Genomic DNA, 72,089 nt, shown 5'->3' on the forward strand with positions numbered 1-72,089 from the left:
TTTTAAAAGTGAATCCAAGCAATTGCTTCTGTCCTTTTACTTTAAAAAAGTACACAGGTGCTAAAGATAATATGATCACTCAACTCACATGGACTTACCTGGGAAAATGAATTTAGAATAGATGTTCTTAAGCTGCTTTGAAATAACTCTCTGTATCAAGCAACTGATGCTTTCGATTCCCGTATATATTTTTTAAATTGATTTCAGAGAGAAAGAGAGAGGGAGAGAGAGATAGAAACATCAATGATGAAAGAGAAGCATTGACCGACTGCCTCCTGCATGCCCCCTACTGGGGATTGAGCTTGCAACACAGGCATGTGCCCCTGACCAGAATAGAACCTGGGACCCCTTAAATCTGCAGGCCAATGCTCTATTCACTGAGCCAAACCGGCTAGGGCCCATTCCTTCATACTATATACTATCCAATATTGGCCATGGTCTCTGACTTTCTAAACTTCACCTTCCTCAGACATTAGGTCAGAAACGGTAACCATAAATGACCCTTAAAGTTGGTAGCAGGGCCCTAGCCAGTTTGGTAGGGTGGATAGAGAATCAGCCTGTGGACTGAAGGGTCCTGGGTTTGATTCTGGTCAAGGGCACATGCTCGAGTTGTGGGCTCAATCTCCAGTAGGGGGCATGCAGGAGGTACCTGGTTAATGTTTCTCTCTCATCATTGATGCTGCTATCTCTCTCTCCCTCCCCCTTCTTCCCTGAAATCAATAAAAAATATATTTTAAAAATAAAGTTGGTAAAAGGGACATTCAAAATAATCTAGGTGAGGTCTTCGTAACTTTTTTCCTCTGGACATAGAGCAAAACCTAGACTTAATGTGGTAAAACGCAAATGTAAAACTTAGACTCAAATTTTCTTAAGTTCCCTTTATACCAACTTTATTTGTATACATTATTCATTGGTAACCTTTACACCTTCCATTTGCCACATGCAGACATTTGCACAGCATCTGGCAGTTCAATATTTTGAGCTACCTTATTTTGAAGGGCCCTCTGACCAACAACTTCACTTTAAAACATCACCAACTTTGTCAATAAAGTAGATTTTGTGCTATTATTTGAATCCTTTTCTTGCTTATTGACTATAAGATGGTCATCTGCCTCAATAAGGCCACTCAACTGGCCTTGTTAGCCAATCACGAATACAATTATGAAAGTAGAGGTCAAAGTGTGAGACATATATCCAATCCAGGAAATATATTTTCAAAGCTTGTATCTTAAAAATTTCCAGGTATAATTAGAGATTTTATCTAATTTTTGTATTATCTAGAGACTAGTTAATTAAACCTCTCATTTTTTTAAATTGTTTTGTTTGTTTTTATTATTGTTTTTTCTCTTCAACTCAGAAATACCTTTCTGTGCATTGATGAGACTAATGCTTTGCCTACTGATGTGAAACTAGCTATTTACTGGTTGGACTAATTCCCAGGTAATTTAAATTGCTATAGATATGCAAATGGAAAAAAAATAAGTTCAAAATGTGTACTAATGCTAAGGCTAAAAGCATATGAGGTTTAAGGTATAAAACTACTGAATACCTGTAGTATAGAAGAAATTGGTACCAAAGAGGAAGATAATAAAGTAGAGGATGAAAAAAGATGTATTTGGTGTAATTCAGAACTAGTTCCAATGAAGAAACTATATAACTTTAAGTAAACTTAGGCTAAACACGAATGCACTCATAAGATTTAGTTAAATACTGAATATAGTGTCCAATAGAAGCCCTCAAATTGAGAATTGTCTAAACCAGGGAAGCTAGGGGAAAGATAAATATAAAAAAAATTAATGTGTGATTTTAGGATCTTGGAATTCTTAAGGTGGGAAAATCTCAGTACCACTCAGTCAACACTCACATTCAGAGATGTTCTACTGAAATCTCTACATCAAAACATTTTAAATGATCATCTTTTCTGCCCAGCCCTTCATCTTGCTTCTTTCGTCTCTACTCTTCAAAATGGAAATGGAAACCTCAGAAATCAGAACCAGAAGCAAACAGGAAAAAAAAAAAAGTCATTCAAAGTGAAAATGTGTCAAGAGAGAAGGTTTGAGTCAAATCCAGATGGCACTGTGCCATGAAATGCTAACATAACTACTTATTTTCAGCAGAGAGCAAGAACAGGCAGTGTTTATAATGAAGTGCTAACATCTGTCTGTGAATATCATCTCCATGGCACCAGAGTGCACCACCCAAACAATGGAAATTTACAATAAAGGCAAGACTATACTTTTTAATAGGGAATTAGTATTTTAACTGATAAAAAAAATCATCATATACATTTGACAAGTCTAATTAAAGTATAGAATGATTTTCATACTAGATTAGACATGAAAAAGAAAGCCACTGAGGAATTTTTAATATGGAGTTTTTTTCTAACCATACACCTCAGTTGGTGGCAGTGGAGTACTGGTTTGACATCATATTTACCTAAATATAATCCCAAATCCATCATTCATTTTCTGTGTGTGTCTGGGTAAGTTATTTAAATTCTCTCAGCTTCAGTTTCAGTGTTTAAAGGAGGAGAATTACAGGCAATTCATTGTAAGAATAAATAAGATAATGAATATTGATTCAGCAAACTACCTACTTGTTAATGTGCACTCAACAAATGTTTAGTCTCTTTCAGCTTTCCTTATAAAATAGTCTCTGTTAGTTTGATCTAAAGTCATAATTGTCTATCCTTTGTAAAAGCAGATTATTAAGGCTATAAACACAAAACGGCTTTATTTTTTTTTTTTCTGTCACTACTTCTAGCCATATTCATTTGAACCCCCTTTCCAATTCCTGAATTTCATCTCAGGCAGATTTTGTAACTTTCTGAATATTTTTCCTTATTGAAAATCGGTCCAGTCCAAGTCACAGGCCAAGCTCATAACTAATTCAATGCTATCCCTTTTGCCATCTCTGGCTATGATTGTGAAATGATAAACTATTTCACTGCACCTCCCATCCCCTTGTAAACATAAAGCCCTGGATCACCATGATCAGGAGGATGGCTTAAGGGGGGACAGGCAGAGGTTAACGGGCCAGTGGCAGTCCTCTTTGTTGGGTGGGTTAACGCTCCAGAGCCTCCTAGTGCACACACAGCTCCTAAAAGGAGAAATGTAGGTCTGGTTTACTTCCGGTGTCCAGTATCTTCCCGCTCTAGCCCTGATAGTGCACCCTGAGCCCATTGATACTAAACTCCTCTTATGTAGTGAGCATGCTAGAAAGACAGCTCACCTCAGACCCCTCTGGGGTTTCCACTTGACCCATGAGAAAATACACATTCTTGCCATGCCACAATGGCAGGCAAGGTCTACTTCATTTCTCCTCTCTCTGTGTGGTCTGCCTTTTCTCTCCCATATCACCTTTGCCCCTGCTCAGCAGGCATTGAGCAGAGAAGTAGGGCTATTGCCTAAGCATCCGACGGCAGATAAGAATGCCAGCTCCCTCTTGTTCTCCATTCTCGCACACAATCCCTCCCCATTAACACTCCTTGCTGCCAGCAGGCACGGGGTCAGGGACAGGTGTGACTCTTACTTAGTTGGAAAAGGAGGGACTCAGTTTTCACCACTATACTGACCCGGAAGATGATGACTCTTTTTATTTTATTTATTTTATTTTTTTTTTTTTTTACCTCTTCCAGCATCTTTGCGAGAGGCTGGAGTTCTCAATGTTGCAGGCTGATCGTGTAGGTGTCCAGCTGTAGTTGTTGGTAGTTCTCTCTAAAATGTGGGGAATGTGCTGTATGGTTTCAGCTGTGGATACAGGCCTCCAATTTTAGGGAAAAGGAAAAAGTGCTCATCAATGTTGAATTACGGGATTACCACAATAATAAATATTGTCAAAGAAAAGTCTGAGAAAAATGAAATGGATTAAATAACAGGAAACACTAATTTGGGGTGTATGCATAATTTGCTTTTCCCTTTGAAGTGTGGTCACAGGCTTACCCCAACTACAGCTTTATAAACTGACAAGGTCTTCACACACTTGCAAGCAAGATGGTAGGAAAAATTCAGCTTCTTCGCTGAGCTGCCCAACTCTCCCTCACATTCTTCTCTAAGGCAGTGCTTGGTGTGTGAGTGCGAGAACACTCATGGGATCTGAGGGAGCATGGGGAATGGATTCTCAGGTTTTCCAGTGCCCCAAGGGCCTTACCAGGCAGCTGTCAGCCCCATATTTCTTGGGCCTCACACGCAAGATTCTGTCTCCGGGTGTTCTGATTAGCATCTGCGGCTGAATCAGCAGCTGACTCACTAGAGATCTACTGGTGCTTAGCTCAGTTGAGGCAGGCTAGCTCTGCCTGTAGGCTCAGCCTTTACATTACTGCTCAGAGCTGGACACCCCACATTCTCTCTACTCAGTTGCGTGGACCTTGCAGTGTTTGAGGCAAGTTCATCTCACCACTACCTGGGTGTGTGCCATCTGGATTTGATGGCACACAAATCCTCAGCATGTGTGTGACAGCGCTGCTGGAAAGTTCTCTTGCATGCTGGGGACTTACCGAAAGGGCCCACTTGGCCTCTACTCAGCATCTTTCCCATATGGGAACCAAGTGGATTAGAAGTGCTATCGGGAACCTTTATATCTGCCCATTCTATCCCATCCTCTTAAGGAGGGTGCTGGCTCCTTTGTCCTCTGTGGGATGCTTTGAAACCTATGGTGTGATGTTTTGTTTGTTTGTGTTTTGTTTTTTTTTTGTTTTGTTTTTTTTGTTTGTATTTTTATTTACTTCAGAGAGGGAAAGAGAGATCGAGATCAATGATGAGAGAATCATTGATCCACTGCCTCCTGCATATACCACACTGGGGATGTGATCTGACCGGGAATCAATCTGTGACCTTCTGGTTCATAGATCAATGCTCAACCACTGAGCTATGCCAGCCAGGCAATGCTGTGCTTTTAAAATTAATTCTCTCTAAGTTTCCTTTGGAAATTTCTAATAATCATCATGTTAAGATACTGAACTACCAGATATTGAGTGCACTGAGACCATTCAAAATGATCATCGCCTCCAAAGTAATTTACTGAAGAAAGAAGCCATCATTATTTAATTGCTAATTTCTAAATACAAATTTTGTAACATTATTTGTTCATTCAATTTAGTAGAAACAAAAATCTAACTATAATGTTGTAATATGATTTTATTGCCTTCATTAAAGATTGATAAATATTGGAGGGAAAGTTTCAATAACAATAAAACTAGCAATGTTTTTACCATTGTCTTGGGGGTGGGTATTGCATAGGTAAATATTACAGAATTCTATAGTACTGGGAATAAAAGTGGCAATTAAAAGTAATCACAATTACTGTAAAAAATAAATACTTCTCCATAACTGACAGAAGTTGGCTCCTTTTTGAAAAAGATACATTAACATCATTTAGAGTTTTCAAGTGCATGCCCTATAATTTGATAGTTGAAAAAATATAATTATACATGGCATATAGGAAATTACACATTTGAACTGAAAATTGCTTTGTCCCAAGAAATTCTATTATATATCACAAAAACCATTTTTAAATAAAACTAGTTCCATTATCTTCCCAGCCTCTTTAATAGACATTGTCATGCAAACCCTATCATTTATAACTTTGGAAAGCCTCAAACCAATATTTTAAAGTTGTAGCTAGAGTAGATTTTAAGAGTACTTATGCCTTAAACTATCTTCAAAAATATGCTTATGTTGATTTGAACAATTTTTTTGTTTTTTGGGTTTTTTTTTAAAATATATTTTATTGATTTTTTTACTGAGAGGAAGGGAGAGGGATAGAGAGCTAGAAACATCGATGAGAAACATCAACCAGCTGCCTTCTGCACACCCCCTACTGGGAATGTGCCCGAAACCAATGTATATGCCCTTGACCGGAATCGAGCCTGGGACCTTTTAGTCCGCAGATGAATCCTCTATCAACTGAGCCAAACCGGTTTTGGCTAAACCGTTTCTTTGAATATTACTAAAAAATTTTAATGATTGATTCCATTTTGCTACTTTAAAAAAAATAAAACTGTCAGTTATGAGTGTGTGAGATAATAATATGTTAAGTTAATCACAAAGAAATATCTCAAGACCCTGGCATGTTAGCTCAGTTGATCACGGCATCATCCCAATATGCCATGGTTGTGTGTTCAACCCCTAGTAAGCGCATATACAAAATAAGGGGGAGAGATAAACCAAAGGACTTGGATGCATGCATAAAGCCTAACCAATGGACACAGACAACAGGGGATTGAGGGCATGAGTGGGGGATAGTGAGACAAGGGGGCTATAAGGACACATATGTAATACCTTAACCAATAAAGAAAAAAAATCTTTTAAAAAATCAACCAATGAATACACAAATAAGTGGAACAAAAAAATAGATGTTTCTCTTTCACTTTTAAATCGATTTTTAAAAGTCTCAGAAACTCTGGATTTTTCTAATAGTCAAAGTAATAGAATAATCTGGATTACATTTTTATTTATGTACTAACTGATATTTACTACTTGTTATAAATACTAATGTTCAATTCTTTAAAAGGGATGATTATCATCTGGAACAAAGGTGATACTCACTCAGTCTTTGGCTCAGTAGATGATAAAACAAGTATCTGGTGACACTGTAAAAGGACATCGCTAACAAAATCTCAGTTGCAAAAGAAATCAGGATGTAGCAATGTAAACCACTTTATAAGGATACTCGGGCTCCTGCCCAGCCTCAGAGCAGCTCCATAACTACTTGGGTGTCTCTTCCAGGCACTGGCACAGATGTTTTCCTGACTCAGTTACATAGCACAATCTCTTCACCTTCATTTGGTTTAGCATTTCAGCAATGACTCTCCAACAGCTTTTCTTCTAGGTTTAGCTCTGGCCTTTGCTTCAGATCTGCTCTCACATCAAATCCTCCTTCATGTGTACTCACTCAACGTGGGCCAGATTTTCCCAGTGTCCAGGTTCTCATCATAAACATTTGACAATTGGAACCTGACAACCAGAACTCTTGACTCTGTTTTACCTTTAAATTAATTATCCAACTTCTTAATGAGCATGTTTATTTAGCCTTTACTATTTAAAATTGAACTATACTTTGAGATGGGCATCTAATACAGAATTCTCATTCTCATATTATTTTTTGTATTGACTCAGAGTCACTCATTTCAGAGAACAAACAGTGATTGTTTAGCATGCATTGGGCATTGTATACTCTACAAAGTATAAGCCAACAGTATAGACAGGCTTCTGTCATAAAGATTATAGTTTACCAATATCATCTGCCAGGGATACAGACAAGAAAGGACAAAACAAGTTATATATGCCTTTGGGTAGTTTACTGTTATATGAAGAAGGCAAACACAGAAATGTGATCAAAAAAGGCTCTCCATATGGTACTGCTTGAATAATGAAGGTCAGGGAAGACGTTTGAAATCCTAAGGAAGAAAGAGATGAGCAATGTGGGTCTCCAGCCATCTGGAACTTTGTAGTGCCCAAGAGACACAAGAAAAAAAAAAAAAGGAAGGACACTGATGTCCAGTGAGCAAAGAGGAGGGATGTGGTACCTGGTGGGCTCTGTGCGATGTGCAGGGCCCAGATCAGTGAGGGAGTTTTGACATAGATGAAGGTGGTTTCCATAGGATTGCAGAAAGAAGCAAGAAATGGATATTTAGGAACCTAATTTCTAGTAATCACTCTCATTCACTAACTGTATAAAGTTGGTCAAATAAATCACTCTATGGATCTCATTTTTTTCTTACCTGTAAAATGTAGTTTAAATTGTCAAAGTGCCATTATAGACTTTAAAAATATATATTTTTGTATTGATTTCAGAGAGGAAGAGATATGGAGAGATAGAAATATCAACGATGAGAGAAAATATCAATGATGAGTGATGGGCTGCCTCTTGCATGTTTCTTACTGGAGCCTGCAACCTGGGCATGTGCCCTGACCAGGAATTAAACTGTGACCTCCTGGTTCATAGGTTGGCACTCAACCACTGAACCACATGGATTGTGCAGTGTTATTATAGACTTTAATAAATTAAATTGAACAAAAATTTAATCATCTAACATTAATTGACGACTAACACTGTTATATTAAGCATCTGTATTTTATGTTAATCATACTAGGAATCTATTATATCCTTCAACCTAAAAGTGATAATATGCATATCTTGTGACTAACAAAGTGGTATCTTAGCGACAAAAAAAATAATCACTAAGCTAATAAGGTTAATATGCTAACACATAGATGGAAGGAAAAATGCTCTGATATAAACAAAAATTCCTTCACTAGATAAGTAATAGAATAGAAGGTAGTAATTTCTTTATTCAACTTTTTCATTAAATGCCCACTAAATGTCAAACACCATGATGATTACTGAAGACTTGAAGTCAATGCCCAGCATAATGTAGGATTTGGGGGTTTCATATTTAATATATTATTGATTGAATTTATGAATAATCCTAATTAGTAAATTAATTCTACAACTGACATTCTGGTTTCAGATGAAAAATATATTAACAAGAGCCCAAGTCAGGGTTCTCCAGAAGAATCAGTACCAAATACGATGGAATGTGTGTATGTGTGTGGTGTGTGGTGTGTGTATGTGTTCACAGAAATAGATAAAGATAATTATTATAATGAATTGACTCATGTGATTATGAAGACTGGCAAGTCCTCAAATCTTCGGTGTAAGTCAGCAAGCTGGAACCCTAGGAGAGTCCATAGTTCAAAGCCCAAAGGCCTGAGAACCAGGAAAGCTGATGCTGTAATTCAGAACTGAATGAAGGCTGACTGACTCAAGACCCGGAGTCCATCCAAGACTGAAGGCTGGAAAAGAGCCAATATCCAAGTGTTAGTACAGTCAAGGAAGAGGAATTCACCCTTACTTGGGAAAATTAGCCATCCTACTCTGTTCTTTCTGTTTAACCTTTAACTGATTGGATGTGGCCCTTGGATTGATATAATTTGAGGATGACACGATTTATCCAATATACTTGTCCAACAGAACCTCACAAAAACACCTGGAATAATGTCTAACCAAAATATATGTGACCTCCCAAGGCCCAGTTAGTCTTTGGAGTGTCCAATGTTGGAGGCTGGATAAATTTAGAGGAGCAATAATGTAGGCAGAGGAGAAGGAAAAACTGCAAAGTTTTAAAAGATACCAGGAAGGTGGAGAGAAAGGCAGGAAGTGGAGTTGTGCCGCAAGCACTCTATTGACCCAGATTAGCCAACATTTATTCGTGAAGTTCTGTTGTACAATGAACATGGTCAGTGCAAAGTTAAAGCATCTCTCCCTGCCCAAGTACTCCCACTCTGGTACGGCCACTGGTGATTATATTTTGGGGTTGTTTTTTATTGCTGCTTTTGTTTGTTTTTTGCATTTCTCTGGCTGTGTATGGGTATGTATTTGTGTGACTAGGGAAGGGGCTGCTGAGAAAGTGAAAAACAAACACCCAAGGACATTTACAAGGCCAATTAGGTGTGTAATCTGCCTTTGCCAGCTCCTGCTTCTTGGAGACAGTGTAGCAGTTTCAAGGCAACCGGCAAACACCTGATTGTGAGCAAAATATTAATGACAACCTTGAGAGGTCATGCAGTTCAATCTTTTGCCTTCAAATTTACTCCCAGGTCTTCCAGAAATGAGATTTTTTTTTTCAATTTCTCCAGAAAGGAACACTCCTGTGGCTAAATCATTATGAGAAATGTTCGATTTCCTCTAAAATACTGTTACACACAATCTTGGTGCATAATAAAAAGTCTTTTAAGCCCCTATACTCTCTGATATTACAATTATTGTTATTGCTAATGCTTGTGGACTGGTTCTTTGCACTACCCTCAACAGACATCAATTGCATGTCAGGGCTTGCTGATTAGCCTCTTTGGACCTCAGTTTGTGTGTTTTTTTTAATTGTAAAATTAAAGTTTGATTTAGAGAATCATTCTGGAGTCTTCTGGTTTTATGTATCTATGATCTCTATAGCTTTAATACCAGATTTTTTTTTTTTTTCCTCCCTTCAATCTTCGGCTCACTTAAAAGGTACCATGCTGCCCTCATGTGGTCGGATTTGAAATAATTCACAATTACTGAAACCAATAAATACATTGTTTTTGTTTTAATTAATGGTAAGTGAAATCTTCTACTTTAAACTAAAATTTGTAAATGATCAGTAAAAAAATATGTTTGACTTGCCTATTCACTGAAAGTGTTGAGTTTTTACTCCTTCGTAGTGATGCAAATTTTTCATGTTGGAATAATAATATGAATACTAATGTTGGCACTATAAATATTTTATATATCCCGTCTCATTTGATCTTTCAAAGATGGGCTTATTTGATTTTAATATGTCATTTTCTAGATGCAGAAACTGAAACACAGTTGGGGAATGTTCTGGGATGTCAGGACAGATCAGTCCAAGCTGTCTCATTCTTAATCCAAGTCTCAGGCCAGTCTCAGTCCAATCTGTCTCACTCCTTAGTCAAAACTGTTCCACCCAAGTATTCTCCTTCAATCATTTTATATTTATGAGAGCTTATTTTCTAACACTCCTGCATTTCAGGAGATATTTATAAGGAAATGGGCAAAATTTTTTTTAAAATGCGATAAGAAAATATACATGAAAATTACACAAATGCAATGCATGAGATAAAAATTGAAGTCCAAAGAATGTTAACCTATTTTTGAAGTATGTATCCTACAGTTAATACTGCTTTGCTTAATGATTAATATTCACTATCAATTGTGACATGAATCAATAAAGAGATTAAATATCTTACACCATCCAATGAGTAACCATTTTCTCAACAGAATAACCATTTTCTAAACTTTATTGCTGGTATGTGTAAAAAGCTCTTAGAAATGTTGTAATAAAAGGGGACTTTTTCAGACTTTTTCAAGTTTATAGCTGTACTGGATGGCTTCAGTGAGATCAGCAGTAGCTATGTTTCAAATTGAAGAAAAAAAGTCATCTTTAGTTTTTAAAGTGGAAGGTCATATTCACTCAAAGAGGCAGCATAAGATATTAGAAGTATGATAGTAGGTGTCTGAGTACCATGATAACATCTGGCTCTCCAAGTGCTAGCGATGTGACAGTATTTAGAGGCTCTTCATCTCATTAGGAAATTCCTCACATGCGAATAAAGAGAATAAGCTCAAGGATTCATATATGCTCTGCTAGCTTCTATATTCCATTTTCCTAAAAGTTTTGGGTTCAGATTCACGTAATCTTTGGCCTGCTTTCTTTAATAAGGTCACAGTCACTCCTGGACTGTACAGGTTAAGTTTCAGAAACCCCCTATGGTAGAAGGATCTGTGTTTGGTTAGGCTTGATTTGACTTCCCTATTTCTCAAACACCTCTAAGAACCAAGGTTAATGGTCCTCTCTCTGCTCATAGCTACTCAATGACAAGGCAGGTGCCATCTCACAGATGGAAAAAGCTAGTGATTCGCTTTTTCATATCATCTCTTCCCAAAGGCCATGCAGAAATCATGCTTCCAGCTCTGACATTCATCTGACTTCTACATTCTGTTACAAACTTTTAATAACTCTATTTCCTTAAATGTCTCTAATCATAGACATATAAACTTCAATAAAAATGCTCTGTGTTTTCCGGGTCAGTGAGAATAAGAGGAAATAATGATTGCATTTCTAAAACCTAAGCATAATCCTTAGGAAATTGTCTTCTTTCCCTGATAATGCGAGCTAGCTCTTACACTATGTGACTACCAATACAGAGGTGACATTAGTAAAGATCACTAAGATGCAGGAAAGATAGGGAAAGACTACAATCATCAAATATACTATTATTTTTGTCTAAGAATTTGACAATGAATGGAATAAAGTCTACAAATTTAGGGTTTGAATTTTGTCCCAAAGAGAAACGTTATGTCTGTCCCAGCAATTGTAACTACAATTGTGAAACAAACTATTGAGTCAAACCCTCTTTCATCATCTCCAACCATCATAACACTAGAACTAGAAATTATTTCCAAGTTATGTATAATGAAATTGAGGCACAAGAAGGGTAAATAATTTTATGACCAAATAGACAATAAGCACACAATTATAAAAAGCTCATGTTTACCCACATCCAAAGTTGTAGTTTAGCCAATATTATGTCACACTTTGGCACTACATAAGGTCTTAGCTCAAGAATTACCATAAAGACTTGGAAGTGCACAATGTGGATCAAAAATGATCATCAGGAAAAAGATAAGGCTGTCCCCTCTCACCACCCTTTTTCAAGTTTTTACTGGAAATTCTAGCTAAAGTGATAAAACAAGGGGGGAAAAAGGCTATATAGATTAATAGGAAAGAAATAAAATACTTTTGTTCAAAGATGACAAATTCATCTATAGAGAAATTCTGGAAAAATCAACCTAAAACTCCTGGAATTAATAAACAAACATAGCAAGTTTATAGGATATACAGTTAATTTACAAAAGTCAATCTCCTTTCCATATACCAGCATTAAAACAAGTGGAATTTTAAATTAAAAACACAATACCATGTACATTAGGACCCCAATTCAAATAGAAATAAATCTGACAAATATATACAAAAATCTATATGAGGAAAGTTAGAAAATTCTGATAAAATATATCCAAGGAGAAGTAAATAAATGAAAAGATACTCCATGTTCATGGATAGAAAGATTCAGTATTATCAAGATATCAGTTCTTCCCAATTTTATTTATGAATTTAACACTGTATACCAATTAAAATCCTAGCAAGTTTTTTTGTGTGTGGATATTAACAAACTGATTCTAAACTTTAAACATAGAGGCAAAAGCCTCAAATGAGCCACCTCAATATTGGAGGGAAAGGACAAAGTCAGAGAGCTGACACTGCCTCACTTCAACACAGTATAAAGTAAAGCAATCAAGACAGCGTGATATTAGTAAAAGTATAAGTAAATAAATCCATGGAAGAGAATAGAAACCCCAGAAATAGACCAACATACATACAATCAACTGATCTTTGACAAAGGTGCAAAGGTAATAAAATGGAACAAAGAAAATCTTTTCAACAAATGGTGCTGCAAAAATTGGATATTTGTATGCCAAAAAAATAAATTCTAGACACAAATTGTGTAACTTCACAAAAATCAACTCAAAATAAATAATAAATCTAAATATAAAAAGCAAAACCATGCCGGGACCAGTTTGGCTCAATGGATAGAGCGTCGGCTTGGGGACTGAAGGGACCCGGGTTCGATTCCGGTCAAGGGCATGTACCTTGGTTGCGGGCATATCCCCAGTAGGGGGTGTGCAAGAGGCAACTGATCGATGACTCTCTCTCATCGATGTTTCTAACTCTCTATCTCTCTCCCTTCCTCTCTGTACAAAATCAATAAAATATATTAAAAAAAAAAAAAAAAAAAAAGCAAAACCATAAAATCCAAGAAGATCCTTGGGAAAAAACCTAAATCACATTGGATATGGTGATGACTTTCTAGATTCAGCACCCAAGGCACAATCTATGAAATAAATAAATTGTAAGTTCAACTTCATTTAAACTCAAAATTTCTGCCATGGCCAGTGTTGCTCAGTTTATTGTAGCATTGTCTGTACATTAAAGGGCTCCAGGTTTGATTCTGTCAGGGCACTACTGAGATTGAGGATTTGATTCCCTGTTGGGGTGTGTTTGGGAGGCAACCGACTGATGTTTCTCTCTCACATATCAATCTCTCTCTCTTTCTCTCTCTCTCTCTCTCTCTCTCTCTCTCTCTCTCTCTCTCTCTCCCTTCTTCTCTTTCTAAAATCAATAAAAAATAATCCTCAGGTAAGGGTTGTAAATAATTGAAAAGTTCTGCTCTGTGAAAGATAATATCAAGAGAATGAGAAGATAAGATACAAACTGGGAGGAAGAGAATATTTGCAAAAGACATATCAGATAAAGGGCTCTTTTTCAATATACACAAAGGACTCCTAAAATTCAAAAATTAACAACCAGATGAAAAATAGGGCTAGGACCTTAACAGAAACCTCGTCAAAGAAGATATACAGATAACAAGTAAGCATATGAAAAATGAATTGCAAATTAAAATGAGATATTATTACACACTTATTAGAATGGCTGAAATCTGAAGTACTGATCACCAAATTCTGTCAAGGATGTGGGGGCTCAGCAACACTCATTCATTAATGGTAGAAATGCAAAATGGTATAGCTACTTTGAAAGACTTTGACAATTTCTAACAAAATTAAATATATTCTTACCATATGATGCAGCAACTGCACTCCTTGGTATTTACTCAAGTGGAACTGAAAACTTATGCTTACACAAAACCTGTACATGAATGCTTATACTAGCTTTATTCATAATTGTCATCGTTTGGAAGCCATCAAGATGTCCTTCAGTGAGTGGATAAAAATAAACTGTGGAACATCCAGTTAAGGGATCATTATCCAGCACTAAAAAGAAATGTACTATCAAACCATGAAAAGACATGGAGGAAAGTTAAATGCATAGTAATAAGTGAAAAGGCTGTAGATACTGTATGATTTCAATTATATGACATTCTGGAAGAGACAAAACTATGGAGACATTAAAAAGATCGGTGATTTTAACTGGGGGTCAAGAGGTAGGAGGAAAGATTAAGAATATTTGCCAATGTTATATCTGATAAGGAATTAACTTCCAAAATATATAAATAACAAGAGGAAAATAAACAATCCAATTTAAAAAAATGGGCAAAGGACCTGAATAGACACTTCTCCCAAAAGGACATACAGATGGCCAATGTGCATATGAAAAGGTGTTCAAAGTCATTAATCATCCAAGAGATGCAAATCAAAGTGACAATGAGGTACCATCTGACAAGTGCTAGAAGTGGAGAAAAAGGAACCCTCCTGTACTGCTGGTAGGAATACAGACTGGTGTAGCCACTGTGGAACCCAGTATGGAGGTTCCTCCAAAAATTAAAAATGGAACTCCCATTTGTCCCAGTAATTACACTTACAGGAATATATCCCAAGAAACCAGAAATACCAATCAGATCTCGGGATAATGTGATTTTTGCACAGTCAATAGAAGTCAATAGGTATGTAATTCTTGCAGGCTTCATCTAACAAATGGGGAATGGAGAGCTATTAGAAACAGAATGTACATTCAGATTAATGATGCAGCCAGAATAAAGGGGACCAGGATTATTTTCTCAGAACATTCAAATATATGCTATTTGATATTGTTACATGAGGAGGGGCCTTTTAATCTCCTGTGAAATATTATTGTCGTGTAGCTTGTGTTGTTTCTACCTACTAATCCCAGATTTTTTCCCAAAATACTTAGGGCAATGGCATAGTCTGTGTCTATGGGGAGACAACCGACACTATTTTGCTGAGAGTAGTTAATAATGGTTCTGTGTCAGATAAACCCATTAGCTCTGTGTCCACAGTACACCTACGGCAGCAGAGCTAAAGCGTGCCTCTGTTCACATTTATTCAAATGTCAGCAGAATAGAAATGGATTGAGGTTTCCATGGAAACCACTCGTGGTTTTAGGTGTTTCCAATGGCATTTTGTCCTATTAACTATTTGGAGTAAGAAGGCATACAATATGACTTTTCTAAAAGTTTTTTTTTTTTAATTTAATTTGTAGGGGTGATACTTGTTGATGAGCTTATGTGGGTTTCAAATGCAATGTTCCTTCCCCTCCTCGTGAGAAGCAGGCCAGGAAGTACCCCTTTCTTCTTTGTCCTCCGCATTTTGGCAGCCTCTGTTCCAGTCTTTTTCCTCCAGCTGAGAAACTGGAGTGAGCTATTTTTAAAGTCTGACAAAGCCTGCCCATTAGTGGTGGCTGTTCAGACAGCATTTCTTCTCTTTGTCCAGAAAGGAAATTTGAAAGCCTCAGACCGAGAAATGTATATAACACATTTTTATATTCAGGATTTTTGTGGTCCTCATGAAATGTTGCCAGTGCAAGAAGTTAAGGACATTTGCAATGACTCTGCGAACCCAGTCCACAACAGTAACCAAAGTGTGTGTGTGTGTGTGTGCGCGCGCGGGGAGGGGGGGGGGGGCATTAGCAAAATGTTCAGAGAACAATCTAGGACCAAAGATCATCAAATCTTTCAATCCAGGCAGTAGCTAATTCCTTGCCTGGAGGTATAAGATCTCTTCCCATAACGTAGGGAGAGAAATTAAAAAGGAAAGAAAAAAAAAAAGGCAAACAAACCTTTTTAATGCAGAGGTAATACAATGACTCAAGGATATTACCAAATGTCAAGCTTTTCTGTAAGTTATATTAGAACAAGGAAAGTGCTTAGTGGAGTACAAATGCTTCATCCATAAGAAAGACCAACATGAAATTAAAAAAAAAAGTAACAATAAAAAAACAACCACAGCACATGTCTTGGAGTAACTGAGGGCAGCCTGGCACAGCTCAGAAAGCATGCATGCTCTCTGAAATCTGACAGCTCAGTTTACATCTCCCCATGGCCACTTCCTGCCTAGGATCTTCATTAAATTCCTTAATCGCTATATGAGTCAGTTTCCTCATTTGGAAAGTGAGGATAATAATTCCTACCTCGCAGGTTTGCTGTGAGGATTAGAGGTAATGGACGAGGCTCCTTCTCATCCTTGTATTTATTACCTGCAACCCTGCAGTCACGAGATGGTGCAGGGATGAATAATTCCTCAGATCATGAAAACAATCACGAAAGAACTGATCTCATAACATTAGTATCCACTCAAGCATTTTTCCTACCTTCACACTAGCATAGTTCTCGGTTTGTTTCAAATATTTGATGACCTTTCAGCTGATTATTTGAAGTTTACAATATCTTATGCAATTAGAGTGCTCATTGATAGTACATTCATAACGCATATCTTGAAGTACAGAATTTCATGGATCACATAAAAATGCTGATGAAGTACTGGAGAGAAACATAGATTAGTGCCAGATTCTACCTGTTCAAATACTAGATCCATAAGTTACTGAATGCATAACTTCGAATGAATACATTAACTTTTTGTGCCTTAGTTTCCCCATCTATACAATGAAAATGATAATCCTATTTACTGCAAGGCTTTTGTTATGAGAATTGAATAAAGGAAATATTTGTAAAGTGCTTAGCAGAATGCCTGGTAAGTCATAATACATACATGAGTATTTACTAAGTAATCAATGTTAAAACACACACACACACACACACACACACACACACACACACACTAAACCACATAACTTCATAGCAAAGCAATTCAAAATGAAGTAGAATGATTCAAAACTAGAGAAAAACCGAAGGCTCTTGACAGGATAGAAACAAAAGCAGATAATGATTTGATGATCACAGAAGTTGAGAAGCATTTGCAAAAATAGATGGAAGTGCAGGATTATTTTCCTTTAAAAAAGAAAAAGAGTGGCCATTTTTCTTACTGGGCGGCTCACATCGAAGATGAGTGTGTGGTAGCTGGCTTCTCAGATGGCACCCAAGAAGCCCCACTTCCTAGTATTCACACCCCATGCCATCCCACCTCCCATATTTACCAGGGTGGGTCTGTGCAACCGAGAGTGGGAGGGATGGTATGAAACTTCCAAGATCAGGTTGTAGAAGACACAACCTGCTTCCTTCTTATTCATCTCATTGCCCTTCAGTCAGTCTCTCCAGTCTCTCCCGCTGGGAAGACAGTTGTCTTCCCACAGCAGCTCTCTGGGGGAACCTGGGGGAAGGATCTGAGTGAGGCCTTTGTCCAAAAGCCCAAGAAGAACCAAGGACTCCTGCTAGCAGGAGCTTGAAATCGAACCCTCCAACCCTAAGATACCTTCCAATGACTGCAGCCACTTTGACAACTTGCCTGCAACCTGTGACAGAGGCTGGCGAGGTTGCTCCAACCTGCTCCACCAAAACTGTGTGAGATACTGAATGATATTATTTTTCAGCTACTGAGTTTGGGGTTGTGGTGCAGTGATACATTATTAATATAGGATTAATATAGGAGTATGATATTTTGCAAACTTACAGAATAAAATTACACCTCCTATTTTTTTGTTTTGAAAATTAGCAGATACTTGCAAGTTTCACTGATTATTCCTTCTATCTTAGTTTCTCTTCCCCAAATATCTGAATATTTCACTCTCACCTCCTTTAAGTCTTTTTTCAAAGACCTAAGTCTTATCTCCTTCTCAAAAAAAATTAAAAAAATTAAAAAATTAAAAAAGGCCAAAAGGCACATGAAAACATGCTGAAAGTCACTAATTATCCGAGAGATGCAAATCAAAACAACAATGCGGTACCATCTCACACCTGTCAGAATGGCCAACATTAACAAATCAACAAATGACAAATGTTGGCGAGGTTGCAGAGAAAAAGGAACCCTCTTGCACTGCTGGTGGGAATGCAGACTGGTGCAACCACTGTGGAGAACAGTGTGGAGTTTCCTCAAAAAACTAAAAATGGAACTCCCATTTGACCCAGAAATCCCACCCCTAGGAATATATCCCAAGAAACTAGAAACACCAATCAGAAAGGATATATGCACCCTTATGTTCATAGCAGCACAATCTACAATAGCCAGAATTTGGAAACAGCCTAGGGGCCCGTCAGCAGATGATTGGATCCAAAAACTATGGTACATCTACACAATGGAATACTATGCTGCCATAAAAAAGAAGGAATTTTCATCATTTGCAGCAACCTGGATGGAATTGGAAAACATCATGTTGAGTGAAATAAGCCAATCAATGAAAGAGAAACACCACATGACCTCACTCATTTATGGATAATAAAGAACATTATAAACTGATGAACCAAAAGATAGATATAGAGACAGTAAAGCAACAAGCAGACTGTCAAATTACAGTGGGGAGGGGAGGGAGATGTGGGGGAGATAATAGATCTTGTATACATGCATGTAAGTATTATACAACCAATGGACATAAAACTCTGAGGAGGGAGGGTATGTATGGGAGGGAGAGAGGGGGGCAAAAAAATTCAATAAAATATATTTTTTTAAATAAAAAAATAAAAAATAAAAATAAAAATAAATTTTAAAAAAAGACTTATCTCCTTCTCAGTGAGGTCTATCCGTAACACCTGATTTAAAATTCAACCCCAGCCCTCCACACTCCTGATTCTTCTTATGCAATTGTATTACCTGATAATACTTCTACTAATTTTTCTGTGCATCCTTTTCACTGGATGTCAGCTCCATGAGGGTGGAAATTTTGTCTCTTTAATCATTCACGCACTAATGGATCTTCATTATGTAGAACAATTCCTGACAATTAATAGGTGGTCAATAAGTATTTGTTGTTGTGAGCTTAGGAAGTAAATTTAGTTCCATGGGCTTTTTTACAGTTCCACTTATGCTTGGGTAAGGATGACTGCCTTTTACTAAATTTTCCGACTCAGTAGGTTGTCGATAAACAGTAGCTATGATCTGAATGCAAACCTTTGGTTTTTATTTTTATTTATTTATTTTTTTAAGGTATTAGCACCAAGTAATAGCTAGGTACAGAAGACTACCGAGATGACATGAACAGATCTGTGAACTTGCTGTCTAAAGAAATCTTTATCACTATATATTCCAAGAACATGCATCTCCTCAAACAGGCATGTACAAAAGCTTCCTAGTCTTTACTTTCAATGCCCAGAACAAATGTACTTTATTTTATTACCAATTTTGCATCAGATAATAGCTGGATTCGTGGTACCTGGGTAAACACTACAGAGATAAATCAGATGATGGTTCTAAAAAGTTTAAGAGGGTCATGACAACAATTCTGAAGACTTCTGGGAACCTTGTATAGAAAGGATTATAAAAAGGCCCAGTAGAGCTGTTTTCATGGATCTGTGGCCTGAGCAGTCACACAGAACCCAGTGCTTAGAAAGACACAGCACTTAGTTTAAGATTCTCTGTTCCTGTCTTGGAATTCTTAATGATATAGGAAGAAGGAGCCTAATTTTCATTTTACGAGTATGCTAATTATGCAGCTGGTCCTGAGGTCCAATAATATTAAACTGGCTACCTATTGTTCAAGGAAATAAGCAGAGATGCAATGACCAGAAAGGAATATAGAATTCCTTTGAGGCAGATACCCCAGCCCTCTTCCCAGTTCCCCTTGTAGGAGGAAAACTGGAGAAACAGGAGCAGAAGCGAGTGGTGCATTTCTTGAAGCTCAGTGGTGGCCTCTGCTACCAGCAGCAGCCACAGCCCCTGGGAGCTTATTAGAAAAGCAGAATCAGGATTCACTCGAGAACCACTTCCTGTGCAGAATTTGCATTTCCTGTGCACTCTATTTTTTGCATTGTTTCTTTTAAAAATTATTCTATTTCAATTACAGTTAACACTCAATATTATTGTGTGATTGTGTCTTATGCACTTTAAATTTGAGAAACAGAGCTACTGTTTCAAGAGCCATTTGAGGGCCTGTGACAATGGGCATTTGAAGTCACCTAGTCTCTTCAAAAGGGGTTTTCTCCCCTCCCACCAGAGCATCCTCAACCTGAGCTGCTGCCAGTGTTACAGAAAACCCCGGAGAAGAGTTACATTTCTTACACTCGGGTCTAGAGGAAAATGTCTCAAATTCTGGGCCCCAATGTGGAGCAACTTTCCCTATTTGTATGTTTCTACCTTCTTTGTCTCCCAAATATGGGGTGTTTCTGGCCCCCTTTGCAAGTTCTTAAAGAGCCCTATGTGCTGGGGCCTTGAGACCTCAACCAAGGCCTGGCCTGGTTCCAGCACTGATAATTTCATCCGGGGATGGTTTAATGGCCCCTGTGAAGCGGGAGAAGTCTTATTTTCCTTATTATTTAAGCAAGCATGCATTTATAGAAGCCAACTAGCAGGGTTGAAATTTCAAACAGCAGTTTTTATATAAGATGGATGTTTCACCAGATTGGATGTTAACTGATTTGAACATTACTTTTTTCCTTTCTGTGGCCCATTCTCTAGGATTGGGTTTATGTGAAGTGAAAATGTTTTTTTTAAAAAAATAATAAAAATAAGAAGAAAGCATGAAAATAGGATATTCAAAACTAAGCCGAGCAGGTGGAAAGCAGTGTAACAATAATAAGATGGGGGTGGGATGCCTTAAGAATAAAACAAACAGCTAACCCTGAGCACTGAAAATGTGCCAGGCATCATGCAGAGTGTTCTATGCGGGTTGCTTTATTTAAATTCCACCACAAATTTAAGAAAGAGATACTGTATCTTCCTGTGCATCTGGAGAAACAGACTTTGAAAGTTTCGAAATGGCTGTCAAATAATAAATCAAGAAATTGGGCACTATTTCCACAACCGCACATTTTTTTTTGCAACTGACAGAAAACAAACATCTGCTCAGTAAGTATCTCCTTGTAAATTCGCAAAGCATTTCAGAGTTAGTTTCTGAGCAGGACGGGAGGGACCACTGCAGACCCAGCAGGATGAAGGTCAGGTTAAGGTCAATGACTGCCTGAATCTTTCCGTTTGAGATGAAAGGAAGACAAGTCCAGGACCTAATTCTGGACGTGCAGGCCACCCCAGTGTCCTGCACGAAGAAGTACTCCCGGGCTTTTTTCTAACAGATGGAGGTGAAGCCAGAAAGCACGTGGCCAAGTGCCTTATGCTTCTTCCTCCCAAAAGCAGGGAGAAACTCAACAGTGGGCATCTAAGCGGACTCCTAGGTACAGAGCATGGGGAACTGGGCGAGCGCCTTCCTTCAGCTCCAACACACACCCGGCCGTGCCGCTCCCGCCCCCCAAACCCCGTGGGAGGAGCCGAGGAAGCGAAAGGAAAGCCTCGGGGCGGGTGGCACCCGGGGCCTGGGGCGGGCATGGAGCTGCGGGCGCTCCGGCTGCTCTGCTGCTGGATCTGGTGCTGGTTCTGGTGCTGCGGCAGAGGCCTCGGAGCCGGTCCCGGTGCCACCTCCACCCCGACGGGACCTCGGAGCAGCGAGCAACAGGCAGCCGCCTTCCGGGTACCAAGCGCCCCCCTGTCTGTGTGCTGCTTTCCCGTCTTTTCCTGTCCTGGGTCTGGGCTGGGCCGAGGGGCCTCGGAGCGCGGAGATTCAGGGGATCCCCTCGCCTGCCTGCCCTTCTGGGACGCGCTGGGGTTGCACCCCCCAACTTCTCCCTGCGAACCCCCACGTGCCTGGCGCTCGCCCTCTCCCAGGCCTTTGCTAACCCCAAGATCTGATTTTCCAAAGACGTTCTGCCGCTGTGGATGTCTATGATCCGTCCCCAGTGATCCATGGATAGGTCCAAGGTCTTCTTGCTCAGAAGCTCCCCTGATGGCGAAACCCCTGGGCGGTCCTCACTGCCTCCCCTGCTGCCGCTTTTTGGTTACAGGAACCAGAGGCGTTAGAAACCCGCCCTGCTCCTTCCGGAGGGGGGCGCTGGTCAGTCACCTCCTTCTGCCCTCACAAGTGTCTCAGGTGCCTGCATTGCGCAAGCTGGGAGAACCTTGCCCATGTCTGATCTGCCTGAACAGGGGCTCCGTAGGCTCGTGCACCCGCTTATTAAAAGTTCGCCTGACTTGGTGGAGATGGGTTTAGAGAAAGGCAAAGCACTGATTTCTTCTTCAGATTGTTTTGAAAAGGCTTCATCAATAAGGTTTAGGTTTTACCCCAGTATTAAAACTCTGGAACAGACAGGTAGCCCAATATAAATAAGGTTGATTAGAGAGTTTTAAGACAAAATGTTGATTGAAGTCAAAACGACATATTTTTTCCTGGTTTTATAATCATAATTTCCTCAAGTTCTTCGGCCCTGGGACCTGGTATGTCTTAAATGAAACACATTTAAGTCAAAACAAAGGGGAGGGGGATTAAAAAAAAACATGTAAAGATATTTATTTTTCATCATGTCTGTTTAAAGGCTGTTTTGATTGACCAGGTCCCAGATTCCTAGTATGTGATCCATTTGTTTTTCAAACTTTTGCACCTTTCAAAACTGCTAATGTGTTTCCTGTGTATTCTGCAAAACTTAATGTCTTTTTTTATTTTTATGTTTGATTACAGTTGAAATTCAATGTTATATTAGTTTCAGGTCTACAGCATAGCGGTTAGACATTTATATAACTCAGGCTAATTCCTGCACCCACCTGAAGCCATATTGTTATTAGACTATTATCGACTATACTGTACTTTACATCCTCAAGACTGTTTTGTAGCTGCAAGTTTGTACTTCTTCATCCCTTTGCCCTTTTCACCCTGCTCCCCAACCTCCCCTCATCTGGCAGCCCAGGGGAGCTAAACTAAAAGCACATAAGCACTGAGCTCTCAGAATCAGCCTCTGAGGGTGTCTTGCAAGACATTACTGTTCGAACAAGTTCTGCTGCTCTCAGCAGTGGCAACACCTTTACATCTGTTCTTTCATAAATGAAATTAAGGTTCAAGTCCTTCATTTTAATATTTTATACATTTAAATATTCAGAGATATTTACTATAGAGCTGATCCCTGTTACATCCTCCATTCCTTATGTTAAAAACATATGCTAATTTGTCGGTCTGTGGACTGAAAGGTCCCAGGTTCGATTCTGGTCAAGGGCATGTACACATTGGTTGAGGGCACATCCCCGGTAGGGAGTGTGCAAGAGGCAGCTGGTCGATGTTTCTCATCGACGTTTCTAGCTCTCTATCCCTCTCTCCTCCTCTCTGTAAAAAATCAATAAAATATATTTTTAAAAAAACAAACACATATGCTAATTGATCCTTTCCTATGCTGATTTTATGACAGGTTGTTAATAGGATAATGAGTTGGAGCTCAATATAAACTCACCTTTTGTGATGAGAGGAAGATTGGAAAGTGCCTTAGACTGCTGTCTAGGATAGGAGAAGTCGTGAGGAACTCATCATTCAAAAACCAGCTTTCGGTGGAGTGCCATGTTTCCCCAAATAGGCCAGTCTTACTGCTCCGTCATTGACTAGGGCAGCCTGTGGGAACCTTGTTTTTCCTGAGTCTCCTGATAATTCAGAAGTTAAACTCCCTGTGGATGGAGGTCTGAGAGGCCCATTCTCATGGCTGCCTTCTGCTCTCTTCGTTCTTAAAGTCCCACATTCTCAATGCCTTTCCCAGTTACTTCAGCTCACAAGGATGGCCAATCAAGACTTGCAGAGAAAAATGAAGCCTCTGAATTACTTAGCAGTAGCCATCTATGGCTTATATTGGTTACTTAATGTATATCGAATTGCTTTGCATTCCAGTTCTGTCCTTTGTATTTATACCTCTCCTCCAAATTATAGTCACAGCTCTGATTCATCAGGATTCTTTTTAAATGCCTGAATCTCAATGACTGTTTATTTTTTTATTTTTTTTAATATATTTTATTGATTTTTTACAGAGAGGAAGGGATAGGGATAGAGAGCTAGAAACATCGATGAGAGAGAAACATCAACCAGCTGCCTCCTGCACAGCCCCCACCGGGGATATGCCCGCAACCAAAGTACATGCCCTTGATCGGAATCGAACCTGGGACCTTCCAGTCCGCAGGCCAATGCTCTATCCACTGAGCCAAACCAGTTCCGGCTCAATGACTATTTATTATTGACTGGCAATTCTTCCATGCATGTACAGTAAAGAAGAAATAAGATTATGAATATTTCCAGAGATAATTTGCTTAAAAGTAAACACCTTAAAGCTATTAAGGACATGGTGTACCTAAACGGTCATTTATATACTTATTCAGCAACAGGTACTAATTAAGCATATATTGTGTGCCAGGCATGTGGGGAATACGGTGATAAATGCCAGATAGGCATTGTTCTCATTTTGCTTATGGGTTTAAGAAATAGACACACAATAAACAGATAAAAGCATAAAAAATATAGAAGAAATAGGGTTTGAAATGTACAAAATGGGTGGTCCCTTTAATATTTCATTTATGCTGCACAATGGGTAGTACGAGGAAATTGAGGCATGTTCATGTGAAATACTTGATTATCACAAACACTGAGAAATCTGTAAATAATGGTCATAGTTTCCCTCCAGATAGGCAAACAATGGTCTACCTTCCTAGATCATTCCAGAATTCCATCTCACAAAGCTTTGTGCCCTAAATGAGATAGGGATTCTATAAAGCTCAAATACAACGGGTTTATTTGTTATTTCCTCATTCCCTTTCCCATGTTTCATTCCTTAGTGCTCAGAAATGCAAAGATAAAGAGGACATACTTTCCAAATACATAATTGCTTCATTGCATGAGTGTCTCTTGGTGACTGTTTCCACTAGTACATAGTGCTTATTTGCAATTTATTTTCTTGTTTCTGCTATGTTAAACAAACATATGTTTAGTGCTCTCCATGCTTACTGGGAACAAATTACAAATGGGTAAGATATATCTTTCCCAGTCTCAAAAATGTCCCTGAAGTCAGATAGCAGTTCTAACACAAAGCATTTATTCATATGGTCTCATTATCTTATACAACCTTTCATTGTGATCTGCCACAAATAAGTCAGAGTTTGACTGTTACACCTGAAGAATATCTCCAAGTTAGTTATACACAAATTGCTTTGGAAAGTTAACATAGGTGATATAAATTACCTTTTTTTCTTTTCTTTTTCCTTTTAGGAAAGTCGTAATAGACATCGATACTTGAATTCTTTATTTCCTAGAGAAAACTCCACTGCCATCTATGGAATAAATCAGTTTTCATATTTGTTTCCTGAAGAGTTTAAAGGTATGATGTAGTGATGCCATTAGTTGATTGGTTTCCTGGATTTTAACTTGTTTCCTTAATTTTTGAGGAATTTTTTACATGATATGTCACATCATTTATTTATTTATTGTTTTTTCATTTTTTTTAATTAAGGTATTATATGTGTACACATCTTACCATTGCCCCACCCCACCTCACTTCCATACTTCCATACATGTCCTCACCCCCTAGAATTTTGCATGCATTGGTTGTGCTTATAAGCATGCGTACAAGTCCTTTCGTTGATCTCTCTTTTTTTTTTTTTTTTTTTTTTGGTTGATCTCTTATCTCCCCCACCTCTCCCTAACCAGTTGACAGTCTGTTTGATGCTTTACTGTCTCTGTATCTATCTTTTTGTTCATCAGTTTATAATGTTCTTTACTATGAGTGAGATCATGTGGTATTTTTCTTTCATTGACTGGGTTATTTTGAGGAATTGTTTAATTGTGAATCTAGAACATTGAGTAATAGTTAATAATTTATTAAACACTTACTAGGTATCAAGCATGGACCAGGTGCTGACAAAATAATAAATTCAAATTCACTCTTTTAATTATTACTTAAGAACAAAATATTATACACATAGGCAGTTCCATGTTGCTGTAAGGGACAACGAGCACCTTATTCCTTCTGCTGTTTTTATTGCTGTTTCTATTCAAGTTACCCATGATTCCATGGGTCATGATAAAACAAATGATACCAATTACAATCAGTTCCATTATTGACTTGGTTCTTTCAAACAAGTAATTTTCTGTGGCATCTTCAGCCCTATTGTAGGAATTCTTATCTTCTATAGCTTTCAGTTGACTGCGTTTCATGTTATGGAAAAGCACATAGAAAAATCATAAATGGCAGGCTCTCCTACAAAACTACTGTTTCTTTTTAAACGTTCCCCCAAAAAAGAACCCCAAGGGGCCCTTTCTATAATATAATATTGTTGTCTTTTCCTTTCATATTTCTACTCAGCTATTTACTTAAGAACCAAAACTTCCAGATTTCCCCGCTACTCCCCGGAAGTATCAATGCTCATCTCCAACATGTCTTTGCCATCAAGATTTGACTGGAGAGATAAGCATGTTGTAACACAAGTGAGAAACCAGCATGCGGTAAGTTCTAAGATTTCGTTCTTTTTTAATCATCTGAGCATGGAGAGTAACCTTTGAGGTCAAGTTCACTTAGACTTGCAATGGAATTCTTCATTCCTCTAGATAAAATCATACCCCACTCATTCAAAAAATGGCAGTAAAATGAGACTCTGTTTGCGTGGGAGGCAGATGTCAAAATACGCCTTTTTTTCTGAGATAAGCCTTCCTTGGTGTATTATTTCCCTAATGACCATTGTCATCAGCACACTGGCTCAGGGTTCTTCCCCTTAGCTGTGTCACAGTTACCAAACCTTCTGTGGAGGGCTGGAGAGGGTAAACTTGACTACTCAGTGAGAAGTGACACTGAAAAAGTAGCAGGATACTAGATACACTAACCAGCAGTGTGGCATGGTCTCTTAAGTTCTCAGGCCTCATCCCTTGAGCTCCAGTGAAAAACCCTGTCCCCTAAAGTATCATAGGTTTTTTATCTGTGACACTTAGAAATGCCGTCTATTTTGCTGTAATGTGACATATACTGACATTCCTAAAAATCACCATCAGTGCAAACCCCTGCAGTAAAAACAAAAGGTGTTATGAGATAAATTAGGTTAGAATACAGCATTAAAAAAATGTGTCATAATAAGTGACACACACACTTAAAAAAAAAAAAGAAGATAGTAAATTTGCAGCACAGGGAATGTCAGCTGACAGGAAAGTCAGTCACCTAACCACGTGGCTATAGTCTCAGTTTATCTGCAGTGGAAACCTCAACAGGTCATTCAACTTCCCTGGTTATTTTTTCCAATTACAGTTGACTTTCAGGTGTACAGCATAGTGATTAGACATTTATATAACTTAGGAAGTGATCACCTCACTAAATCTAGTACCCATCTGACAGTATGGCCGATATTCTGGACCTAGCAGTCTCCACCATTTATTTAGGGCAAGCATGTCAAATTCAAAGGTTAACATGTGCCAAATAAATAAGGTTTAAGTTTATGTGGGCTGAAAAAAAACACACAAAAGCTTCAATTTTCATAGAAACGTGCATTTATTTCAATAGAGACATGTTCAATACAAAGGGCTGAAATAAATGAGGAATTATTAACATAAAATAATAGAACATTTTAATAAAAATTAATATTTTTTCTTGAACATTAACTTACCAGATACTGAATAACTGCACAAATTAATAAGAGTAATGCAAATAAACTTATTTTTCTTGTTCTCCAAAGGTGAAATATTTCCTATTGTGCACACCAAACAAGTCAGACCAAGACTAATGATGTGGCAACTGATAAAATATTCGCTGCTAGTATTACTGGAGAGAAATGGTGCGCCTGTGTGTAAGGCATATAAGGGAAATGAATGCAACACTATATAGTAATTAGTCATTAGTGAATGTCACAGTTAGTTATTAATAACTATGTATAACATGATATTATAAAAATTGAGTTATGAAATTTTTATTAAAACGTTTCTTTACTTACTGTTATATTGGCTGGGATGCAAAAATAGTCATTGTGGACCACATGCAACCCACAGGCCATGAGTTTGACACTGTTGATTTAGGGTGATGCTTTATATTTCTCAGATTCTATGTTTATTGTTGACAATTAGATTTTACCAACAAATCATTTGCTTTGTTACTGGATTCATAATCAAGTGCAAAATAGTCTGACATCTAATCCTCCCAGTAGTGTCTGCATTGTATAAAAGGGGAACTTTTCATTAGGATTCTTTAATTAAAAGAGTGCTAGAGAGATATCTTTGAGCAGGCACTGCCTGCAGGGGAAGCCAAGGGTAGATTAACTAAAGCTAGCTATAGGTATGGCGTCAACAACCTGTTTTCACATTTCTCAGTGGATAAGGATTCTGAGGTCTAGTCCTCAGTGAATATTTTACTATGCCATAGGCACTAGAGATATGGACATAAATATGGCCACTTAAAGTCATGACTTTGCTCAAAACTTCACAAAGACACCTAGTTGTTCTTTCTTTGCCTAACTCTACAGCACATGGTCCTATGATTAGGATATTTCCACCCAATTCCAAATCTTGCTCTCATGGATCTATCTTTCTTATGTATGATCCTTGATACCATTTGCTCTTTCTCCCTCCTTTGTTTCATGACCAACTCTTTTATTCTTTTGTTGCAAGTAAATAGATCCAGAAACAGAAAGATTCCCATTTGAATAAGGAATGGCTAACATGGGTTTCTATCATTAGAACATTTTATGTGCATTTATAATTGACACATGCTGGCATCCTGATAGCCTGAAATGTAACTCATCAGCTCCTGTGTCCATCAAATAATGAGTATAACAGATAAGATATACATCTTCAATTTATCACCTCTCTTGGGGTGGAGATGGTGGATAACACAGAAGCATACTATCTGGGAAGAAACATAAGGGATTAGAGAATGGGATAGGAATTGGTATATTCTTAGAAACAGACATCATCTATTTAATGAACTGACTTATCTTTAAAATATGTTTGTTTTGCTGAAACCGGTTTGGCTCTGTGGATAGAGTGTCGGTCTGCGGACTGAAAGGTCCCAGGTTCGATTCCAGTCAAGGGCATGTACATTGGTTGCAGGTACATCCCCAGTTGGGGTTGTGCAGGAGGCAGCTAGTCGATGTATCTCTCTCATCGATGATTCTAGCTCTCTGTCCCTCTTTCCCTCACTTCCTCTCTGTAAAAAATATATATATATATATATATTTTAAAAAATAAATAAAATATGTTTGTTTTCTCATTCTCTAAGATGTGGTTTCATCTTGCATTGTCTCATTTATAATAATGATACCACCAATTTACTTGTAACTAATCACTGGATTTTGATACTTAAAAGAGAATTTTGGTTTTCTTTTCTTTTTTCCAATTTGGAAATTAAGAGGATGAGCATTTATGTTTTTGTAGGCCTCTAGATTCTGCCCACTTGATTTGATAACTTGTGATATTGAAAAATGTTGGTACACTTGGTTTGGACATTGATAATTAATCGTATTTTGTTTCTATTTTTAAACAGTGTGGAGGATGCTGGGCTTTCAGTGTGGTAGGTGCAGTGGAATCAGCATATGCAATAAAAGGGAAGCCTTTGGAAGACCTAAGTGTGCAGCAGGTCATTGATTGCTCATATAATAATTACGGCTGCAATGGAGGGTCTACTTTTAATGCTTTGAACTGGCTAAATGAGGTAACTAGTTTCTCAGCCTTTTAAATGCTTTGTTTTCTCTTTTGCTTAGTTAATGTGTGTTCCAAATTCTGACAATTTATTCTCGTTTACTAAATAATGTTTTTAGAAATTTAGATGACCAAAGCTTGAATTAATTAGATTTAAAAATGAATTGCTTCTAGGCAAGTCAACTATCAAGATCAAAGGTTAGAAAATCTTACCTGAGATCTGTTTTCCAAAAATTATTTGTTTTTTTCTGAACATTTCTTAATAGGTAAATGTGAGTGTGTGTGTGTGGGAGGGGGTGGGGGGCGGGTTGTGGGTTTTGTAGGTTTTTTTGCAGATATATGTCACACAGTGACCCAGAAAGGAGAGCATATGAGCATATGGTTACCCATTTCTATAGAATTCATGAATGTTAAGGTTAAAAGGAACAAAAAGACAGCTAATCTTATAACTCTGTATATAGATGAAGATGTGAGATTATGTTGCCAAATCAGTAGCTGAGCCAGAATTGCACCTGTAGTCCTCTGCTTCCCCTTGAGCATCCTTACCCAATATACCTCAGTGTCAGTATCCCTCAACATTCTTAGGATATTCTCTGACCTTGTCCTAGATCCAGCATCAGTTGTATGAAACTAGCTAGTGGAGGTGCTTTTATACTTTCTAAGAGGCTGTCAAGCTGTCAAGCTAGAGTTTCCCAAACTCAAACATCCTTCCTTTATTCGTTTGCTAGATTTGAGTCACTGAATGCCAAAAACTTCTCTATGTTATGAGTGACAATGAATTACCTGTCTTCTCCCCTTCATAAGCCCAAAATTCAGAAAAGGAGACTATGGATAAACAACTATAAACTAAGTGGCATATGCCAGATGAAAGGCAGAGAGAAGTGGATAGGAAAAATATTTGATCTAACCATTGCCTGTGTCTAAACCATTGTGCTGAGTGACTCTCAAGACTTACCGACATAGAACCAGTTGACCTATAATAACTTCATGAGAAAGATGATATGGCTTTATATTATTGGATTGTTAGAGGTCCAGGGAAGGAAGATCTGGGAATAATAAGAGTAAAGAGAACGAAAGCTAATGACTCTAATTACCTAGGCCAGTGGTCAGCAAACTCATTAGACAACAGAGCCAAATACCAATAGCACAATTATTGAAATTTCTTTTGAAAGCCAAATTTTTTAAACTTAAACTTTTTCTAATGTCACTTCTTCAAAATAGATTTGCCCAGGCCATGGTATTTTGTGGAAATTACACTCAAGGGGCCAAAGAGCCGCAAACTGGCTCACGAGCCGCAGCTTGCCAACCACTGGCCTAGGCTATCCATAACAAAGACCTAAAGATTGAATTTAAGAGCTTTTTGTTACCCGTAGAATACCCACATGATGAAGGTGTAGCCAAACTGAATCTTTTTATGACACATTACATCAAACTCTATTTAAAACAACTGCTTGACGGAGAACACTTTGGGTGATTGTTTTCTTTTAGACGCAAGTAAAACTGGTGAGAGATTCGGAATACCCCTTTAAAGAACGGAATGGCCTGTGCCATTACTTTTCTGATTCACATGCTGGATTTTCAATCAAAGGTTATTCTGCACATGACTTCAGGTAAATGTCTTATTCTACTGTGTTTTCCTTCCTATGTCCTAATTTATGATATATTGACTATTTGAAGTTGATAACTTGATTGAAAGCTTCACTGGATATTCATAATTTTTTTTCATACCTACCTTTTACTAGAGAGACTATGGATCACCATGGAGTGCTATGGATGCTGTGCATTAAATATGACCTACTGATGTTTCAAGGTGTCATTACAATAGAGATAAGCTTAAATTAGCACATTCAGATCCAATGACATGTATAATTTATATTTGCCACCTTCCTCTTACCAAATTTAGGTGTCATAATTACCATTAGTATATTTCAATCTTCCTGTTGAATCAATGGAAATTGCCTTGTATAGATGCTCCACCTAATTTCAAGCAGTCTGCTTATCAAGAAGCATTTTGGAACACCCTCTATGTTCCTTGCATTTTCAAGGTGTCAACTATACTAAAAGCATAAACTGAAACTTTGCATTAAAAACAATTAAGGCTGTATTACTGGAGGTTGATTGGGTAGCATGCCCTATATAAGCACAGGGGGGTTGGAAGATAGATAAGGATAGGCTAAGGAAGAGAATTTGTGTCAAAACTTGAAGGGCACTATGACTTTGGGCAGGTTCAAGGGAAACAATCATTAAAAAATGCTCTCAAAAGCCAGCAAGAGAACCATTGTGGCCATTAAATATAATGCAAGATAGGTAGGTGATCAGAGATGATAATGACAAAGACTCAACTAAAACCCTGCTTTATTTATTTATTGTTTAAAATATTGAGGAAGCTAAAAAATATATATATTTAAATATATATATATACACATATAATATATATATATATGTGTGTGTGTGTGTGTATATATATATACATATATATATATATATATATATATATATATTTTTTTTTTTTTTTTTAGAGAGAGGAAGGGAGAGGGAGAAAGAGATAGAAACATCAATGATGGGAGAGAATAATTGATCAGTGTGTCCTGCATGCCCCGCACTTGGTATTGAGCCCACAGTTGGGCACATGCCCTGACTGGGAATAAACACTGACCTCTTGGTCCATAGGTTGACTCTCAACCACTAAGCCAAACTGGCTGGGCTTTGCACAGTCTTTTGAAACGGAACACAGAGACATTAAATTAAATTCAGATGAGATGATAGACTGACCTCTAAGTTACTAGTACTGAATATAAAAGAATCTCTCCATCCAGATAGAGTCTGCCTGTGGGATATGAAGGGAATCAAGGTTGAAATTGGACCCTTGAGCCAGATGAAGCCCCTCTAAATAACATAAGTGGGTCAGAGGCTTGGCAGGTTGTCAACAGAGCTCTTGTCCACAGCAGGGGTGCTCGGGGGACTCTAGGAACCATGTACCAGAAAGTTTCAGTTCCACAGATGGCAGGCTGGGCTGGATCTCTAACAAAAGGTGCAGGGTCACTGAGTACAGAGGACAGCATCTCCTTTGTGGGCAAAGGTAATGCAGTTTCTGAAATGAGAAAGTGTGCCTCTGAGCTCTCAGTTCCTGAGAGTATAAGTGAAATGTGTGTGCAAGAAGGAATCAGATGTTCAAAATGTCACCAGAAAAAGATTCAGGGAATCCTTTGACATGGGTAGCTAATGGAGAAAGGAGGAAACAAAAGAATAAGAGGCAATAGTCTGAGGTGGAGAGTGAGAGAAAAAGAATGCAAAGGTCACTGGAATTGGGCCTGAAACAGGATTTATCCACCCTTTTGATTAAAAAAGAAAAGATCCCCAAAGAATCTCTGTATTTACAATGAACATTAAACTCTCTAATAATTCAGTGCCAAGCTAACTGTGATAGATGTGCAAGACCTTTCGTTGATTTATTCATTCACTCATCCAAATTGCTACTGAACACTGTTGTAGGTTATGGGGTCTGGCAGTGAATAAAACAGACAGAAACCCTTCCTTGGGACTATATTTTAGTGGTAGAGACAGGCAACAAACAAAACAAATGAAAATATGTTTGGTATGTTAGATATAATTATTTCTAAAGGGGACAAAATAGAATAGTTGGGAGGAAGAGGAAACATCAAGGTGAGGGAAGAGGAGCACACAGTTGTATAAAGGGTGACTAAGGAGGATATGCCATTTGAGTCAAGACCTGAAGAAGTGTGGGGACTTAACCAGGTAAATATCCGAGGAAATACTATTCCAAGCAGAAGGAACTGTAAGTGCAAAGGCCCTGAGACAAAATATTTCTAGCATTTTTAAAGAACAGCGAGGAAGCTAATGTGACTATAGTGAAGAGAAAATGGAGTAGACTAGTTGGAGATGAGGTAAGAAAGATTAGTCATTAATAAACTTAGATAAAAGTATTAGAAAAACAGCCTTGGACCTGAGAGATGATAGGGTAATATCATTCACAGAAAATAAAGCCCACAGCATATGTTGAGGAATTTTATATGGGAGATAAGTATGAGAGTCAAGGATGACTACCAACTTTTGGCCTGAAGGACTGAAAGATGGAATTGAGGCATGAAAGTCTAAGGAAAAGATTTAAGATGGAATATGGAAAGTTTAATTGGGACATGTAGAAAGTGACTCTGGGAACCATTGGTAGAGGTATAGGGAAATGCGATAGAACAGGGAAAACTGGGGTTTCTTTATTAAGAAAATTAGTACTGAGGATATGCTGGAACTTATTCCTACTGAGGAACTCTTGGGGCCAAGGTAAAATGAGTCTCAGAGTTAGCCAATGCAAGTTGACATTCATCACCTCCTAAGATCTACTAGTTGAGGGTATGCCTGGGGTATAAGTGGCGGTGGGCTTTTTGAGAGAGAAAGACCTCAGGTAAAGAGTTGCAGGGTTTTCTTGTTGGAAGCCCAGTGCAAGGCCCAGAAGACGTAGAAAGTTCTTCCCCAGCATCTGCCACGATGAGGCATAGTTTTCCCACCTTCCTTATTGAAAAATTGCCTGTATGATAACTGGACGCTTTGCCAGCCAATTGCAAAACTCCACCATCTTCCTTGAAGCGAGACTTGGCCATATGACTAAATTCTAACCAATGAGATCCATTCAGATATATGCAGAATGTGTGTGTGCTACTTCTGGGAAATCTCAACAGGAATGCAGCACCTCTCCTTTCTACTTCCTGCTGTCTGGAATATATGTTAAATGGCTGGAGTACCTAAAGCCATCTTGAACCATTAATTGAACTTGGGAATGGACACCTCACATGGCAGAATAATAACATAAGAGGAGCCAGGGTTCTTGATATCTATTGCAGTCTTGGACTACCAATCTCCCAGACTTCTTGTCGCCTCCATTGTTTAAGTCTTCTGTAATTGCAACCAAACCTATGAGTATCCATACAAAGATTAAAGTGATTGTTTTAATAAAATATTTTTACCTTAAGAACTAAATTCCTTAACCAAGTATTTTCTCTTTTGGTAGTAACCAAGAAGATAAAATGGCAAAAGCACTTCTTACCTTTGGTCCTTTGGTGGGCATAGTAGATGCAGTGAGCTGGCAAGATTATCTGGGAGGGATAATACAGCATCATTGCTCTAGTGGAGAAGCAAATCATGCTATTATCATAACTGGGTTTGATAAAACAGGTAAGTGCTGAGAAGACTTGATTGATTGTTTTTCAGCTTAAGGTGATTGACAAATCACGTTAACCATATAAAAAGTTAAAATGTGGTCGTATATCTAAGTCCTCCTAAGGCCTTTACTATTTTTTCAGTAGACTTCTGGGTAAAGATAACCCCATTGTGTTCTTCCTTATCAATTTTGGTGGATAACTTATTAGAATGATGACAATTACTGATTTAAATAATGTGCATTCTCCATCTGAAGTATTTCGGATAATTGTTAGGAAAATAGAAGTGCCTATTATTTTATCATACATATCTAATAATTATTTTTTCCTGTTTCCAATGCGCTGGAAATGTGTATGTGTTTTCATTCTATGCAAGTTGTGTATTAAGTGAAATGAATTCAAACATATTTTTCCAATAATTGGAGTGTGACACTAAGTACAGCTCAAGTGTACTTAGCCAGCTTAAGTTAGCATTCTGTTACAGTTTTAACCGTTTTGTCAAAGCTAGCTACACTGATCAAGAAATAAACTTAAAGTAAACATGCATTCACACAAATATGAGTTTTTCGGGGTTTGTTGCCAATTTTTGTTTTGTAGGGACTACTCCATATTGGATTGTGCGGAACTCATGGGGAAGTTCCTGGGGAGTGGATGGCTATGCCCACGTCAAAATGGGAAGTAATATTTGCGGTGAGTCATGAATTTGTGTTTAAAACTCCAGGCCAACTGTCAAGGAGGATATTCTAAATATATGAAAATCATAAACTTGTCCAATCCATAATATGTTTCCAACATACTCAGATCACTTTGTAACTGATAAAAATAAAATAGTATTTTAAAGAAGAGACACTATTGCACATATTCATGCTTTAAAAAGGAAGAAAGACTGTAGTAAAAACTAATATAATAAGCAAAACTTAATAAGACAAACTAATAATTTACCAAAGTTAATTACTACAAAATCCAGAGGCTTTTGGATTTAAAAATACTCAACTTAGGAGGCTGAAGCTCTCAAAAAAAAACCCAAAAAACCCTAGTTCCAATTTTACTTTTTATAACTGTATGTGTTTTTCTTGTGTGTTAATAATACTTGTGCAAAAATTATCAAGATTACTTTTTCTTTGGATCAAAATTTATGAAAATGTATGAAAAAAGTATTAGGATTGCTTCTGATTTAATATATTCCTCTTCACCTGCAAAATTCTAATATAGCACCCATGAATGGAGAAGCTTAAGCAAATATCAAATGTGCTCTTTTATAGAATAACAAGGCTTTTTTGTGTGTGATAACAATAAACCAAATTAAAATAGCTAGGTAAGTACTTCAAACTGTATTCTAAAACTTATATCTAAACCTGTTTCTATAATTTTTTATCTGAAAAATCAACATATTTTCTGAATCAACTTAGAATGAAATTATATTGCATATGAGAGCAATCACTTAATTTCTCACTGTAATTATTTTTAGCATACATATATCTTTTTAAAACATTGTAGAACACTGTAAATTGTGAGACTGATAGAGAGTTATAGAAGGTTTGAGAGTTTGTGTTTTAATTCAATTAGTGAGTACTATCTAATGGTTCCATAAAGTAGAATTCATGAGAATTCATAAGTGGCCTGTTTTATCACCCCAGTAAAATATTTACATCAATTACTTATTGAAGAGAACAAACATCATAGAAATCTTTAAGCCAGAGTACTAGCAACCCAATATAGGCCCCCACCTTATAACATCATTTGGGGCTTTTACATTGCTAGAACATCCAAATAAATGACTTCTGCCATTCATTGAACCTTTGCTACTAAACATAAATTATTTCTAACTGTGATGCCTGAGTCTGGAATAACTGGTGGCAGCTTTCAAAGCCTGGATCAGTGGTTGAGTGTCGACCTAAGAACCAGGAGGTACTGTTCGATTCCTGGTTAGGCAGGCTCCATACCCAGTGTGGGGTGTGCAGGAAGCGGCCAATGATTCTCTCTCATTAATGTTTCTATCTTTCTCACCCTCTCTCTTCCTCTCTGAAATCAATAGAATATACATTTAAAAAAATCCCTGGCAGGAAAGTTACAAGAACATAATTCAGACATTGGTTCATAGTTGCCTCTATTATGACTGCATTCTCCACTACCACCTTTTCCCTGACCTCCAGCTCTACTGAGGACAAGATGGAATAATTTCTTCTCTCGGTTTCCCAATTTGATTCTCCAAGGGCATGACTAGTTAGTAATTATACGAGGGTCCAAATTCTTCCTGAAAGTGTTTGTGATCACTTTACTCTTAAGAACAATGGTTTAAGATAGATAGCATTTCATAAACCTAAGAGATTTCAAAAATATAGCTATTTACAATGAAGTCCAGTCTTCAATGAGTTATTTATTGCTTTCACTGTGATACTGAGATTTATGTTCTTGTGAGCTAAGAAAGCATAGTACACATGATTTATTGAATTATTGCTAACTAAAGTGCAAATCTTAAAAGTTTGAGTTTTCAAATTTTATTTATAATATTTCTGTAAATTTTTTTATTGTCTCTAAACTCTTTATATGCAATAAAGATTTCACATACCTTCACCCTAATCAGTTAGTAAGTCACTTTGTGTGTTTTTGAGTATATGTGTTTGTAGTTTCTTGAACAAAAATATTAGTCATATCTTCTAATATCTGATTTTTAGATTGCCATGTTTATACTGACAGCTATATCTGTTAAATTATTTTCTTAGTAGTTACTAACTTTTTCTGAACCTAAATGAACATTGTTTTAATTTCCTATTTACAAAGCATATAAAGAAGAAGTAGACTCCTATTAATAATTTCTTTTTTTTTTTCTTAGGTATTGCAGATTTTGTTTCTGCTGTATTTGTATGACTAATTGATCAAATCAAGAGACAACTACCAAAATGAAGATTCCTAATGAAATGTAGCATGGTATTTCATTCTCAGCATTATTCACCTTTAGGTTTTAGCAACTAGGTTTTAACAAAAGGTTCTAAGACCAATAGTGCTTAAGCCAAGTTATGGCATGTCCCCTTCTTATAAAGAGATGGGCAACCATAGTCAGTAGGAAGAACACCAGCACCATGGCTTGGGAAACAATTTCCTACGCTGGAGTGAATGTTGGATTAAGATACTTTAGGTCTCTGCTTTGAAGAGGCTATTATCTGGTTTTGTTTAATTGCTGTTTTTGTTTGTTTTTTATTTATTTTCAATGTCATTAAAGAGCTGATAAGAATTTATTTTCCTTGTAGGATATAATTACTGCCTTACCTTACCCCAACATAGAAGAATAGCCAACCTAAAGTTATGTGTGCCTCTCACAATTATACTCTTAGCTCTCTGAGCTGAAATGTCATAAGGATTTTGAAATACCAATAGCTTTACCTCAACAAATAGTACTTACTCCTTGAATTGTAGGAAGATTATGAAGCAGAAAACAAAAGGACAAGACCATTTTTTAAGAGATGGAAATTAAGTGACAATAAATTATATGGCAACTATGTGACAAGAACTCAACTAGCATTACCTGAGAAAAGATTATTATTTTGAAATTTTCATTGTCAATAGGATGCCAAGAGACTTCATTTCCTTACTTTGGATCTCATTATATTAAAGGACAATGCTTTCTTCCATATTTTCCTACTCTCTTTCTCTTACTCTTTACTGGGACACTCTTAAATTCTCCTGGTGGTTTGACTTCCCTGGCTAAGAAGTCTCATTGTTTATTTTTCATTTCCATTCTACAACTATTTCTTTTTATTCATCTAAGCCACCAACATCAGACGCTCACCTTTCTCTTCCTCCCATCATTTGTAGGCAACACTCCTTTCAAAGTCTAATGCCATTAATCTGGGTATTAGTCAGAATGTGAGTTTCTCAGGCTCACTGTTTTTTGTGTTTTGTTTGTTTGTTTTTCAGTTTTCTGCTTATGTTTCCGGGAATCTCATTCTAACTACTTTTTTATGTGCATCCATTTGGCTTTGACCTGGTTCCTGGTTCTTCATGCCCATGTTCTCTCTTGCTTAAGTAATTATGTGTGCCTGTGCAAGAACCTCATAGCATAAGAGCTGATCTTTTGATTTTACAACTATATTAAATGAGTTATATAAGAATATAAGAAAATCTAATAAATATTACATATATATTTCTTCTCTAAAATTCATGGTCACTTCCTAATATAAAATATAAAAACACACACACCCAAAAACAAACAAACAAAAAAACACACAATAAAAATAAACACACAGAGTTTTAAATGAAGCAGCAACCACTGAAATAATTGAGAACATCCTACTCTTCCTTTTTTCCCTTTTTACTTTTAGTTATCCACTCATATTATTAGAAAAATAAAATAACAAAACAAAATACTGTATTTTTTTTATACCAACCAGAACCAATATCAACAAATTATGTATTGACTCAGGTTTAGAAATGCTCCAGGAAGACAAATATTGATTAGTTTAATTGATTAATATTCTTATTGTCTAAGTTTGCCAAAATGGAATTGTTTGTGTTTATTTACTGATTTCTATGTGACATAAATGCTTTTCTGATACTCTTTTTTCAAATACTAAACATTTTTGTATTACAAAGTGAGTAATACTTCTCAGCTGCTCTGAATTTTGATGGCATTTATAATAAAACAACCTATATTTGACTTTGGGTTAAAAAGACTGTCCAGAGTGCATGGCTTACATTTTGTGAACACAATGTTACATTCACGTAAGAGTTTGTTCGGTTCCAAATCCACACACTTACTTTTTGGTTTTCTCCATAAACCTTAACCTCAGTGTCTCCAATAAACAACAACAAACAAAAAACCTCCCACACCTTCTAGTCTCTATTTTGGTTAATGGCATCAACATTATGTAATCACCCAATCAGTAAAATTGAGGGACATCTTAGACATTTAATCAGTCAGATATACCTTCGTACTGATCACCTAGTCACCTGCCTCCTCTCCATTTCTACTGCTCCTTTCCAGATGCATTTTCTTTAGTATCTTATCTCTACTGTTTAGCAATCAACCCAATAAACCCATGTTCCTGAAACTAGTGGTTCTCAAAATATAGTCTCCAGAGAAGAAGACGCCAGAGGCTTTGGGAAACACTTAGTTTTAATCAGCCCTCCAGATGATTCTGATGGATGTCCTTCTAATCCATCTACTGTGTGTCCCAGGATTTACATTTCTTAAAGAGAATTTTATCATGTTACTCCCCTATTGCCTCAAAGATAGCATGCTAACTTAAATGAGCTCTCCTGGAGAAGCTCCTCTCTACCGTCTTAGCTCAGTTCCTGCTCTTCTTCATAGACAGCAGCTGTGCTTCAGCCATCACAGACTACTTGGAGTTCACCCAATGAGGCTAAGACAAAAGCAATGAAATCTTCACGTAATAATTAGGCTGCATAATGAAAATGACCAAGATGTCTCTGGATGTGATTTCACAAAGACCTAAAAGTGAATACTAAATTAGACAACCTTACAATTGCTTTGTGACCATTTAAGAGTTATTATTTAATATGGATTGTCAGCACCAGAAGCAAGTTGGAATGGAGACAAGGGTAGAGACTGGTATTTCAAATTGTGTTGACATGTACATTAAGGAGTACTGTTATATCCTTTGAAAAAGCCCTTTCAACCGTTTAGCTTTGTAACACCAAGAAACATAGATGAAAATAATTAAATTGAAGTATTTAGCCTGTTAAAGGAATAAACCTTGACAAATAGCATTGATTCCAAGGTATTAATATATTCATTACTTTATTAAAAAAAAAAAAAAGCAAAGATTATGAGAATTTTATCTCCATTATAAATAGGAAACCGGGGCTTAAATGAGTGTTTGCAGCAAAGTAGTTAGTTAATAAATGGCAGAGCCAGAATTTGCTGATTTAGCCACCATGTTACTTATCTCTATATTTTTCCAGCTTAACTACCACCAGGTACTATGTACATGTGCGCATTCACGCATGCCATGTAGGCAAGAGCAATATGATCGTTATAAGAAAAAAACGTGTAATTGAGACTAAAGAATAGTTCAGTTCCAACAAGAGCTTGCTACCCTAGGTCAAAGTTGGACATTTTTAGATTTCTTTGATAATATTTTGTTCTCCCCTCATAGCAAAATTTAATGAAATGTTACCAATATCCAGAGCAAGCTAGAAAAAGGACTAAAACTCGCGTGTCTGGTCTAAACGCTTAGTCTAATAGTTACTAGCAACGATCTGGGTCATTGTTCAGTCTGTTTTCCTTCCCTTTCTCCTGGAAAGAACACTCTTATCTTGAGGGAACTCTCATCCCTACCTCAAACCTGCTATGCACTGAGGGAGACTGTACCTCCCAGACCACAGCCATTGGTGACTGTGAATACAGTCACTCTGGGAAGAGGGACTTTGTCCTTCTGGGAGTAGAGAGATGCTAGGATTGAGATGCAACCTGTGGGAGGAGGAGTGGGCCTACATCAGAGAACAATAAACTCAGCACCTGCAGAGAGGAGAGGAGACCCAGAGGATCCTCAAAGTGTTCCAGGAATAAAGTATCGATACTTGAGGAGCTGGCTTCACCCCTGTGGCCTTAGAGCGCCACCTGCTCCTCTAATGGAGTAATGTCCAGTGAATGCCCTATGGGCCAGCTTCACACAGATTTCTGTTGATCGCAAGTGTCCTAATAAATACAAGCAATGTTTTCAAAATAATATATGCCAGAAAGAATAATTTTTAAAATATATTTTAATTTTTTTTTTACAGAGAGGAAGAGAGAGGGATAGAGATCTAGAAACATGGATGAGAGAGAATCATTGATTAGCTGCCTCCTGCACACCCCCCACTGGGGATGTGCCCGCAACCAAGGTACTACATGCCCTTGACTGGAATCAAATCTGGAACCCTTCGGTCTCAAGCCAATGCTCTATCCACTGAGCCAAACCGGTTTCGGCAAGAATAATTTTTATTTCTCAAAATTTTTGATTGAATAAGTTTGTACAGAATGACATTTTATTCCATTAAATAGCTGAAGTTTACAAGCTTATAAAATATGTACCAATGAGATAATGATTAGGTTCAATGGTTACATTAAGGTAAATATCAGGGGACAATACATTTTTAATAGGAAAAGACCATATGTACAATGTAACAGTGTAACTGGATTCATTTCTCAGTGTCTTGTATCTTCATGGAAATGCTTGGCCTTACCGTAATAAATGAAATAAAATTCTTTCCGGGGTTGGATCAGAGCACCACAGTGCTTTACTACATATATACATGTATTACCTTAGAAGTCTGTGTATTTATGAAAATGCACAGGAAAAACCCCACAGAAATCAGTGTTCTTCATAGACTTTAATCTGATTCTTCGCTGCTGAAGTAAGAGCTGTCACAATATTCAGTGGTGTAAAGAAATTTGCGAATAATTGGGGTCATCTTCGGTATCCAGTGTCGGGGAATCAGAAACGTTGAAAGATTAAATAAATCTACAAATACCTTGTACCTATCACTGGAAAAACATATACAGGTGTTTTAGGTTTATTGAAATGAAATATTTTAAAATTTTCATCAATTTTATTTCTCAAACAATATTTTGCCGTGAATAACTAGTATTCGATACTATATTTTATATTACGTATTGTATATGTCATATATTAAGTACTATTAATATTAAGATTGCACCATTTTTTATTTTGTATCCAAAGTTCATGCCCATAAAACCACATTATTGATCTGATCAAGCTGTTTCAGATTAAAACCTAGCCTTATTATTGTCTCATGTTGAACTTTTAATCAGCTTAACAATAACCCACAACCTTCGGACCAACTTCATGTTGAACTTTTAAACAGTATTCAAAATAATAAAGCATCCAGAGTTTTTAGTCATTCATTAGAAAATATTTCCCACCTGCAAAGTAGCTGCCAAGTAACTGATATAAATTAATTTATAAATCAAAATGCCACCTTTGATTTATAATAAATGTCCAACAGAGAACTTTTACACTAAACATTGCTTTTGTGTTTGTTAGTCAACTATTTATTTTATTTTATTTATTATTTTAACTGTTGCAGTTTTATAGTGGAAGAGCATTTGCCTTTGAAGTCAAATTTGAGTTCAAATCCTGTTCTGTCACTTCCAATTCCTACAATCTTGGATTTGTTGTCTAAACCTCACTGTCTTGGTTTCTCACTCTGTAAAATAAAAACTACAATCCCTGCTTCTGGCCAGGCCTTTGTGAGGAGTTGATGAGATAATGACACACCAGAAATGCTGTTAATTAGTGTTAATTATTCCCACCGCTGGTGTGTGTGCTCATTTTGTAAAATAATTTTATCTTAGATATTTATAGGATTTATTCCCAGGGAAAGAGAAAATATATAATGGTTGTGAAAATTTATACCAATGAATTTTCCAAATGATTCAACCTAGAGTTTCTTCCCAGGGTAAGTGGAAGTATAAAAATGATGAAAAATTGAACCTGTGCATTTTACAACTTAGCCAATCTGGTGGTACAATTAGGAATGAAAACAATGTACTCTAAGGAATTTTGGAGACTAAAGGGAACTATCTAAACATATTCTTGATTTGGTTACCTTTCCTCAAATTGTTTGTAAGGTTCTCAGTTTTCAGATGCATCTATCTATGGATCCTTCTATCTATAAGGCTGTGAATATTAAATACAACAAGAACACAAATATCCTAGAAATAGTATCTCTACCATGGTTTAAATGCTCAGTAAATGTTGAACTTTTTCTTGTAAAAAATTTAAAAGGGCACTCCCTGAAGATAAAAGTAGTTTTCATGCTAATATATAGTCTTATCAGGAAATAAGAAACTATATTTTTAGCTGTATCATTCATCTCACCAAGAGTACATTAGTGGACGTAATGATAACTATTTTAATCTAGTACAAACTTCAGCCAGAACGAGGTGACATTTTCTACGTGTATTGACGCCTCCATGCCCTCACAGGCATTGGTACCATGCCCCTCATCATCACAAGATGAAAATAATAAACTTCCAGAACTAAGAATTTATACAATGATCTCCAAAAGTTCTAATAGGAATGCCTTAATCTCACTGCAAATGTGTTGTCAGCAGACAAGAGCAAGTATAAATGACTTTTCCTATATAATGCCATGAATACATGGAGAAACAAAAACCTGGTGATTTCCACCAAGATGAAAAGGTGCGTTCCCCATCTTACCTGACTGTTGAACGCAGGTACTGGTAGCCTGAGGACCCCCCAGTGCCAGCTTTGCTGCCCAGCATTCTGTGCACCAGGCACACGTGGTTATCTAGGCAAACACACAAATTAACTCCATGGATACTTTTCTAAAAATCAGGGGTTGATAATGATGATTGCTTCTGAGAAAAAGGCCCACCCCTTATCACTTAGCCATATGGAAGGTTCATCTATGAGAGTCACATGAGGCCAGCAGGTTGCCTGGCACCACACTTGGTGCAGCACCCCATTTGACTACATCCATATTTACATTTGCCTATAAACAACATGGGAAAGAGGGGGGCCATAGTTCGACTTTAATGAGCTTTTGTTATTTTGCCTCTCTGGGTTTCTTATATTTTTAAGTTGTATTGTCATACAAATAAATAAATTACTATTATATATTTTAAAGTTTTCCTTGGACCCAAAGTTTATTTTTTTCCTTCGGATTATCAAATAAAATATCTTCCTGGGCTCCAAAGTTACTGTGGGCTCTAAGTACTGTGCCACATGTGTATTGGATGAATAGACCCTCAGGGAGAATAATGTCAAGCTGATTAAAAAAAAAAAATCTCGCCGAAACCGGTTTGACTCAGTGGTAGAGCGTCGGTCTGTGGACTGAAAGGTCCCAGGTTCGATTTCGGTCAGGGGCATGTACGTTGGTTGCGGGCACATCTCGGTAGGGGGTGTGCAAGAGGCAGCTGGTTGGTGTTTCTCTCTCATCGATGTTTCTAGCTCTCTATCTCTTTCCCTTCCTCTCTGTAAAAAATCAATAAAAATATATTTTTTTAAAAAAATCTCATACAAAAGATGGAAGAAAAGAGAGAGCAAGAAGAAGGGCAGACAGGAGAAAAGGAGTAAAGGAGCCAGATCAGGGGAGAAGAGTGATAGGGGTGAATCTGGGGGAGGTGGGGGGGACTTACATCTCCATTTGGTCATGAGTGTGTCTATTTCCATCAGAGAAGTCAGCAGCTGGAAAGGGACCTGGAATCGAGGTTCTTCCCTAAAAGAGAAATAAAAACAAAGGAATATATTCAAGCAAACCCAGGGCATTAGGAAGCACATGGATTTCTCATCTGCAAACAGCGATCAACTTAGCTCTTAGGAACTGTGGGATCATCTCTGGATTACCCAATCAGTCTTAGCTTCTTCATCTCAAAAATGGGATATTACCCTTCAATTTACAGCATTTCTTTAAAGAGTCTAGAATATCCCATGTAATTTATAGCCAGAGTCACACCTAACATGGAATCTCATTTAAAGGCAGTCAGATACCTTCTCACAGATTTCCCAGCTAATACAGTAAAAATCTTTTTACAGAAAAAGATATTAAAAAACAAAATAAATACTGCATACACACACACACACACACACACACATGTAAATATATATAATGTAATGTATATATTATCTTTCTTCATCCAATCCTTCAATTAATTCAATATATTTTTTGTTTAATATACATAAAATTGAGTGTATACATGTATACATTTAGTAAGAGTTTAGTAAAAGAGTCAAAGAATTTTGTTTATGTTGTTATTCTGAAGAAAGATTGGAGAGGATTACAATTTAAATAAATACAAGTAAATGATATATCTAGTAAACATAGGTATTTTGCTATCTATTTTGACTCATTTAATTCATGAACCATGAAGATGAGGCCTTCATACATATAAGGGAGTATGTGGACATTTAAAGTATTATACAGTGAAGTTAACTTTACTTGAAATTGTGGAATAAGCAGAACAACAGTTTACAAGGTATTTCCACTTTACAAATTTTTTTCTTTATAAAACAAGAATAATTCTACTACATTATTTAATGATGGCACACTTTTAATGACTAAATTTTTCAGAGAGATTGCACTGTGGTCTTTTTGGACATTTAATATCCTATATAATAAAAGGCTAATATGCAAATTGACCAAACAGAGGGACGACTGGTCACTATGACACGCACTGACTACCAGAAGGCAGATGCTCAATGCAGGAGCTGCCCCCTGGTGGTCAGTGTGCTCCCCCAGGAGGAGCACCGCTCAGCCAGAAGCTGAGGTCACGTTTGGTGAGTGCAGCAGCAGTGTCAGGAGCATCTCTGACACTGGAGCGTCTCTGCAGCAGCACCAAGGCTGTCCAACTACTGCTGCCCTCAGGGGAAGTTGGATATCCCCCAAGGGCTCCTGGACTACAAGAGGGCTGCGATGAGGGCCCCCTCCCCCTTTCCCACCTCAGGTGCACAAATTTCATACCCCTGGCCTCTAGTAACATTATAAAATTATAAAAAATATATATATTTTATCCATTTGAGTGGATTTTTTTAACCAACTACAGAGATAAAGTTAAATGTTTACTATTTAAAAGAAAGAAAATCTAATGAAACCCTCACAACTATTTTCTAAGTTTTCCATCAAAACAAAATAACTTAATAGAACTATAATTGAAATTTATAAGTTTTATAGATATTTGATAAGTTATCTATAGCCAATCCTCAATTTTAACTTGTGTTTCTCTTCTAATTTGCTTTTACCTGTAAAAATATATCATCAAGGCACCCTGAAGTGCTCTGTATGAGAGTCGTCTTTCACCTGCAAAATACATAGCTAGTTTTAATTTAATAGGTCATTAATTTGGCACTATAACCTTAAATAATTATTATATGATTTTAGAAAGCAATGTAAGTTTTATTTTAAAATTTTATCCCTAGATTGAAATTTGAAAAATATTATATAAAACATTGTTTTAATATTGGATTTTAAGGGGAAGGTGGGGATTGGTAAGAAGATATGTACACATATAATACCTTAATTTTAAAAAAGGAAAAAAATGAATAATATTGGATTTTAAAAGGAGACTGAAATATACCTAGGATGTTCAAAAAATTTTTAACAGCTGATAACATTTAATTTTCACTCCTTTTCAGGTTTAAGTTATTTGAATTTAATGGGGGAAACCAGACTAAGTTTTGAACGCAAAAAAATTATTCTAAAATTCCACTAGATTTTTTTTAAATGGCGATACATAAAATATAAAGTTTATAGTACAAAACCAGCAATGATTGATAAATTGAGGGCATACAAATACCAAACAAAATGATTCTTGATGTTTGGAATTCCATTGCTTTGAGTTATTAGCAGTACCTGGACCAGAAAGGTCATCAATTTGAAAACAGGCATTGATAAAAATTACTCATGTCTGTGGATTTTTTCAATTTTTGTAAATGAACTGTATGTTCTAATAACACTGACTTTATAAATATTCAAAATATGTATATATTTTTGGCAATATATATTAAGCTCTGAACTACTTGAGAAGCCATTTTCCATGTACCTTGGTATATCCTCATATTTGAAATATTATGAAAGTTTCTACCAATGTTTTTGAGACAAAATGACCATTTAAAACTGTTAATATAATGTTATTTTATATAACACTAACCAATGTTTGTTTCTATGAGTAGAATATCAATTTTCATTTTATTTCCCCAAATGGGATTTGATCTTTTATACCACAATAGTACAGTGCCAAAGAACAAATACCTAAGAATAAAATTACCTACCTTTACTAAGAAGATGCTCATGACGTTTCTCATCAAATAATAAGAGTAACACCTCTTTTTGTTTTTGAAATTCAGCCATTTGTTCCTCCTTTTCCTCTGACTCGTTTTTAGCCTTTGGAGAAAACACTTCATTAATATTCCCACAACAGAGAATAGATTCTTATTTTACAAAACATTGCCTTTGAGAAGTAGACTGGCCAGATACAGAAAAGCTGTACTTGGAATATTTACAATTTCTCCTAATATTACAACTTGCAAATTATGGTTTATGAGAAGGAATCTTCCTCATAGTCACTGGTTGTAAACTTGAAGTTTAAGTGATTTGTCAATCTTAAACATCCTATCTAATAAAGAATGAATACACTAATTAATCCTCATGCCATCACAAAGATGGCAGCACCCACAGCCAATAAGAAGGGAATATGCTAATTGACTGGCCTGCCCTCAAAGATGGTGGTGCGCAATCCCCTAAGCCCCCCGGGGTGGCAGGCCCATAGCAAGGCTGGGTCCACCCTCAAATGGGCTTGGCTGCTCCACACACCTGCCTCCGGTGTCCCCCAGTCCCCTCATGTAATATATTCTAAGGATATGCTTTTGTGAAAGAAAAATAACATTAAAAAAAATGTAACTTTAAGAGATAAGTAAAGAATTATTAAAATAAAAATTTCAATACTTCTTCCTGTAGTAAACTTACATTTACTTAAGGCATCATAAATACCTGAATCATACTGAATTCTTCTTCCAGGCCTTTAACAATATTTTTTTCCAATTTCTCCCAGAAGTTAAATCCATGTCGCTCTAAACCTGGTGTTCTTTCCAGCCATGCCTTAAGTAAACATTATTTTTAAGTTAATATATTGTAAAATGTTAAATATCTAAGATACATTATAAATGACATTTATGAACTTGAAACAACATTTTCATGGTTTTGTGAAGCATATAATAAGGTGATTTTTATGTGTAAATATTTTCTTTCCCTTCAATTTCTTCATTTAAAAATAGAAATCTATTATATTCCATCTTTTACTTTTTAATGAAATCACATTACAGCTGTTTAACCTTTATTTATTAAGAACTATGACTGCTGGAGTGGCTCAGTGGTTGAGCATCAATCTGTGATCTGGAGGTCATGGTACGATTCCTAGTCAGGTCACACATCAGGGTTGCAGGCTCCATTCCCAGTAGGGGGCGTGAAGGAAGCAGCCAATCAATGATTTTCTCTCATTATTAGCTTTCCGATTCTTTCTATCCCTATCTTTCTAAGCTGTTACATATTTATAATATGAATATATACATATTCATATTAACTGTAACCAGGGGATTAGTGTGCAGAATATAATTCACCAAAAGAAAAGTTTAATCTGCAAATGGAAAGTCTCTATAAAGTAAATCAAGACAATACAATACTTATTTAATAATTTATTTACGAAGAAACAAATTAGTAATTTCTCAAGACCATTATAGACCCTTGGGGAAATAAAACATAAAAAGAAAAATTCTAAAGAGTATATACTCTTAGTAATATGATTTAATTGAGAAAAAAATATACAACTTGTGGTACTTTTCAATTACAAATTATTTTGAAGAAATTAAGCTTATTAAATAAATAAACACACTTACTTTAAAAATCTTCAAATTAAATTTGTTTAGTAAGGATGTTTAAAAGAATTGCTTTAATAAGATGAGGAGGTTATTGAATATTAACATATAATTGATTATATAAATGTTTCTAAAATTCTGAAGAGAATTCTTAATATTTAAATATTTTGCTTGAATTTATAAACTTAAGCACTTTATAAATTATTTATATTTTTATTTATAATTAATGTAACCAAACTCTGATATTAGTTGTACAATTCTTATCTAGCAGAAGCTAAATTCAAGAGATATGCAGACCTTAGAATTAGTATTTGAGCACGTACCTCCACTAGTTGCAAAAGTGTTTTTTCCCGCTCCGACTTTAGGAGCAGTTCATTTTCTTCTCCTTTGAAGTTATCACGATAATGTCTCCTGTTATAAGGAACTCTTAAACTCTGAAAAGTACCCAACTTGTTTTCTAACAGTCGGAACTGTAAACTCTGGAAGCCTGATGCTGGAGATAAGTACTCTCTATGAGAATAAATGAGGGAAGAGAAGAAAAAGAGAGCAATGTGTTGACATTGTAAATCACAGTTTTACTCTCCTAGATACCATCAAGAACAAAAACACACAGCTGCCTAGAATTGGAAGTATGGTTCGGACATTACTGAAAAATGAGTTACCTAAACACCATTGTTGATATCTGTTAACCAATTTAAAGTTGAAATGTCTGTATAGTTTGTAAAGTGTCATATGTATGTAGACGTGCAGAAATACATATACACATATATGTGTATGTGTGTATACTAAATGTCTTCTTAAAATAAAAACAGGTGGGCATTGAACAATATATTTTCAATAGTGCTAAAAGACTCCTCATAATTTATAAATATTCTTCAATCCCTCCTAAAACTTATACTGTATGTGTGTCTATTTTTCTTAATCCATTTAACTTTTTCACCTAGCCCTCTACTTGCTCCCTTTTGAGAGCTGTCAGTCTATTCTCTGTATCTATGAATCTGTTTCTACTTTGTTAGTTTATTTTGTTCATTAGATTCCACAAATGAGTGAAATCATATGGTATTTGTCTTTCTCTGACTGGCTTAATTCACTTAGGATAATGCTCTCCAGGTCCATCCATGATGTCACAATGGGTAAGATTTCCTTTTATTTCTAGCTGAATAGTATTCCATTGTCTAAAACTTACATTCCATCATTGATGTCATTACCTATTATTATTAAGAGCACCGATTATATACTGTAAGTATAATAAGGGGATGTTGCCTAAGACAAAAAAAGGCAATCAAAATGTTAATACTCCTACCCTACACAGCTATACAACATCTTACTTTTTTGTAAGTGTCTTTCATCTAATTGATACTAAGACTTCAATTTTTTTAATTCATCACAAAGGAATTTTGCTACACTTCTTTGAATGTCAAACTTGTCTATATATCACATTATCAGATGCACCTAATGTTCTAGGAAAATCTATTTTTAAATTTGGTATGATAAAAGCTTTTTTTCTGAGTATATATGTAACATGTATATTCATACATACACATATACATGTATGTGTGTACATATACATGTATGCACATCCTATATAATAAAGAGGTAATATGCAAATTGACCATCACTCTAACATACAAGATGGCCACCCCCTTGTGGTCAAAGATGGAGGCCCCCATGTGGACACAAGATGGCCACCACAAGATGATCTGTAAGGAAGGGCAGTTGTGGTGATCACAGGGGAGGGAAGTTAGGGGCGACCAGGCTGGCAAGGGAGGTAAGTTAGGGGTGACTAAACCAGCAAGAAAGGCTGTTGGGGGCAACCAGACCTGCAGGGAAGGAGTTATGTGCAACTAGGCCAGCAGGGGAGGGAGGTTAGGGTCAACCAGGCTGTCAAGGGAGGGCAGTTAGGGGTGACCAGCCTAGCAGGGGAGGGCAGTTAAGGGCAATCAGACTGGCAGGGGAGCAGTTAGGCATCCATCAGGCTGGCAGGGGAGTGGTTAGGGAGTGATCAGGCTGGAAGGCAGGGGAGCAGTTGGGAGCCAGCAGTCCTGTATTGTGAGAGGGATGCCTAAATGCCCATTTAAATGGGCAGTTGGACATCCCTTGAGGGGGTCCCACATTAGAGGGTGCATGCATGAATTTTGTGCACCAGGCCTGGAAATGTAGAACTAAAATTTATAATGCAATCCATGACTGGCTCTGATGCTTTTTCTGACATCCTTCTTTATCTATCTATCTATCTATCTATCTATCTATCTATCTATCTATCTATCAGTTTCTCTTTTATTTTTTAGCTTTTAGTTTTTACAAAATTTGTTATATGCATTATATAAACACTTTAGCCATTTTGATAAGTAGTCTAAAATTATTTTTGGATAAAAATAGGGCACAACTATGATGAAGTTAACTAATCATATTATGTTTGTATGTAAAAACAAGTGATGAAAAGCTTTTAATAACTTCTCAAATTCTTTGTGATTAAGATTCCCAAGTGCTAATAGTGACTGGCTCCTTATGTCACACAATACATGTGCCCTCTTTTACCACACTAAAGTGAGAAGGTGAACCCCACTGAGTTATCACAAAGCCACAGGTGTGTACCTGAAGTCGTTGAAATCCAAGGCTGTCATCGTTTCCAGGACAGAAAATTGCTCTACCAGTAATTTAAGGATCACCACCACTCGATGCATTCGCGTAACAATCTTAAGCATATTCCTTTCATCCCTGACCTGATGGTTAAGAAATGAGACACTAAGAAATCAATTCTGATTTTTCAGAAGTTACAAAATAGACTACAAACTATGGTACATTCCTATGAACTTTATCTTTATTTCAGAAAGAAACATTGGAAGAATAATTTTGTTGATATTGAAATATTGGTAACTGAATTGCTTGCAAGGAATGTCTGCAAAATCAGAATCATATATCTTTCTTTGAAAATAGAAAATCACAGCCCAGCTAGCATGACTCAGTGGTTGAGCATCCGCCTATGAACCAGGAGGTCTCAGTTGGATTCCCAGGTAAGGGCACAAACCTAGGTTGCAGATTGGATCCCCAGTGCGTGGTGTGTGGGAGGCAGCCAATCAATGATTCTCTCTCATCTTTGATGTTTCTGGCAATCTACCATCAGCTAAAACAACTATTCTTAATGGGAAAAAATAATAATAAGTGAGTTCTAAGTAAGGGGCTTGAAACTGAAATTTGAAAGGATCTTGAATGAAATGTGAACCTCTGAGTTAGCAATGGCATAGGGAAAATATGACTAAGCTCTTGTTCACTAGAGATTTAAAAAAAAATTCATTAAGTAATAATCACCATTTGATGTTAAATTTTTTCTCACTAGGTATATTTTTTACATTCTCCAAAAATAGCCTGGAACCAATATTATGATATAACAACTCACATGGCCATTCTGAAAGATCTCACAAACAGAATCTAATTCCCAGAGGATTTGCTTAAACCAGAGTTCATAAGCTGCAATGAAAAAAACAACAACAACAAAAAACAACAAAAAAACACATTGTCAGTTGGAAAGTTTTGGGAGCCTCTTTGACCATCTAAGCAACCAAATGACCAAACAACCAGTTGATTGGTTGCAATGACATGCACTGACCAGAAGGGGGCAGATGCTCAATGCAGGAGTTGCCCCTAGTGATCAATGCACTCCCACAGCCAACCTCCTGTGGCCGGCCAACCTCCCACAGCCCCATTCACTAGCCAGGCTAAGGGGCCCCACCCATGCATGAATTTGTGCACTGGGCCTCTAGTAATTATATAAAAGACATGGTTAACACATTGAAAGAAATAAAAATGTAATTTAAAAATCAAGAAATACCAATATAGCCCTAATTTATGCTATAACCAAATATTAGTGATAAATGTATAATGGCCACCATTTGACTATTTTAATATGCTATGCATATTATCTATATGCTTTGTAGTTGTTATTATTATTCTGATTTCTCTCAACAAATATACTATTTAAGTGATTTTAGGATATAGCACATGATCTAATTCTACAGTCCCCTTGGAAGATGGAGGCATGAGATAAGCAGGACTGACACTCAACTTCATCTATAAACTGAAACATCAATATTTACTAATCTGAGGAATATGACAAAACATTGGCTTCTAGGGGCTTAGAAAATTTGGGGGATGACAAGCTTATGACTAGTCTAAATCTAAAATTTTGTCTTATTTATCTCTTTCCCTCAGTATCTAGCACAGTGTTGGCATAGTATAAACCCAGGTGATTATTTTATGAATAAAGGAATTAAATAGCCAATGGAGTTATTAGCTGAGCATAGAAAACCAGTAATCTTAGAGATCTCTAGTGCATTCTACTTGGTGCTACCATATGGTTTCAGGCTATGTTTCTGCACTAACTAGGGGAATCAAATTATATTTTAATTTACATTTCAGGATACTTTTGCAATTTAATTTTCCTAATTTTACAAAGATCAAAGCAGATATTTTCTTGATCAGTTTACATAGCAATTTTTTTAGGTTTATCTTTTTGTGGCTTACCCCATGACTCACTGATTATGTTTTGTAACTGGAGAAGGAAGGGAAAGTCTCCCTATAAAATAATGATAGCTACCATTTGCTGTATGTGCTATACCTTGGGCTAAGTGCTTAATACACATTACCTCATTTCATCTTCACAAGAACACTATGAATGATGAAATACAACAATGTTCTTTATTTTGCACATGTGGAAATGGAAAGAGTTACTGGTTAAGGAACCTGACCAAGCTTTCCCAATTTATAACGGTAGAGATGGGATTCTAAACAATTTTCTGATTCCAAATTTTTGCTACCGTGCCACGATTTCCCCCGTATTGATCTTGTCTTTGTATAAATTTAGTAAATTATTTTCTGTTTTTTAATTTTTACTCAAAAGAGTGAATCCTTTTAGCCTGTCAAACAAATAAATGACCATTTGAGGGAAAAACACAAAGAATCAGTAAGCAAAGAAAGCATATCTAGAAATGGACCAATGACTAGCTTGGGTCATTGGGTCCTGGACAATCAGAAGATAGTATTAAGATACCAACAATTTTAGAGTAAATCTTAATATATTGGCATCACAGGCCTCTTTAAGACACACTCACAAAGTTTTGCACACAATTTGAGTTCAGAGACTTTCTAAACTCTGGAAGTCATGGACTCCTATAGGAAAAAAAAACTACTGCTCATGTTGTACCACCACTGCCACTAACCTTGACTAGCCTCCAGTAATTTCCTCTCAAGGTGACCTTCTGGGGCACCTTATTAACCTTGACCTCTATCCCCCAGTCAATGTGCCACATATATTCTCCATGTAGATGGGAGCAGCGGGTCTCTTGGGAGGAGGACTAGAGAGTCTAGTTGGACAATCTTTTATTCCATCATCCGTGCCAGCAACCTTTGCTCCTTCACCTGCTCCTGCTATGCTCAGCAGTGGTCTCCATGACCTACAGTAAACTCTCAATTTTGCAGACCTCAACTTAACAGACTGGACTTCAGATTTAACAGACAAAATTTCCATTCGGTATGTCAATTGTGAAAATTAATACTATGTTAATTTTTTAATGCTTTTAACCATGATTTGCTTATAATTAAATTAATAGGTTGTTGGGTTTTTGGTTAGTAACCCATTGTTATTTTTTTATTTTTAAAAAAATATATTTTATTGATTTTCTTACAGAGAGAAAGGGAGAGAGATAGAGAGCTAGAAACATTGATGAGAGAGACACATCAACCAGTTGCCTCTTTCACACTCCTTACCGGGGATGTGCCAGCAACCAATGTACATGCCCTTGACGGGAATCGAACCTGGGACCTTTCAGTCTGCAGGCCGATGCTCTATCCACTGAGCCAAACCGGTTTTGGGAGTATATATAGCACTGGTTTTGGCCCCATTGTTATTTTTAACAAATTTTAGTGAATAGGCCATATGTTGGAGAAAAAACCTGTAGTAATTTTGCCGACATAAATAAAATAAATAAATATTGCATATCTACAACTATAGTCTACATATTGAAATCCAAGAGTCACGGCTTATAAACAATATTCACTGAATGATTAACACGTGATCACATCCCATCAGGCATGATAATTGGTTATGTTATCCTGGTGTGGTTTTCTGCAGCAGTTTTAACACCTGTGGCAGATGTTCCCAACATGTGCTACATCTCTCCCCAGTCCTGTGCATTTGTTTATGCGCAGTGACTGGTGAATGCACGCATTTTCTAGATCTATTCAGTAAATATTTCAAATTACAGTAACATAGAAAATTTTTTTCTTTTAAATTAAACTTTTCTTATATAATTAATTTTAATTCCACAAACATGTCGACATAAGTAAAAACAGGTAGCTAACTAATTTGTCAAATTTTTAACATTCAGAAAACCTACTTATTATAAAACAGTCTTTCACCTTTAATGGACTGCCACTTGCTGGAATTAGTCCTTATATAGAGGTTTTACTGTATTTGAATTCTCTACAGGGATTGGCATGGCACCTGGTGGCTCCTAAGGCTGCTTGGCTACATGCAGTAGAGGCTAAAATAAAGGCTTGGAGATTTCTGAAACATGGGCTCATCACCAAGGACACATCTACTGGGAAATGAGTTTCACCAACAGAGCTCTACAGCACATGAGGCTGCAACCTAGTTGGACAGGAACAGCTTTGGTGTTCTCCCCAGCTCTTCTCTGGCCATCCAGACACCACGGATGCCAGACCAGAGCATTGCTGTCTCCCTGCCTCTGTCATTGGCCCAGCCATGAAGATGGACCCTCTGAGTGACCTGCAGGTGGCTGTGCAAAACAATATTGATGTCTCCTACTTTCACTGCCTCATCCCACTCAACGTGCTTTCTTCTACAGAAGGCACCAGGCCTTCCTTGCAACATGCAAAGATATTCCCAATGAAAATGAACTTCGGTTTCAGGTTAAGGAATGACATTTAAATGCTGATTCTGGCTGAAACCGGTTTGGTTCAGTGGATAGAGCATCAGACTGAAGGTTCGATTCTGGTCAGGGGCATGTACCTTGGTTGTGGGCACATCCCCGGTGGGGGGTGTGCAAGAAGCAGCTGATCGATGTTTCTCTCTCATTGATGTTTCTAGCTGTCTATCCCTCTCTCTTCCTCTCTGTAAAAACTCAATAAAATATATTTAAAAATTAAAAAATAAATGCTGACTCTGTTGCCAGCCAAATTGTAAAACAACTATTGTCAAGATAATTGAGGAAGGGCAGACAGTGTCAGCCAGGATATGCCAAACAGATGCAGTCACTGAAGTGAAGAGCTGCTGAAGTCTCTCAATACATCTCTCAGGGCTACCACAGCATTTTGAAAAATGAATAGACTGGTCCAGTGCCATCAGGCCATCAGTTCAAATCAAGGACTCTTAAATGGAAGGAAGTGTAAAATCTGAACCCAAATATACTGAGGCTACCCACCAAGGTAGTGTGGCTAGTCTAACCTGTGCTAATATTAGGGCACAACCTGTTGGATAGTTTCAGCTTCCTGTGTAGTTTTGTAACCTCAGCTTCAATCACTTCCCACCTCTTGCCACCTGCTACTGCTATCTGTCCTTACTGTGAGCATCTCTGTGCTGGGGCAATGCAGTTTGACATTTTGTAATTGAGGGCTTATTTCAAAAGCAGAAAAAGACAAAAAATATTTAATAAAGGAACAGTATCACTGAAACATTAAAAAAAAAAAAAAAATAGGGAAAAAAGCCGAAACCGGTTTGGCTCAATGGATAGAGCGTCGGCTTGGGAACTGAAAAGTCCCGGGTTCGATTCTGGTCAAGGGCATGTACCTTGGTTGAGGGCACATCCCCAGTAGGGGGTGTGCAAGAGGCAGCTGATCAATGACTCTCATCGATGTTTCTAACTCTCTATCTCTCCCCTTCCTCTCTGTAAAAATCAATAAAATATATATTTTTAAAAATAGGGGGGGAAAAAAACCCAATACTGCCCAGAGGTTTTAAGTCTGAAAAGGATAAACACCCATTTTCAACAAAATTTACATTTTTATTAAGTACCAGATTTATATGGGAGTATATAAAATCACAATAAATTTGAGTAATTTATTTCCTGAAAATAATTTTTTTAACTTCCAAGTAACATCTTACCTAAAAATTCTTTGTTAACTCCAAGATAAAAGCCCCCTTGGACATAAGAGAAAGCTCAAAGTTTCTACCTAGCAGGGAAGTAACATTAAAGAAGACCTACAAGTCCCAGAAGGTCCTAGGAGCACTGATCTGACAGTGAAATATTGTTGAGCATTTCTAACAAGCGTGATGCCTTGATCTTTCACCATTTGACAATTAAAAGAATTGTAGCTCTCCTCATTACTGACGGGAAATGCCCATGGAATAGTTATTGTCCAAACGTTTGTGCAACTTACCTTGATGAGTTATAATGAAAAGGTGTTCATCGTGGATTTTATTTCCCTTCAGTTCACTTTGAAGCTCCTGTGCATTCAGAATTTTTTCTAACTTTAAACAACAAAAAAATTATAATAATAAACACCTGATTTTATACAAACTTCCAGCTATAAGATAAATGAGTTATGGGGACCTAATGTATAACACAGTGATTATATTAATAACACTGTATTATATATATATATATATATATATATATATATATATATATATATACATATATATATGAAAGCTACTAAAAGAGTAGATCTTAAATGTTCTCACCAAAAAATGGCAATGATATGACATAATAGGCGTGTTAGCTAAATGTTATACCAGTAATAACATAGAAATATATAAAGGTATCAAATCAACAGGTTGTGCACCTTCATCTTGCACAATGTTATATAAGGATTATATTTCATAAAACTAAAAAATGTGTTTTATTTTGAAATTGCAAAACTTGTTGTTGTTTTTTTTTTATCAATTTTAATACAAAGTAGAATACAATACTGAAAAAAAAAAGTCCCTGAATTCTCAAATTCTCAGGATCCATTCTATTTACTTTTTTAAAAATAAATGAGTCTTGCCGGGACCGGTTTGGCTCAATGGATAGAGTGTTGGCTTGGAGACTGAAGGGACCCGGGTTCGATTCTGGTCAAGGGCATGTACCTTGGTTGTGGGCATATCCCCAGTAGGGGGTGTGCAAGAGGCAGCTGATCGATGACTCTCTCTCATCGATGTTTCTAACTCTCTATCTCCCTCCCTTCCTCTCTGTATAAAATCAATAAAAATATATTTAAAAATAAAAAATAAAATAAAAAATAAATAAGTCTTATTATAAACAGTAAGTTAAATTTATGGTTTTCACTTTTTCTGAAGAATATTATATTTGGTCGGATTCCATGATAACAAATGCTATCGCACTCACTGAGAAGTCATTGTTCTTGTATCTTTTAAAATGAGTATGATAAAAGCTTGTCAAGATGCTTAGCTGACTATGTGTCTTCCACTATTCTATTTCCCTGACCAGTCTATTTGAAGAAGATTTTATCATTCTTGATTAGCATATCCTTAGAAACCCATAGATGAAGGCACCCAGAGCTCCAACTATTTCACTTCTTAAATGATATAAAAGACAAACAGGCTGAACATACCCCAGAACAATCTCCAGTATCTCCTTTGTATTATCCTTCTTTGATATATTAATGATTTCAAGAAAGCATGGGCCTTTACCATTTCTATTTTTTTTAAAGATTTAAAAAAGATTTTTTTTTTCCTGGAATCAGTTTAAATCCTACCTAGTCTAGGATTTAATGAAGTTGTTGTATCTATACAAGTTGTACAATGCTTGCCAATTACCTACACTAATCTGATCATTTACACTCTTTAGCCCAGATTCTGGGTTCTCTGCTGAATTTTCATACGAGCCTCTTGAATTATTCTAACAAAGTTGAGAAAGCATAAATTTATATGGAAATGGATAACATTAGATCCAGAAAACTGTTTGATGAGTGTGAAAAAACAAAACAAAACAAAAAACTAGACAAAATATATGCCCAACAATGGAAGCTAAACACTATGATAGCCACTTACATGCAGATAATTCCCATAGATAAGTCCTCCTTTGCTGGCTTTATTTATACCAATTTGTGATTTGTCTTCTTCATTGCCTTCTAAAGATAATTTTCTTAAATCATATCTGCAGATTAAATATGTGATATAAAAAATAGATCTTGAGTAAGCACAGAAACTAATAATATGAGTCATTAAAATTCTCTTACTGCTATTGTTTTTTCAGGAGTATTAACAAGGGAATAAGGGTGACAATTGTCAATACTCTTGAAATTCAGAAACTAAAGTGTGCATACTTAGCATTTTTAAGAGCCTAACCATATTAAGAGTAGAGATAAATACTTACTCGAAGTCATTTCTTAAAAATGGGCAGCCACTCATGGTGAAAACACTGTCTGAAAAGGTTTGGCTCCAATGGAAGATATCATTGACCTTCTCAGATATTCTGCTGTTGCCTTTTATTTATCCTGATCACCCTGATCCTGCCAATCAGCTTTCTCTGTTTACTCTTACTAAGCTCTCATTTCCATTGGTTCAGAAGTTGAACCTCTGTAAACTTCATAATGCACTCATACTGGGGACAGTTTGTTGACTAGAATAATGACTATTCAGCCAAATAGAATCATTTCACTTGACCACTTCTACTTTTATGTCCCAAATAACAAACACTAAATAAATAAATAAAGGCAAAGTTAAAAAAAAAAAAAGGAGATATTTTTAACTATTCTACTCCCCAGACACATTTGGCATAGTGTTAAGACATGTAAGATGATGAGATTGTGAATAAAACAAATATTTACTCTCCCAGTCATAAGTATGGATATTCTTATAAGTCCTAAGGCAAAAACTAAACTGGAATGTCTCTGGGGAAAGGAAATCATTATAGAACAGAGGCAGGATATATGCTCCAACTCCAATTCCATCTCATCTTCACAGTTCTTCTGGCTTAAATCTCATAATTACCAATAGTTGTCAGATGTTCTATTGCAGTGGTTGGCAAATTCATTAGTCAACAGAGCCAAATATCAATAGTTCAAAGATTGAAATTTCTTTTGAGAGTCAATTTTTTAAACTTAAACTTCTTCTAACGTCACTTCTTCAAAATAGACTTGCCCAGGCTGTGTTATTTTGTGGAAGAGCCACACTCAAGGGACCAAAGAGCCACATGTGACTCATGAGCTGCAGTTTGCTGGCCATTGCTCTATTGTATTGGAACTTAAGTAGACATGATAGATTTATTCTTCAACTGTGACATCCCAATTTCAGGCCATTTGGAACTATCCAAATTGGGATGCTTTGTTTCTAGATAAAAATAATAACATGTTCACAATTTAAAACAGAGTCAGTGACTAAGTATTCTTTATGGAAAACGTTACATATTGGTTAAGTTCTTGAGGACTAATCAGCAGGACAGAAAGCTCCATCACCCTTCCTTAGTACACCACTGCTAAGAAGCTAAAGACAGCATTTCTCATTATTTGATCCTCTAAAATAGTGGATTTATGTGTAATTTACCAATGTAATTAAAGGTCAAAACCTTTATCTACTCTTGGCTGTACCAATAACTTATTGTGTGACATTAAATAAAAGACAATGTGACTTCTCTATATATCAACTTCATCAGCAAAAAAACGAAGATACTTAAAATTTATTGTAATTTCAAAGATCCTAGTCCATCCTAAAATTCTGATTTTGTAACTCTAAAGTAAATTATAATGTTTAATGCAGATTTATAGAAGGGTATAAGCATGAAGGCTATGTTATGAGAGAACTGGGAACTCATCAAAATGACATAGTAGACCCGTCATGTTCCATGTGGGTCTTTATAAGACACTGGCAATTACTTTCTGTGGGAAACTCACTTTCGAGATGCTATATAGCTCCAGTGGTGAAGGCATTAGGTAGATGTTGAACTACCTGTGACTTGAACTCTTTGTGGATGTTTAGCCCTCTGTAAACTTTCATTTGGCAAACTACTCAAAAAACCTAGTGCCACCCAAAGACAAATGTCATGTCCTCCAGAAGGAAGTTAATGAACACATAGAGTGTAATCACTGCCTGATGTTACCCTTTAACTTTGCTTGTAACATTGTCTTCCCAAGAGGTCTACACAACTACCTGTCATTTGGTTTTGGCATTAACCCCTGTTCTAAATCCCCTTTAAAAAGGAGCTCTATCCTAGGAGGGGTATACACTGAGTGGCCAGATTATTATGATCTCTGAACACATAGTAATCTGGCCACTCAGTGTGTGTATGTGTGTGTGTGTGTGTGTGTGTGTGTGTGTGTGTGTGTGTTAGAGGCCCAGTGCATTAATTTGTGCATGGGTGGGGTTCAGCCAGCCTGACCGGGGGGGTGGACATGGGTGGTTGGCCAGCCTGCCTGCTGGTTGAACTCATGGTCGAGGGGACAATTTGCATATTAGCCTTTTATTATATAGGATATACACTGAGTGGCCAGATTATTATGCATTCACAGATTATAACAATCTGGCCACTCAGTGTAGTCTTCCTGGCCTGCCAGCACTGGGAGCTCCTACTTTGCCAAGGTATGTAAGTTTCTCCTATTAAAGCTCTTATAAATTTAAATTAGTCTTTGTGTTGGTTCTTCATAATTGATCCTGAATTTAAACTTTTGGGACTTTCCCCAACAACTGGTGCTGTGAGCAAGCAGGATCCTGAAGAACCCACATAAGCCAGAAGCAAAATAGGGGAGAAAATGGACTGAGCCAGGGGAAATCCCAGGATGTCCAGTATGCTTTGGGACAGTTGGCACAACATTGGAGGCTTAGGGACACGTGTGTGAGTATAGAATGCTCCAAAGATGCCTGCTGAGATAGCAGAGTAGTGGTAGAGGCTTAAGGTAGATAAAGAAGACAAAGATGTAAAAGCAACAGTGGCTGCTGAGGCCTGGCCTCTCCTGGGTACTTGGAGGTTCTCTTTGGAAGAAGCACTAGTGCTGGCCTCTAGGAATCACCATTTGGAAGATGACCTCCATGTGGAAAGGGAAACTCACCTGGCACAGGCCCAGGCGCTACTACTGAAGGGCTCTCACAGCGTTTGTGGGTAGTATCAGTAAGATAGTATCGCTTACCTGGGGCACATGGAGAGATCACTGATCCAGTTAAAAAGCTAGACAGATTGGACATAATTTGTCCCACCCATAGTCCTTTTCACAGTCCTGTCTGGCCAGTCTGTAAGTCAAATGGATCATGGAGAACGACATTGGATCACTGGCAGCTTCATAAAGTAGTTTCTCCAATCCATGCTGCAATTCTAATATCACCCAATTATTAAGTGAAGTAAGCAAATCCTTAAGAACCTATCATTTTGTATTAGATCTGGTTAATTTCTTACTTGGTATTTCTATGGACATGCAAAGTCAGGATCAGTTCACTTGCAGATGGAACAGAGAACACTAGGTGTTTTAGGTTCTGCCCCTAGGCTATCTGCATAGCCCCATCATTTGCCATGGTTTAATAGTAAAAGATACATCTGTATGGAATAGTGGGAAAGAGGTGGCATTGCATCAAGGTATTGATTACATTACTCTAACTGGTAATGATCTTACCATTTTACATAGGATGGCAGAGTATCTACTGGAGTACCCAGAAATAGAGGAGGGCCAGAAATTGCAACAAAGTGCAATGGTCCAGGTCCTCTGTCATTGGGAGGGTTGTCTTGTCTAGTAAGACAGAAGTTATTCCCACTGCTGTGCTGGATAAGATATTCAAAATTATTCTATGCCAGAAACAGTAAAACAGTTGCAAACATTTTTTTGAATTACCTGGATATTGATGCCTTTTATTCCCCCATCTAGCTCAGCTCTTACATCCCTTACAAAGATTAGCAAAGAAATGAACAATGTGGGATTGGAGACAAGAGCACACTGATGCCTTTACCAGTGCAAAGGTAGCAGTAAACAAACACAAAAATTAGGGGTGGAGTTATAAATTCAACTGACCCTTGTAAATTAAATGTTTCTGTTTATCCAAACAGCTTTGGGAGGGGCTTATGGCAAAAGCAAGATGGGAGGAAGGTGCCCCTAGGTTTCTGGTCCCAATTAGGAAGAGAGGTATAGTCCTAAGGAAAGACAAGGCTTGGCAGTGTACCTTGGTCTACAGCATGTAAAGATTATCTCAAAAGCCCTGCAGTGATGCTAAAGACACTCCATTGCTAGATAAATCCGGGAATTTTCCATACCCCAACTGGGAGTGGCTCAGCTCACTACCCTACATAAGTAGTATGCATATTTGCAGCAACAATGTACTATATCAACTAGCATGTATTACTGAGCTGCATGGCCTCATGGGCCCAGTCACATATATTAGCCAAGTGCCTGAAAACACTGACCTGGGTGTATGGACACATATTAAGAAAGGTCAAGTTCCAGTCCCCATGACTGCATGGTACACCAATGGGTTTGCTAAGGGCAATCCACACCATTGGACCACAGTAACAATACAGCCAAATACAAACACTATATGCCTGGATAGAGAAAGCCAACAGAAGTTCTGGAGGAGAATCCAAGAAGGCCGCACAGGTAAATTTACCTAGCCGCAGTCGCACACAACAATTTCAATAAAATACAACTAAAATATAAAATGGACATTACCCAGAACTACAAGAAAGTCGACTGACTGGAAATTCTACAACAAGAAGCAAGGAGAAAACCAGAAGGAAGCGCGGAGGAGCTGTAAAAGCCTAAGGTACGGAGACACAGGGCACGCGCAGAGAGGACAGAGCCGGAGAGGAGGGAGGCTGAGTGCCTGGCTGGCGTTCCCTAGCTGGAAGGAGATAAAAGCTCCAACTGTGCTGGGCCCAGCTCCAACTGCTCTGAACCCCAGTTCTAGCCAGACTCCGGGGACCCAGGCTCATTCACAGGGAGCTGGGCTGTAAGGTGGAACCCTGGGGGAGCGGCGAAAGGAGGTCCTGGAGGTGCGCACATTGCACACAGAGAAGGGACAGTTGGCTTGCCGCAGGATTGCCCTGGCGGGAAGGAGACAGGGGCTCCAGACTGCTCTGAACGCCACCTCTAATCTCACCTCCAACTGAACTGAACCCCAGTTCTGGGCTCATTGGGGGAGAACCTAGACTGTTTGGTAGCAGGAGAAAATCGAGGCCACCTTTCTCTCAAAGGTGCTTGCAGCAAGTACTGAAGGACCCTGAGACTCAGAAGCCGCATAGGGCAGAGATGATGGAAGCCAAGGCTGTAGGCTCCACCCTGAAACTCTGCCCCATCAGGGAAGCTGCAAAAATGCGACAACAAAATAGATCACAAATGAAAGAAATGGAGGACAAAAAGCGACTGGATATAGAGTTCAAATCTACTCTTATAAGGCTTTTCAAGAATTTCCTAGAGCCGAAACCGGTTTGGCTCAATGGATAGAGAGTCGGCTTGGGAACTAAAAGGTTCCAGGTTCAATTCCGGTCAAGGGCATGTACCTTGGTTGTGGGCATATCCCCAGTAGGGGGTGTGCAAGAGGCAGCTGATCAATGACTCTCTCCCATCGACGTTTCTAACTCTCTATCTCTCTCCCTTCCTCTCTATACAAAATCAATAAAATATATATTTTAAAAAAAGAAAAGAATTTCCTAGAAAAGGTTGATAAGACCTATGAGGATATGAAAAGGGATCAACTAGAATTAATAAGGAATCAACAAGAAATAATAAGGGATCAACAAGAAATAAATAATACATTGTCTGAAATAAAAAATATTATACAGAGTCCTAAAAACAGAATGGAAGATCGCAAGAATCAAGTAAAAAATTTGGAACATAAAGAGCCAGAAGACACTCCTCCGCAGAAGCAAGAAGGCAAGAGAATCCAGAAAATTGAAGATAATGTAAGAAACCTCTGGGACAACTTCAAGCGAACCAACATCAGAATTATGGGGGTCCCAGAAGATGAGAGAGAGCAAGATATCGAAAACATACTGAAAGAAATAGTGACAGAAAACTTCCCCCACCTGGTGAAAGAATTAGACTTACAAGACCAGGAAGCACACAGAACTTCAAATAAAAGGAATCCAAAGAGGACCACACCAAGACAAATCATAATTAAAATTCCAAGAGCAAAAGACAAAGAGAGAATATTAAAAGCAGCAAGAGCAAAGCAGATAATTACCTATAAAGGAGCACCTATACTAGGGGTGTCGAACTCAATCAGAGAAGGGGCCAAAATCTAAAATCCAGCCTAAATCACGGGCCGAATGGTTTACTGAACAGTCATAAACTGTCATTGTGATGGAAACGCAGCGGAGTGCAGTGATGACAGCGCGGTGCGGGCCACATTGCAAGGCCTGGCGGGACGGATTTGGCCCACGGGCCTTGTGTTTGACACATGTGAATACGATTGTCAGCTGATTTCTCAACAAAAACCATGCAGGCCAGAAGGGAATGGCAAGAAATATTCAAGGTGATGAATAGTAAGAACCTACAGCCAAAGATAATCTATCTAGCAAAACTATCACTCAGAATCGAAGGCCAGATAAAGAGCTTCACTAATAAAAAAAAAAAGCTAAAGGAGTTCATCACCACCAAACCAGAATTATATGAATTGCTGAAGGGGGTTCTTTCGGAAGAGAAAGTAAATAAAGATAAAAATTATGAACAACAAATACGTAACTATCAACAAGTGAATCTAAAAACCAAGGAAATTAAAAAAAATCTGATGAACAATATTAACTGGTGAATATAATAGAATCAGAGGTATGGAAGAGGAGTGAACTGATGATTTTTGGGGAAAAGGGGAGAGGGGGATGTGGGAAGAGACTGAACATAAACTGTGCACTTATGGTTGAGGACAATGGGGAATGGGGAAAGGGCAGAGGGAGGAATGGGAACCTGGTGGAGGAGAGCAATGGGGGTGGGGGGAGGGAAAGGAACATTTGTAATAATATGAACAATAAATTTTATTTAAAAAAAAGAAAAAAAAAGAAAAGAGAGAAAGCCAACAAAGCAGTCAATGGGCTGAACTGAGAGCTGCTTGGATGATACTGATACATAAACCAAGCCCTATCACTTTGGTAACTGACAATCAGGCTGTCTACAGAAACCTCATTTTGTGGATGGGGCAGTGGACAAAGGACAGCTGGAAAGTTCAATAGTGCCCACTTTAGAAACCTAAAACTTGGAATGAGATCTGGGAAAAGACAAAAGGCACCAAGGTCTTTGTGTACCATGTACTGGCCCAGTATTGAGTCAACCTCAGGAAATCAGAAGATGGACCAGTTAGCTCAGGTCCAAAAGACAGGGGGGAAAAAAAGAAAAACAAACAAACAAAACAAAAAAACAGTGACCTTCAAGGGCTGTCCCATTGGTTACATAAAAAGACTGGCATGGCTCAGTGGCTGAGCCTTGACCTATGAACAGGGAGTCATGGTTTGGTTCCTGGTTGGGGCACATGCCAGAGTTGCAATCTGGATTCTCAGTAAGGTGCTTACCGAAGGCAACCAATCAATGATTCTCTCTCACCATTGATGTTTTTTGTGTTGTTTTTTTTTCCCCTCTGGCTCCCTTCCCCTCTGAAATCAATAAAAAAAATATATTTTTCAAAAAGACTGAGCACAAAGGGGTACATACCCTTTGGGAAATTGCCAACTAGTTGGGCATGAGCAAACCAGGAGTATACTCCTTGTTCTCTGGAACACACACACACACACACACACACAAGTTACCATGACATTTAGAACAAATAGCAAGAGCCAAAGCATTGGCCATGAGATGGCAGGTGGATTACATCAAACCCACCCAGCTGTCTCAGAACTGTAAATACCCTTTGACAAACGTCAACACTACCACTGGCCTTTTGCAAGCATAACCTAGCAAGAAAGCAACCCAGAAGGCTACATACAGGGACTTAGATAATTGTGTGTTACACACGAATGACCTAGGGACATCATCGGTGAAAAAGGGACTCATTTCACTGGTCACTAGATGCAGGAATGGGACAACGATGACAATGTAATATGACACTCCTAAAGCTACTAGAGTGATTAACAAGCTAAACAAACCATTAAAACAGAGTCTGCAATGAGAGGTGGACACATAGGTTGCCAGAAGTTCAGATGGAACTCAACAGCTACGCCAGACAAGCATGTTCTGTGTATATCATCTCTTAACCAGGGGACCACTGACAGCGATGAGGATTTAGCTGGAGTGCTGGATTGCTGAATGGACTCCACTACTGGGACCACATACTTCCATATTATTGACAGCTCAACATGCCTTAGGACCAAGGACCTACAAGTACCTTGGGTATGGCAGACTCTCTCCAGATAGTTTGCATTCATTGGAGTCTATGGGGAGGGTCAAAATCTTATCTTGAAGATAACTCCTTAGTTGCTTCCAACACCCACCTCGCTCAGCAGCTGGTGGTGCAGAAGCTATCAGACAAAATACTAAGAGCACACCCTTCCTGGCAATTTGGAGTATTATCATTCCTCTCCTTAGGTTAGTGCCCCCAGTTGCCTCATCCCCAGCTGGGAACTCGATGTGGTATTGCAAACCGAGACAGAAACCACTCTCAACTTTGGTTCTGAGTACAGATGACAAAGCAGCCTGTATTTTGATTTAAGCTTATGATTTACCATCACTTGCGCCCTTTGTTTTTTCAGCCATAGCATGCAAGATAAACTATTGGCCACCTGGGTTCACATGTTGGCAGCACTCCAAAATAAGAGCAACTGCTGGGTCTGGCAGAGGTGGGGGGGAGAAGTGAAGGGGAAGAACCCTCTTCTGCCATGGGTGGACTCCACGGAAGATATATACAGTATTTACTGCTGCCCAAGGAGGAACTTGCACTCTTATACATTGTGACTATTGTACATGAAATATGGTAGCACTCATACTTGGGTAAAAACTGCTGTTTGAATTTTAACCTTGCTATCTGACTTCGACCTTCAATTACTTGCTTGAACAATAGGGTAGTTGCAGGAGATTGACTCCCACTGACTCAGTAGCTTCAGGGGTAGAAACTGTAGATAACCTTTAGTTCTGCTTTTGTATTATGGGCAAGATAGGGCCACATTCCAATGTCAAGCAAGGTGTGACTGGGAACCAACCCTGCTGGCTGTCCCCAGTCTTTAGAATTTAGTCCTGAGGGGCCAATCAGGGTTAGCCGAGGCAGTGACATCACCGACCTGAGTAAAACCCCTGGACTGGGCAAAATTTGCTCTTCCGCCATGCTGCCGGCATGAGTGGGATAGCCCATGCTAGCATGGAGATGGCTCTTTTGTTTATTGCATCGGACTCGGCTCCCTGGTGGTCCTTGGGGATCATGACTGGAATCCCCAGCCAGGACCATGAGGGACTCCACTCCGGAGAGCCTGACTGGCTGCGGTAGGTGTGTGTTTGTCTTTGTTTTTGTGTGAGCGCTCTGGAGGGACTGCCCCTCCATCGGGGCTCTTACCTGGGTGTTTACCGGCTGTTGCGTCAGCCATGGTTTGAGTCCAGATTCGAATCTGTAGTAAATTCTAGCATGCTTAATCAAATTGGCTCCGGTGGTCCATCTCTTGGGGACTTGCTTCGTAATAGTACATATATTCTTGATTGTCATCATAACATATCCCTCACTCTGACACAAATGACTAATCAAAAGTCAACCACTCAGCAGTTAGAAAGTAACCCTCTGTCCACTTGGTTTTGGTCTCTCTCATTACTTTGAAAAGGAGTTTTATTGAGCATGATTGTTTTCTGTTTGTTCATTATGCTAGCATCTCAAGACTATACCCTCAGATTCCAAACCATTATGGTACAAAGGGTCCAAAAAATTGCAAAAAAAGAAATTATTGCACAAAATAGAAGGACTAATTGTACATCTGTGTGGAGTGTAGGGAAACTAACTTTAGAGGTGCAAAACAAAGGTGTTAGGGAGAGAGGAACTCTCTGTGATTGTTGAACATTTTGTGTCTTTTTAGCTCCTTGTAACCTCACTCTTGGCTCTCTACTGAGAAAACCAAAATGCCACCTAAAAATAACTGTCCTAGTTCCAGGAAGGAAGTTAATGAATATATAAAATGTAGTAATTGCCTAATGTTACCTTCTAACTATTCTTAAGAGGTCTATGCCGCTAGCCACCATTTGGTTTTGCCATTAACTCCCGCTCTTAACCCCCTTTAAAAAGGAACTCTGTCCTGGGAGGGCTGTGGATTCTTCCTGGCCCACCAGCACTGGAGGCAGAATCTTTGCCTGTGCTTATGCTTCTCCTATTAAAGTTCTTAAAAATTTAAAGAAGGTTAGGAGTCAGTTCTTCAAAATCAATTTAGGCTGTGGGGCTTTACCCAACATTACACACTGAATAAGGATTTGTCTGCGGAAGAGGAAAAAAAAATATTTTTTACTAATGCCCTGGTCTGAGATGTTGGAAAGCAGAGAATGTTTAATTGTCCTTTTTTCCCCTCCACTTGGTTGTCCAACTAAGCATATTTTTATGACAAATGTAGCTAAATAATTTATTCTACTCTTTTCAACCTTTTTGGCTAAAAAGTGCTCTTCACTTATTGGGCAACTTTCGGCAATCTGTTCTCATAGTGAAGCAGGAATTTGGGGGGGATACAGGCAGACTTAGATATTTTTTTTTAGAATTGGGGTCCATGGAAAAGCATGGGCCTGCAGACTGGGAGAAGGTCTGTTTTCATAACACAAGGAAACCAGGTGCAGTTACATCTCCATAAGACAAGGAAGCAGCAACAGATATATTTACATAAGACAAGGGAACTGGAAGTAGCCAAGAAAGATCTATATTTATAAAATAAAGAGAAGGAAGCCCTACATTCAGAAGGAGAAGAAGAAAGCCCAAAGGGAATAGGAAAACAATAGGGAGGAGGGTGAGCCGGAACTAAGGTTATCTATGAGGTGACCACAGCTTTATGGCTTCTGTTCCTTGGGGACATGGCAGCAGGAAATCGGCTGGCTGTAGGTGTGTCCTCCCAGCACTTTCTCAACAATTCAAAGTATACTGTGGAATTATTCTACTTAAGAAAAAACTTACACAGATTCAAAGCTAAGCTCAAACAAGAAACTTTCAGTCAGGGAAGGAGGGCAAGTGTGATAATTCTGCGTCTGCCAGTGACATTCTGGGGTTTTACATTTTTCTTATTAGAATTTATAAATTGTTTTCAATGCTTTAATTTTAAGAACAAATTTATCACTCAGGCTATCCCAGATATCAGGAGGTTGCAAGAATTGGCTATTGGTCCCAAGAGTGCTTTAAAAATCTCCTGAAAGTTACCACATCTGTGTTCTATAATAGAGACCAGGAAAGAGGAGAAACAAGGGAAGGCAGGCCAGAACCAATATTGGGACCTATGGAAAAAAACACAGAGCCACAAACTGGGAGAAGGTACATTTCCATAACACAAGAAAGTCAGGTGCAGTTACATTTCCATAAGACAAGGAGGCAGCAACGGTATCTATAATAATAAAAACATAATATGTTAATGAGACCAGACATCCTCTGGGACAAAGCTGGGGCTGCGAGGGAAACCTGGGTCCCAGGTGCCTGCCGGTGGCCAGAGGGAAACAGGTGCTGGCAGCCAGGGGAAGGAAGGCCTATTCCAGCACGTTTAGTAGAATGGGCCTCTAGTATTTAGATAAGACAAGGGAACTGGAAGTAGCCAAAAAATTTATTTGCAAAACAAAGGGAAGGAAGCCCTTCATTCAGAAGGAGAAGAAGAAAGCCCAAAGGGAATAGGAAAACAATAAGGAAGGAGCTGGAAGAACCTCACATGAGTCATAGATAGTAAGCAGTCTAAGGGACTAGTGACCCATCAGAGGGGATATCAAGCACTAGAATCTGCAGCTTTTTTAAGCCTTTGGGAAGAGGAACCCAGAGGGACCCTTTCCCCTCCCTACATGGGAGTCCATTCTGTGGGACTCTTCCGCCTCCCCAAGTGGGAGTCTGTACTTGTTCTTCAATAAATCTCCACCTTTGCTATACCACTTTCTGTCTGTGGATTTATTCTTGGGTTCTAAAGGACAAAGAATCCAGGTTCCAGTCCAAAAATTCTGTATCAATAGTTTATACTTTTGTCATTTCAAAATGTTATATAAATAGAATCATAGTGTATATTATATCTTTTGGAATTGGCTTTTTAAAAATCAGCATGATCCCTTTAAGAAGCCATCCAGGTTACTGCATATACCAATAGCCTTTTTCTTTTTTCATTGCTTAATAGCACTCCATTGTGTAGATTACCACAGTTTGTTTTAAATATTCACTCATTGAAGAATATCTGGGTTGGCAAATAAGAATAAAGTTACTATAAACATTCTTGTACAAATTTTTTGGGAAAATTTAAGTTTTAATTTCTCTGAAATAAATTCCCAATGCTACAATTGATCACTAGATTATATGGTATTTGCATGTTTAGTGTCATAAGAAATTGCCAAACTTTTCCAAAATGACAGTACTCTTTTATATTTCTACTAGCAATGTATGAATAACTTGCATCCTTGCCAACATGTGGAAATGTCACTATTCTTATTTTATTTTAGCCTAATAGCTGTATGCATTGCTTTTAAGTGTTCTAACTTTAAATCCACTTGGGAATAATAATAATAATAATAGTTGCCCCTTATTAAGCCTACACTGTATGCCAGACACTATGCCACGTATTTTGTATACATTGTCTTATTTCATTTTTTTATTCCTCTGCACAAGCCGGCAAGGTATGACAGGGCCCTGCTTCACAGGCTCAGTCATTTCTG

General features: G+C 37.6%; 2 protein-coding genes across 2 annotated transcripts; one reads left to right on the forward strand and one right to left on the reverse strand.

The window, feature by feature from the left end:
- Positions 1-21,657: 21,657 nt before the first annotated feature.
- Positions 21,658-39,427, forward strand: CTSO (cathepsin O). The gene is made up of 8 exons (XM_036424110.2): positions 21,658-21,874; positions 25,466-25,574; positions 26,559-26,698; positions 29,712-29,879; positions 31,355-31,476; positions 34,890-35,053; positions 35,635-35,727; positions 37,871-39,427. Exons 1-8 carry the CDS (start codon positions 21,731-21,733, stop codon positions 37,903-37,905), a joined length of 975 nt encoding a protein of 324 aa, XP_036280003.2. The 5' UTR covers positions 21,658-21,730; the 3' UTR covers positions 37,906-39,427.
- A 2,539-nt stretch (positions 39,428-41,966) lies between these two features.
- TDO2 (tryptophan 2,3-dioxygenase) lies at positions 41,967-59,884 on the reverse strand. The gene is made up of 12 exons (XM_036424109.2): positions 59,726-59,884; positions 59,401-59,506; positions 57,786-57,876; positions 52,789-52,859; positions 51,987-52,114; positions 49,715-49,901; positions 48,511-48,618; positions 47,793-47,904; positions 46,764-46,821; positions 45,164-45,243; positions 44,223-44,313; positions 41,967-42,523 (listed from the first exon to the last, which is right to left on the reverse strand). Exons 1-12 carry the CDS (start codon positions 59,758-59,760, stop codon positions 42,370-42,372), a joined length of 1,221 nt encoding a protein of 406 aa, XP_036280002.1. The 5' UTR covers positions 59,761-59,884; the 3' UTR covers positions 41,967-42,369.
- Between the last annotated feature and the right edge of the window lie 12,205 nt (positions 59,885-72,089).

This window comes from Pipistrellus kuhlii, unplaced genomic scaffold (assembly GCF_014108245.1).
Source record: "Pipistrellus kuhlii isolate mPipKuh1 unplaced genomic scaffold, mPipKuh1.p scaffold_m20_p_8, whole genome shotgun sequence".
In the NCBI taxonomy this organism is placed as follows: Eukaryota; Metazoa; Chordata; class Mammalia; order Chiroptera; family Vespertilionidae; genus Pipistrellus; species Pipistrellus kuhlii.

Coding starts and splice junctions, on each gene's coding strand:
- CTSO (XM_036424110.2), top strand. CDS start 21,731: ATGGAGCTGCGGGCGCTCCGGCTGCTCTGCTGCTGGATCTGGTGCTGG. Junction 25,575..26,558: donor GTTTCCTGAAGAGTTTAAAG/GTATGATGTAGT, acceptor ATTTCTACTCAG/CTATTTACTTAAGAACCAAA. Junction 35,728..37,870: donor AATGGGAAGTAATATTTGCG/GTGAGTCATGAA, acceptor TTTTTTTCTTAG/GTATTGCAGATTTTGTTTCT.
- TDO2 (XM_036424109.2), bottom strand. CDS start 59,760: ATGAGTGGCTGCCCATTTTTAAGAAATGACTTCGA. Junction 59,507..59,725: donor TTTTTAAGAAATGACTTCGA/GTAAGTATTTAT, acceptor TTTAATCTGCAG/ATATGATTTAAGAAAATTAT. Junction 57,877..59,400: donor TCTATGGGAATTATCTGCAT/GTAAGTGGCTAT, acceptor TGTTGTTTAAAG/TTAGAAAAAATTCTGAATGC.